At 42.7% G+C, this 72,089-nt stretch overlaps 3 protein-coding genes across 4 annotated transcripts; all 3 read right to left on the bottom strand.

Annotated features, from left to right (window-relative positions):
* Positions 1-4,118: 4,118 nt before the first annotated feature.
* Positions 4,119-10,065, bottom strand: LOC121864712 (glutamate receptor 1-like). The gene is made up of 11 exons (XM_042363869.1): positions 9,862-10,065; positions 9,405-9,526; positions 8,980-9,107; positions 8,679-8,800; positions 7,797-8,028; positions 7,358-7,503; positions 6,723-6,812; positions 6,545-6,611; positions 5,705-5,804; positions 4,930-5,170; positions 4,119-4,765 (listed from the first exon to the last, which is right to left on the bottom strand). The coding sequence occupies exons 3-11, from the start codon at positions 9,038-9,040 to the stop codon at positions 4,742-4,744; spliced, it is 1,083 nt and encodes a 360-aa protein (XP_042219803.1). The 5' UTR covers positions 9,041-9,107; positions 9,405-9,526; positions 9,862-10,065; the 3' UTR covers positions 4,119-4,741.
* LOC121864694 lies at positions 9,401-16,542 on the bottom strand. Its single transcript, XM_042363852.1, has 7 exons — positions 16,500-16,542; positions 16,032-16,120; positions 15,373-15,680; positions 13,933-14,042; positions 12,262-12,431; positions 11,995-12,096; positions 9,401-9,526 (listed from the first exon to the last, which is right to left on the bottom strand). The coding sequence occupies exons 1-7, from the start codon at positions 16,540-16,542 to the stop codon at positions 9,401-9,403; spliced, it is 948 nt and encodes a 315-aa protein (XP_042219786.1).
* Positions 16,543-30,457: 13,915 nt separating this feature from the next.
* LOC121864636 (chitotriosidase-1-like) lies at positions 30,458-47,461 on the bottom strand. Of its 2 annotated transcripts, XM_042363745.1 has the most exons (12): positions 47,289-47,461; positions 44,846-45,267; positions 43,331-43,522; positions 41,091-41,191; positions 40,573-40,704; positions 39,772-39,899; positions 39,416-39,539; positions 37,933-38,118; positions 37,018-37,140; positions 36,292-36,471; positions 36,082-36,207; positions 30,458-31,773 (listed from the first exon to the last, which is right to left on the bottom strand). In XM_042363745.1, exons 2-12 carry the CDS (start codon positions 45,015-45,017, stop codon positions 30,952-30,954), a joined length of 2,286 nt encoding a protein of 761 aa, XP_042219679.1. In that variant the 5' UTR covers positions 45,018-45,267; positions 47,289-47,461; the 3' UTR covers positions 30,458-30,951. The 2 variants fall into 2 exon arrangements, with proteins under 2 accessions (XP_042219679.1, XP_042219680.1); XM_042363746.1 differs by lacking the exon at positions 36,082-36,207.
* Between the last annotated feature and the right edge of the window lie 24,628 nt (positions 47,462-72,089).

Genomic DNA, 72,089 nt, shown 5'->3' with positions numbered 1-72,089 from the left:
ATACGGAAGGGACGGGCTCTTTTGTGTGGCTTCATTAGCCCTGTCCGTCTCACCTGAGGACAGAAAATAGACGACGTGAACATCTTCCTTTAATTATTCTGTCTAACTGTCCATAAGTATTACCTGAAACTCTGTCCAAAACACTGGTGGGATCCTACACGGGTCACTGGCCTCCTATACCCTCGGCATGGATACCTTTAGTTGAGATAAGAACATAAGAACATAAGAATGGAGGAAACTGCAGCAGGCCTATTGGCCCATACTGGGCAGTCCCGTTTACACCCAACCCCTATTGCTCATATAAGCATCCAAACTATGTTTGAAGCTATTCAGCGTATTTGCTCGTAACAAGGCTAATAAAGTACTTGGGTTCATACAAAGGAGTGTTAGTTACAAGACTAGCGAGGTCATCCTAAACTGTATTCAGTTCTTGTGAGACCACACCCTGGATTACGCAGTTCAGTTCTGACGGCTACAGAATGGATATAGAATCCTTGGAAAGAATTCAGAGGAGAATGACAAGACTAATCCCGGGCATTAGGAACCTTGAGTATAGAGACAGGTTAAAGCATCTTAATTTGCACTCCCTCGTGAGACGTAGAGCGAGGGGCGACCTGATAGAGGTGTATAAGTGGAAGACAGGGCTAAACAAAGGGGACATTACAAAGGTACTCAAATTATCCAACCAGGTGCGAACTCGTAACAATGGTTTTAAATTAGACAAATTTAGATTTAGGCGTGAAATAGGTAAACACTGGTTTGGAAACAGAGTAGTGGATGAATGGAACAAGTTACCAAATATCATCATTAACTCGAATATGCTGAATTGCTTCAAACATAGGTTGGATGCTCATATGAGCAATAGGGGTTGGGTGTAAACGGGACTGCCCAGTATGGGCCAATAGGCCCGCTGCAGTTTCCTTCATTCTTTTGTTCTTATGTTCTTATGTGTACTCTGTTTCCAAAGCAGTGTTTACCTATTTCACTCTAAATCTAAATTCTGTCTAATCTAAAACCATTGTTAATGAAGTTCGCTCCTGGTTGATAGTGTTTGAGTACCTTTGTAATGTCCCTTTGTTAAGCTCCTGATTTGTTTTATACACCTTCATCAGGTCGCCCTCGCCTCTACGCCTCGAAGGAGTGCAAATTCAAGATGCTTTAACCTGTCTCTATACTCAAGGTTCCTAATGCCCGGATTAGTCTTGTCATTCTCCTCTGAATTCTTCTAATGATTCTATATCCATTCTGTAATACGGCAGACCAGAACTGAACTGCGTAATCCAGGTGGTCTCACAAGCGCAAGATACAGTTTTAGGATGACCTCGCTTAGTCTTGTAATCAACACTCCTTTTGTATGAACCCAGCACTTTATTAGCCTTTGTTAGCCAGCAAAAACACATTGTTTGCTTGGCCATGTCTTACTTATCATTATTCCTAAATCTCTCTCGCAGTCTGATTTCTCTATGGCATCGTTGTTCATCTGGTATCTGGTTTCCCTGTTTACATCTCCTATACTGTAGTAATTTTACATTGTCCACGCTGAATTTTATCTGCCATTTTTCAGCCCATTCAAAAATTTGTTTAGATCTTCCTGTAGTTTTGCTGAGTCCTCGTCAGATTTAATAACACTTCCTATTTTAGTGTCATCAGCAAATTTACTTATGTTACTGTCTATGCCGATATCTATGTCGTTTATGTATATAATAAATAATAATGGTCCAATTACTGTGCCTTGGGGAACTCCAGTTGTGACGTTGCTCCAATGGGACTTAGTGCCGTTAATGCTCACTCGCTGTTTCCTGTCCTGTAACCATGCCCTAATCCATTTAAGGATGTTACCTTTGATGCCATGTGCTTCTACCTTTCTAATTAGTCTTTCGTGGGGGACGCTGTCGAAGGCTTTGCTAAAGTCGAGATATACCACATCATAATTGTGCCCCTCGTCCACCGATTCGAAAACTGATGAAAAGAATGTTAATAGATTAGTTACACAAGAACGTCCACTTGTGAAGCCATGCTGGGAATCATTGATCAATCTGTGCTTCTCCAGGTGATTTCGAATAGGGTTTGAAATGATTGCTTCCAGTAATTTGCCTACTATTGATGTTAGACTGATTGGGCGGTAGTTAGAGGATAGTGATCTATCCCCCTTCTTGAAAATCGGTATTACATTCGCTATCCTCCAAGATTCTGGTACTACACCTGTTTTTAAGGACATGTTAAACAACTTTGCTAAGGGCATACTAAGCTCTTCCTTACATTCCTTTAATACTCTGGCAAATATCTCATCGGGACCAGGCGACTTATTAGGCTTTAGTTTGTCTATTTGCTAACTAATATCGTTACTAGTCATTACTATCTCGCTTAATTTGTTTTCTTCACTATCTCTGAATAGAGTCGGTGCCTCGGGTATCATGTTTAAATTTTCGGTGGTGAAAACTGTTGAAAAATATTTATTCAAATTATTGCTCATTTCTCCGTCGTTATGAGTGAGTTCGCCGGTATCTGACCTTATTGGTCCAATCTTTTCTCGTGTTTTAGTTTGATACATTTGGTAGAATCCTTTGGGGTTTGTCTTCGCCTCCCTTGCTATCCTTACCTCATTATTCCTCTTGGCTTTCCTTATCTCGGTTTCAACCCATAAGGTAAACAATACCAGATTTAATATCCATGGATAACTTGGTTAACACACACACACACACACACACACATCCTTGCACTCAAAGGCAATTAATGTTAAACCCTTCTGACAAACATTTCCTGGGAAAATAAACAGAGTTGAAACCTGTTGTTAAATGTTGACGAGTATTTTGTTGAATTGAAAACTAGTTCCTTTTGACGACTCTGAATTAAACCTTTTTTCTCCACTAAAACCCAAAACTCATACTTTCTGAATGTTCTTTTACTAAAATTCACTAACTACACTAATTTGGTTTGAATTCAATATCTTTGTTTGGATCACCTGAAGATTCGTTCCACTCAGCTTAATTCACCTGAACATTAATCACCCTCACGCTACCTACGGGTTAGGTTAGATTAGATTAAGCTATAGGTTTGTTAGGGTTAGCGTTAGGGTGGTCAATCTTCAGGTGATTTAAACTAGGCCGGGAAATACTTACAGAACCGTGTTTTGTGGCAAGGGTTAGGTTAGGTTAGGTTAGGTAATCAGTACTCACTCACCTCCCCCTTCGGCTGTAGAGTCATCCCCAGCAGCGCCTCCTTCAGGGTGTTCTGTGTCTCGTAGAGTGACGGCTCTGTGTTTTGGAGCGTAATTTCTATGTACATCCAGTTCCTCTCCTGCAGGGTCTACAATAGGGATATCCAGAGCTCCTTCAGTGCCTCCTTCAGGAACTCTCAGGGATTCTCCTTCAACATATCCTGCAGGTGGTTTTAAACCTTCCCTGGGGATCCTTAAACCTCTTCCAGCCAGTCTTGGGCCTCCCCCAGTGATTCCTATGACTTCTGCAACACCTCCTTCAAATATACGTAACGCCTCCCTCCCTCCCGCTACAGATAGAAGGACTAGCACCAGCGCCACTGACCTGACCACCATGGTGAGACATACTGCTTGACCTCACCTGACCTCTCTCTCCTCCTTACCTGACACCACCTGCAGGGCTATTTCTGGATCGTACCTGTTGGGTCAAGGAGGGAGGGAGGAAGGGAGGGAGGAAGGGAGGGAGGGAGGTGTGAGGTTCTTTGTTGGAGGAGGGAAAGCAAATATGGACACGTAGAGAAGAAGGAACAAAATGAGAAAGTACATACATGCATACATACATACATACATACATACATACATACGTATATACACACCTTCCACCCACATTACTTTCTAATCAGACTTTCCATAAAAAAATCACTACAGTACTGAAAAATTGCTTATAAAGCATCAAAGGAATATTACCTCATTCATGGGAGGTATTTTCCATATATTTAAGTCGGTAAAATATATATATATATATTTTACTGCTCTCTTTTAAGTTTACCTAAATAAGACTCTAAGGTAAATTAGGGACCTTAATTTTTACCTATTCTTAACTGTATTTTGATGAAGATTAATTATTACATTAAATAAAAAACAAAAATAATCTTATGTGGTCAATAACATACAAAAATAATTAAGGTGAAAAAAGTTTAATTTTGTTATACATTTTAAGAAAGCCTTGAGCTATTACGATACAATTTGTATTTTCAGTTTTAAAATTCACAGTAATTAATTTCCTTCATTTTGCCTCTTAAGTGAACGTATCTAGTTAAGGTAGAGTCTCGGTGTTAATTTTGTCGTCTAACTGGTGCTAAGTGAACGTATCTAGTTAAGGTAGCGTCTCTGTGTTAATTTTGTCTCCTAACTGGTGCTAAGTGAAGGTATACAGTTAAGATAGAGTCTCAGTATAATTCGGTGGCCATTTTAGAGTAAGTTAACCATTTACAGGCGTTCTGCCATCTCCAGGAACGGGGAAAAGCTTAATTTACGAAGCTTTAAGAATACTATCGCCGAAAACTAAGCTATTACGGGATAAATGGTGCTGTGGTATCCAATCTTGTGCAATTTGATCACAATTACACACATTTTTAGACCATCGCTGAGGGTTATTGTGTAGTAAAGTCATATCAGCGTCATCTGGTGAGCAAATTGTGCGAAATATAACGAAAAGTAATTATTATTATTATTGTTATTGTCTTTGTTATTGTTAAATATTTCAAATTAGTTTCTGAAGATGTGTCGCTGGATCACAAAGCATTAACGTGACGGAGATGACTTGGGCTGAAAAGTAAAGAAAAAATTAATATATAAAATTAGTCTTGTGAATCATTTAACTCCTATCAAAGTATATTATATAAGACAATAATTATAATATATATTAGGTGTATATTATCTCTCTCTCTCTCTCTCTCTCTCTCTCTCTCTCTCTCTCTCTCTCTACATACCCTGTAGGAGGAGTGAGACCCATTCACCACCTGCTCCATCAGAAGAGTAAGTAGTGCCAGTGCCAAGCCCATGACGTAGACGAAGAAGGACCCTTGCAGGTGAGTCAAGGTGATGGCTCTTGGTCCTCTGCCTCTCTTGGCCCGCCCTAGTCCACCGGCCGAGGAAGCCCCTTGGCCCAGCTTAAGAATCTCGTCCGTCTTCCACTTGTCCACTAAGCCGGCCTCCACTATGCGCTCCAGCCTGTAGAGTGGACCTGGGATTAGCAGTAAGTGGATAGAGAGGAGGACTAGTACCATAGGATAGGTTGTAGGGTAGAGATGAGGTTACGGAGAGATGTAATTTGGATAGATGGGTGCATTTATGCTGATATATCTATCCTTGTCTAAATTGAAAGAGGTGAGGATAGATGTGGATAGGTAAATCCTCTAAAAATCATTAAACCTGTTCTAGTGAATCTTGGCAGTCACTTGGGAATTCCACTCCCAAGATTATCCAAAAGGCAGTAAGTATTTTACACCTTATCTTGTTCTTAAGCTCTCCGCCATCATGCACCGTACGATAATGTCGGTGATGGTGCCAGCCAGTTGGTCACTACCAGACGCACGACCAGAGTCATTCGGAGGGGGCGGCGTGTAGGTTAGATACCAATGATGGGATTTTCAACTCGGTTTCCATACAAAAATAAATCCGTGATTGCAATGCATACCAAAAACAATGGAGTGTACTGGCTAAAGAAAGAGAGAGAGAGAGAGAGAGAGAGAGAGAGATACGTACACTCGATCAAAGACGTCCCTGTAGAAGGCTCCTTTACTACACACTATCCCGTAACTTTGTGGGAAAAAGCTTTGTCGACCAATGAAGAACTTCTCTCGACCTGGAGACCAGAGGAGAACGGCTATAACAACAATAATAATAATAATAATAACAATAACAATAACATACACCCTGTTTTGCTTAGTATGGACACAACCTTTATTCTCCCCAAACTACCGTATGCATCACCAGCCTGGTCGTCTTCTCTCAACTCCACCCAACAACGTCGGCTACAGAAGGTACAGAAAAGGGCCTGCAGAATCATGCTCGGCGCAGAATACTCCGGCTACATCAACGCTCTCTCCACCCTGGAAATGCCATCCCTCAGTGACCTCCACCACCAAGCACTGGCAAGGTTTGGCAGTGAACTACTGCACCACCCTCGTCATCGCCACCTCCTGCCACGGGCAGCCCCCCGCCCACCTCGCGCAGTTCGCCACTACAACAAAATCCAACCCATAAGAGCCATCACCGATAAATATAAGAACAGCACCATCCCATCTATTGTTAAAATAATAAACAACTCCTGATTTATGTACGGTACAGCCCTGTAAATGTATTCAACGCATATCATTATGTCTAAATCAAATGTAAATCTGTATATTTTCAGCCACCGGCTGCAACTCTATTAATAAACCGTTTATTATTATTATTATTATTATTATTATTATTATTATTATTATTAAACAAGCAGATTCCAAAGTACAATGAACTGAATGGCGAGAGATTGAGTTTAAAAGAATGATAGTGACTTGCTAATGGCTTTAAAAGATGATAGTGACAAGAGCTTAAAGACCCTACCTTGAATCATCATCTGTATCTCGGAGCTCAGGCGGGCGTCGATGTAGGCAGCCTTCCCCAGCAGCACCTGTCGGAGGGAGAGACTCAGCTTACCACAAGGAGGGCATCCGCGTGTATTTATTCTTGAAACCAATTTTTTACACTTACGGAGGCCACACCATTGGGGATAGCCACTTACCGAGGCCACACCATTGGGAGGGGCGTCCACGTAGTTCTTGTCGCTAGTAATGAGTCGGCCAATGTAGTGGTAGATACCTGACGTGGCCACCTGGGGGAGATGATCACTAATTAGAGGCGATGTGTGTGTGTGTGTGTGTGTGTGTGTGCAAGGCAAGAATCATCTATATCAAAGCCACACAGCATGACCCCTTCACAGCCACACAGCATGACCCCTTCACAGCCACACAGCATGACCCCTTCACAGCCACACAGCATGACCCCTTCACAACCACACAGCATGACCCCTTCACAGCCACACAGCATGACCCCTTCACAACCACACAGCAACCCCACACAGCATGACCCCTTCACAGCCACACAGCATGATCCACAGCCACACAGCATGCCCCTTCACAGCCACACAGCATGACAGCCACATGACCTTCACATTCATGACCCTCTTCACAGCCACACAGCATGACCCCTTCACAGCCACACAGCATGACCCCTTCACAGCCACACAGCATGACCCCTTCACAACCACACAGCATGACCCCTTCACAGCCACACAGCATGACCCCTTCACAACCACACAGCATGACCCCTTCACAGCCACACAGCATGACCCCTTCACAGCCACACAGCAACACTCACCTTAAACATATAGTCAATGCTGCTCTCTTTAATCACCACAGGATAAAAACCGTGTCTGGTGGCTTCCAGTACATCGCTTAGGGTGTCGATCGGCTTTTCAAACGCAGGGATCGCCAGCACTGCCGTTAGCGTTCCCGAGTACAGTGCTGAGAGAAGAAGGGGGGAGGGGGGAGGGAACAGGTGTGATGGTAAAGTCTATTAAGAGGTAATATAAAAGGATTGATTTTTTAATATGTCTGTATGTTTGTTTGAGGATATGTTCATATATATATTGTAAGGATATTACTATCTATCTATCTATCTATCTATCTATCTATCTATCTATCTATCTAGCTATCTATCTATCTATCTTTTCATTAATCGATCAATCTGTTTATCGATACATACATACATACATACATACATACATACATACATACATACATACATACATACTCACCGTACACATAGTAGCAGTAAAGGTACCATGCCACCAGGACGCACCTCAAGGGCCACTGTACCGTCGGGAGTCTATTGCCCTGTACCACCAAGTTACGGTACATGTTGAAGGTCACCTCCTGCAGAGACAACACCGCGTCCTCTTCCTCCTCTTGGTACTGGCCAATGAGGAATCCAATCAGGAAGAGAACTATGCTAATCCCAATCACACTTAGAGCAATGCTTAACCACACCTGAGGAGAGATAAGGTATTGATTGGTTATGGGTTCACAGGTAAAATTAGACCCCAATTTGTCGTATATCCTGGAACCTTTAGGGCCCCGAGCTGACTTAATCTAGTCTTTAGGATTAGTGTCTACATGTATTGGGCCCTAATCCTTACAGAGCCGCAGTATAAAGGGGTTCCAATGCAAATGGAGTTCAATTATAGTGGGTTCCAATCGTAAGGAACACCAATCTCAAGGGGATCCAATCTTAAAGGGAATACAATACTAATAGTTTGGGGCCCAATAGGATTGAGGTCTATTAGATCTTGGGCCTATTAGATCTTGGGCCTATTTGACTAAACCTTGACCTAGTGACCTGCCATGAATTATCTGAATGGTGAAGTGTAAAATTCTTGACCTGGTGACTTGGTTATATACCTGGGTAGTAGTAACCTAGTGCCCTACCTGTGTGTTGATGGGTGAAAGTCATGATCCTAGTAACCTAGTGATCTACCTGTGTGTTGATGGGTGAAAGTCATGACCCTAATGACGTGGTGACCTAGTGATCTACCTATGTGGTGATGGGTGAAAGTCTCGACTCTAGTGACCTGGTGACCTAGTGATCTACCTATGTGGTGATGGGTGAAAGTCATAAACCTAGTGACCTGGCTCTTTACCTCTGTGGTGAATGGTGAGAGCACAGCGAAGGCCCGACTCTTCTCTTCTGGTGCCCGTGAGATACATGCTGATGACTCCATGAAGTAAGGCCTGGTGAAGTCGACTACAGTCTTCCTCGCAGCTGTCACCAAGATAATTCACCAACATGATTCACCAATATTTAAAGGGATTCGTTAATTTTCAAGCCTTTACCCTTAACATTAGCTAACCAACTCCTAAGTGAATCCAGGCAGTCCCTAACCTAACCTAACCTAACGAGACCTGTATTAGTGACCAGCAGTAGTGATGATGGTGACTTACCTGTAATAGTGATCTCATCAATGGCCAGGTGAGCCTCTTGCCGAGCCACTACACCTATCATCCCCGTCACTGTACCGTCAGGCTGTGAGCCACCCCACTGCCCGTCCTCCTGTACCACCACACGGTACCTGTCAAAACGGTACACCGGGCCATTACATAGGTGCCTCATTATAACGGTACTTCATTATAACGGTACTTTATTATAATGAGGCCCCAATCTAACCTAACCTACCCATTAGTGCTAGGGCCCAATAAGACGAGAACCTATTAAAATTGGGGCCCTTTAAGACTGGGGCCCATTAAGATTGGGGCCTATTAAAACTGGGTCCATTAAGACTGGGGCCCTTTAAGACTGGGGCCATTAAAACTGGGGCCCTTTAAGACTGAAGACCAGCTGACATTCCGACTGTCAGTTTTGTACTCACGTAAAGTTGAGTTTCTGACTGAGGGTGTTGAGAATACTGACATCAATCCCCGAGTCTGACACAGTTGTCCCGTCGTCAGCCTCCGTCAGCCCAAACCACGGCCAGTTGTCCACCGCCGCCACCTACATGAGTAACTACGACTTTACGACTTATTATTATTATCATTGTTGGTGGGATTTATAAAGCATATATACTGTAAACTACGTAACCTGTCAGTTATATACCCCGTGAAATAATTACCCCCATAAAATAAATACCTGATAAAATTAGTACCTCGTGAAATAAGTAAAATAAGTACCCCATATAATACATACCCCATAAGATACGTACTCCCCCCATAAAATACGTACCCTCATAAAATACGTACCCTCATAAAATACGTACCCGCATAAAATACGTACCCGCATAAGAGAAGTGAGGATCTGGTTGAAGCATAAAGACAGACAGACACACTTACCCTCAACTGTCTGCCACGGAAGTCAGTGTGCAGGTTGTGGTGATGGTGGTAGAGAGACTGCTGAAGGTGTAGTGGCAGATGAACCTCCTCCTCCTCCTCCAGGTGGTTCCTCTCCTTCACCTGGCTCGTCCACCAGCTGCCCAAACACTCAAATCTGTGTACGATATATCGGGTCTGTTATGTGTGTGGGTGTGTGTGTGTGTGTGTGTGTATTGGCACTCCATCAATTTGAATATATATCACCAACACTCTCGATTGTTCTCCCATTTTCTACTGTCACATCTCTCTCTCTCTCTCTCTCTCTCTCTCTCTCTCTCTCTCTCTCTCTCTCTCTCTCTCTCTCTCTCTCTCTCCTTCTCTCTCACACTGTCAAAATATCTTTCCGTCTCTAACACGCTGTTAAAATATATCTCCCCTCTCCTTCATAGCGAGAGAATATTTTTCACATTCTCTTCTACAACTAAAGTGTTCGTTATATAAGCCAGGCTGTTGATGCTCTTAAAGTTTTGTTCTTATATATCAAAGTTTGAAGAATTTTATCGCCTTTATTGCCTGAATTTTATCTCTGTTTAACATCGGGTTTTTTAGTAGTTTTATATATTTTTTTCATATTTTTGTAGTGTTTCTAATTCTCTCGTTTATCTGTTTTCTGTCCGTATAACTTTCTCTCTCAGGTTGAAATTTTAAACTTTTTGCAATTGCGTTTTATCTCCTGTTGTGTGGATGTTGATTATTGCAACATTAACACAATTTCTTAAGCGCTTTGTATGGTGTAAAGTCGTGTCCTGATTGGTCAAATGATTCAATAATGGCAAATGTGCAAGAACGTGAATCTACTTGTCTCTTAACATCACCATATACTTACCATAGGCCTATACAAGGACCTGGATAGGCCTATTTTTTCTAAGTTGGTATTTTATGTTAGAGAACAGACTAACACTGTGTAGGACTCTCTAAATCACCTAACCTAACTTAACCTAACCTCAAAAGTTTAAAACCTCCTGCCTTATATATCATCAGCTTTTGGCCAGAGGACGACACTTTCCTGAGGAGACGTAGCAACCAAGACGTAGCAACCAAGACGTAGCAACCAAGACGTAGCAACCAAGACGTAACAACGACGTAACAAAGAAAGACGTAACAACGACGTAACAAAGAAAGACATAACAACGACGTAACAAAGAAAGACATAACAACGACGTAACAAAGAAAGACATAACAACGACGCAACAAAGAAAGACGTAACAACGACACTCTTCTAATCTTCCTTCTGTGCTGGTAATCTATTCAAAAGATAATATATATATATGGTAAGTAATTAACTGATATCACCTGTGTTGACATACCTGACCTTGTTGTCGTGTTGTAGGAAGGTGATGAGCAAGGTGAGAGTCCCAGCTGAACCAGGTCTTACCACCAACACCTGTGGGACCATTAATATTTTCACCTCTTACACCTGAATATCCATTACACACCCACACACCCACACACACACACACACACACACACACACACACACACACACACATACACACACACATACATTTCGTCAACTAAGGTAAGCTTTCGTTCGCTCAGTTTCTTCAATTTTGTGTCAATATGAGATTATTGTTCTTTATGTTTTAAGAAGAAACTAATTAGGGAGATAGTTTCAGTCAGTGTTGAAGCCAAGTTTGCGTTCTTTCCACAGTATGGCGACTTCTTGGAGGATATGGGTAGGTATTTGTGGATATTTCTGTGTGGATAAATTTTATACGTACTTAATATATATCATATGTGGATAGAATATATATGTGGGTGACCGTTTGGTGTGTGGACTAGATTGGGGTACTGTACTGGGGCCCATTAGGACAGAGGCTAACCAATTAAAACTGAGACGCATTAAAACTGGGGCCCATTAAGACAGGAAATCATTTGGACTAGGAACCATAAACACTGGGGCCTATTAGAATGAGGCCCATTAAATCTAGACACCATCAGGACTAGAACCTTTCATAATGGGACATATTTAGACTAGAACCCCTTAATACTGGGAAAAATTAAGACTAAGAACCGCTAGAAATGACACCCATTAGAGCTGGGGCCTAATAGGACTGGGGCCCACCAGACCACTCGTTCCTCACAGTGCCAGACCTCAGTGTGTTCCCTGAGGGTGTGAGCCAAGGAGGCGGTGTAGTCCTGTAGAGTCACCACCACCCACATCGTCTTGCCAGCCTCCAAGGCATCCTCTCTCATCTGTCGCAAGAGACCCACACACATACACCTGTTTTAACACCTGTCTCGTAACTCTTGATGAACACCTGTATCGTCACATCTAGTCTATACTCTACATCGTATATTAAGGAAATTTCTCATAAAAAATAAACATTAACAAAGCAGAATTTCTCATCAGACACGCACCATGTGGAAGATCTCCAGCACATGTTGCTGCGCGCACAGAAGGAGGAAAATCACGCGGTGTGGAGGAACCCCCTGAAGCCACTGCCTGACGGAGGGAGCGTCACACCTGAGCACCATTACCTGGGCCGTCACATGAAGGGGCCTTGGGTTCACCACCTGCGTCATGACGTCTAGACAGCGGGAGAATTTGAGGAGTGTTGGTAAAAGGTGGTGGTGAGGAGGAGAAGGAGGGGGGGGGGAGGTCTTAAGTATCTCCCTGATGAAGAAAGCGTCACACATGAGTTACGGAGCACCACGGGCTTACCATCTCCCTCATGGCGCCTGCAGGAGAGTGCCTCCCTCCCTCCCTACCTACCTACCTACCTACCTACCTACCTACCTACCTACCTACCTACCTTTAAAGTGCGTTCCATAAGCCCGTCGGCACAAAAGAAAACAATATAGCCGGCACTACACATACGACGTCCTTCACATCCCATATAAACTCAGTTACCCCTTCACACTTGGGTCGACTAGGGGTGCTCCGGGCGTGAACTAGATTAACGACCCTCGGGACAGGAGGCGAAAGGTTTATCCACTTGGCACTTTATCCCGAGGACCAAAACAACATTATTTTGTCTTAGTCGTTGTTGATGCCTATGGAGGGTGATGCAGACGTTATCCTTTGTGTGAATATAATGGCCCTCTTCCATTACACCTGTATAATGGCCCTCTTCCATTACACCTGTATAATGGCCCTCTCACATTACACCTGTTTAATGGCCCTCTCCCATTACACCTGTTTAATGGCCCTCTTCCATTACACCTGTATAATGGCCCTCTCACATTACACCTGTTTAATGGCCCTCTCCCATTACGCCTGTTTAATGGCCCTCTCCCATTACGCCTGTTTAATGGCCCCCTCCCATTACACCTGTTTAATGGTCCTCTCCGTTGATACCTGTTTAATGGTCCTCTCCGTTGATACCTGTTTAATGACCCTCTCCCATTACACCTGTTTAATGGCCCTCTCCCATTACACCTGTTTAATGGCCCTCTCCCATTACACCTGTATAATGGCCTCTTACATTACACCTGTTTAATGGTCCTCTCCCATTACACCTGTATAATGGCTCTCACATTACACCTGTTTAATGGCCCCTTCCATTACACCTATATAAATGGCCCTCTCCATTACACCTGTTTAATGGTCCTCTCCCATTACACCTGTATAATGGCCCTCACATTACACCTGTTTAATGGCCTCTTCCATTACACCTGTAATGGCCTCTCCCATTACACCTGTTTAATGGTCCTCTCCCATTACACCTGTTTAATGGCCCTCCGTTGATACCTGTTTGGCCCTCTCCATTACACCTGTTTAATGGTCCTCTCCCATTACACCTGTTTAATGGCCCTCTCCGTTGATACCTGTTTAATGGCCCTCTCCCATTACACCTGTTTAATGGCCCTCTCCCATTACACCTGTTTAATGGCCTTCTCCGTTGATACCTGTTTAATGACCCTCTCCCATTACACCTGTTTAATGGCCCTCTCCCATTACACCTGTTTAATGGCCCTCTCCCTTTACACCTGTTTAATGGCCCCCTCCCATTACATCTGTTTAATGGCCCTCTCCTGTGACACCTGTTTAATGACCCTCTCCCACGACACCTGTTTAAGTTAAGTTACCTGAGAAAAGGTCATCGTAGGCAAGTACCAGTTGACCCTCGGGAGGCTGCTGGTTAAGGTAGGTCAGCAGGGAGGTCAGCAGGCCGGGAGAGATGAGGTCAACGCTCACACTGTCCGAGGTCACACACAGGAGGGATGGAAGGTCATGAGAGAGTAAATTACAGGATGAAGAACAAGATTAAAGTATAGATTACCTGTTTAATCTCTCTCTCTCTCTCTCTCTCTCTCTCTCTCTCTTTCTCGAATTAATCAGTTTCACATCAAACGGACCCTCGTGATAACCGAATTTCCTCTTCATATTACCCGTTAAATAGAAGTTTCTCATTAACTATTAGATTACTAAGTTAGTGCATTGAGTTAAGGTTCAGTGATGCTATTTACGATGTTGTCTTCTTAAGGAATTAGTTTAAGTCAGCTATTTGAGTTTGTTATTGCATCTCTAATACACTGAGGCGTTTATTTGACGGAGAGTACAGTGGAGAGTGCAGTCCGTTAAGGTACAGAACAGGGACTACAGAACTTCCTATTTATATTAATATAGAGTAGATAAAACAAAACAAAAAATATTCTATTACGTTTCCGTCTCAAATTTATATTTTTCGAGTATTTTGGACTTTGATTTCACTCAAGAACCTTCCATCTGACTCAAGCAAGTATTCTTGGTGTCACACGATACTCCTGCGCATGTTCAGTGCCTTGAATTTGGTTAGTAGCAAGATGGCTTCTCTCTCTGCACAGGTGTTTTTGCTCGTCTTGGCAAACCATTCATCGTGTATTTGAAAACGAAGTCGTTGCTATTGTCAATTTCAATGCTCATGGTATTCTGCCGGCCTCTGTGAAGTGCTACAGGCGTTCATACGTTAAATATAAAACGATTGTGAACGAATAACATGACTTGGGTGGTTCGTGTCAGCCATAAGAAGAAACATTACCAACAATATTTCACTCCGTACATGTCCCAAGCTGAATACAACGATCACGAGACTACACTCCACCACTTCCTCCTACAAGTAACAATCAATTTATGCTCCAGCGTCTGCTCATTAAGGTATGTTTCTCACACAACCTCAAGTTAGGAAATTTCTTTAGGTTTCGTTTCGTCAGGGTTTTTGGGGAGGGTGCGTTTTGACCCCACATTTTTCCTCTACTTCAAAACCCTGTACCTTTAAAAAACAATAAATTATACTAGAAAACCCAAATGATGTTAGTTAGTACTGTCGTAATTTCCGTTTTCGATCTTTTCCGAATCTTGACTGCACAATCCAATCTATCGAGGTCCATTTTAGATGTGAACCCTCCATATAGCGGACTGTTTGTTAATAGAGGTTTTACGGACTGTTCGTTATATAGAGGTTTTACTGTAACAAGGAAAACTTAAACCATTGAGTGTCGCAGTAAACAAAATGAAAGGAAAATAATATAAAGAGGCTATTACTTCACCCGTGAGCTTCTGAAGGTGGTGATGAATTGTTCCTCTCCAGGTTATGAGATGATGTTACCAGAGGGTGGAGGTGCGTGTGTAAGACAACTTGGTGGGTTAGTCTTCCCCCTCCTCTTCTTCCTCCTTCTCCTCCGTCTCCTCCTCTTCTTCTTCCTCCTGCTGCTCCGTCTTCTTCTCCTCCTCCTCCTCTTCTTCCTCCTGGTGATGGAAGGTAGAGGTGCTTGGGACCAGAGGAACAGGAGTCATCACCACCTAAGTCTTGCCTCTCGTGGACTCCCTGCTCGAGGTCTTGTTCCCCAGGTCGTCCCTATGATAAGGTGTTTGAAGGCTGACTATTGACTGGATCTTATACGAGGTTACATTAATCTCAAGCAGTTCAGTATATATTAGTATGATATATATTAGTCTATGGCGTAGGGTAGTGTTGGTGTGATGGTGGTGGTGTGATGGTGGTGGTGTGATGGTGGTGGTGTGATGGTGTTGGAGTAGGTGTGATTGGTGTGATGGTGGTGGTGTGATGGTGGTGGTGTGATGGTGGTGGTGTGATGGTGTTGGAGTAGGTGTGATGGTGTTGGAGTAGGTGTGATGGTGTTGATGTGGTGGTGTTAGTCTGGTGATAATAAGTGCTGGGGGTAGAGGTGTTAATTAAATCACTCACAGGTAAGGAGGGTGTAGGAAGGAACGTGTAGCGACCATCAGCAGTGTGGTTGGTGGTAGTGATGGAGGAGGCGGCTGGTGAACGCACACCTAGAATCAACATGAAACACGTAAAGTCACCCCCAAAAAAGTCCTGTCGTCTTTTATCCTGAACCATGAACCCCGAGATTCAGACTCTTGAATCCGGAGCGTTTATGGACAGAATAAATTATCATTGTCTACTGCTTCGGGCTCACGAATCTGAATCTCGGGGTTCATGGTTCAGGATGAGAGACGACAGGACTTTTTTGGGTGACTGTACATGGATAAGAATATTACACACACCCGCGCGCGCACACACACACACACACACACACACTCACTAAACAAATTTTACTCAACAAATTAATCTATGCTAACTTTATCCCATGACACTATCTGAAGTCACCACTCATCCCAGCCGAGTTTGTTTACATTGGAGTCTTCTCACCTGACCACCAGAGGGCCGCCACCAGTAGCTTCACGACTAGCATAATTCTCTTGCTCCTGAACGTTTCCCGTAGATCTGTAATAATAATAATAATAATACCCCAGCGACATATCCTGGTTAAGTACATTAATTAGTCCTCTTGTTAATTAAGCTTAATACCTCCGAGTCTGTGTGTTTCAATTAATGTAACAGTGTCTGATGTAGAGGGTCTTGGGGGGGGGGGGTTATAAGCCTTATACCCCGCCTGCCCTGTTCCTTACCCCTCTTGCCCAGTTCCTCACCCCTAATACTCCTCCTGCCTCGTCCCTCATCCTTAATATCCCCCTGACCCATCCCTCACCCCTAGTACCCCTAGCTCTTACCCTGCTCCTCACCCCTAATCCACCCCCTGCCCCGCCCCTCACCCTTTACAGCCATCCCACCCTCACCCCCTCTTTGCTATTCTATCCACATGAAATTCAGAATCCAGAAAGCTTAAAGGATTTTGACCCGAAAATTAGCTTTCCAAATAAAAAAAGTCGTCATTATGGAATTTTTACTTGAATCTTCCGGGTTTGTGGCGTGGCTGAGCGAATTTACCTGATTTACAACCCCGATCTAGTCAAACGAACCTAGAAAATGAACCCAGGAAAAAGAACCCATTAAAACGAAGCCGCTAGAATGAACCAACTAAAACGTACCCGTTAAATCGAACCCGCTAAACTGAGCCCACGAAAATAAATCCTATAAAACAAACCCTCTATAAACGAACCCGCTAAAGCGAACCCGATGAAACTAACACGTTAAAATGAACCAGCTCAAACGAACTAAAGGGATCCAGCAGTTACGACGTCAATAAGAATGAAAGCCACAATTTCCATCGTGTTTGAAAGTTGTGGCTTAGTGTTGAAACTTTGAAGAGCGAACAGTGAATGAAGACCAGGGGAGTTGAAGCACTTAAAAACCAAGTGAATAGTGAGTGTATTGAAGTGTTAAGTGGATAATATTCTAAGTGCATAAGTCAGCGTTGTATTCATTCGCCTCTGGGTAGATAGAAGTTCATTATGCTTTACAGAATACATAAAGACTGACACTCACCTCGTATAGCCTCGTCGTGTGGGAGAGAGAGTGAATGACGGTGGCAGCTTGAAGCCCAGATATATATGGAGTATTATACTGTATACACCAAGAATAGCCTCAGTAAATAGCACCAGGTATAGATGAGGAGGAGGAGGATGATGAAGGAGGAGGAGGAAGAAGAAGAGAGAGGAGGGAGGAATTAATAAATAAACACGGCATCAGTTGACCACCCGTACTGACATTATTATAAGCAATCATCATCTGCCACTGTTGGAATATCATGTGTGAGTTATGGATGATAGTGTGTTTGGTAAGACGTCAGATGCGGAGTACAACCGACCTACTGAATAATAATGATGATGATAACTGATTTTTTTACACTAAAACAAGGAGTTAGGTTAGGTTAGAATAAATAAACCCAAGTTATATTTCCGATGCGGGTGAGAGGGTTGGAATTACTATCACTCCCCCCTCTCCCACCCACGTCTCCAATACCGCCACCTCCTCTCTCTCTTCTCTCTATTCCTCCCTGCTTCATCTCGCCTCCCCCCACCACTACCCCTCACCCTCACCACCCCTCCCCACCCTCTCTCTCTCCTCCTCCACCACCACCCTCCCCCACTCTCTCTCTCTCTCTCCTCCTCCACCACCACCCCTCCCCCCACTCTCTCTCTCTCTCTCCTCCACCACCACCCCCACCTCTCTCCCCCTCTCCTCCACCACGAGGACTTCACCTCACCTAATGTAAACACTATACATAAGACGAGCAACAAAGCGGTAAGAGGAATGTCTTCATAACTCTTGCACACTCCAATCAAGCGTCGGCGTAGAGGAACTCAGGGTTTTATAACTTTAGGGCTTCAGGGTTTCTGGGCTTCAGGTTTTAAAGGCTTCAGGACTTCGTGGTTGCAGGTTTTCACGGTTTCAGGGCTTGTAAGTTCCTGGGTTTCAGGGATTCAGGTTTTCAAGGTTTCAGAGTTTCGGGGTCTCAGGGCTTCAGGGTTTCAGAGATACTCAAAACCATTACTCCCATCAGTTTTAATCCTCCCGACAAGTATGACTCAATAACCGCAACTCTCTCTCTCTCTCTCTCTCTCTCTCTCTGGGGGACACAATAACGCTCTACTTCAAGAGGCTCCCACACGGCCCCAGTCCAGTACCTTGAAAAGTTTAGTGAGAGACATAAGGCAGTTTTATAATCCTTTCGTTGTGTTAGTATGGGAGGGAGAGAAACGTTTACTTATTATGTCTGAGCTTTCTTTATAGTGTGTGTGTGTGTGTGTGTGTGTGTGTGTGTGTGTGTATTGTGATTGGCTGTCTGAAGTAACACAAAAAAGTGGAGTTATTGGGAAATGATACATCGTAATTCGCTGGTTGAAGGGTAAAAAAAACACAAGCTGTGTGATTGGTTGGCTAAGGAGACAATAAGGCTGCGTGATTGGCTGGTCATACGGGTAAAGAAGCTACGAGATTGGCTGGTTGACTTTCTCTTCTTCGTTACGCAACCTCCCCCACTGAGCTGAGAATGGACTCGCTCGGCTATATTTCAAAATGGTCCTGATGTAAAACTGTAGCGTGATATTAGGGGATATATAATCAACATATAATAGGAGGAATAGAAAGAAAATAATAGGATATAAAGAAGGAATAGGAAGACGAAGAAGAAAGCAGTGTGTGTGTGTGGAACAGAGAGAGAGAGAGAGAGAGAGAGAGAGAGAGAGAGAGAGAGAGAGAGAGAGAGAATCATAAACACATAACACTTTCACACATTGCCAAGGAAATGGAGAGTGGATATTTGACTCTACTAAGGAAAGTTCCCCCAAAAAGAGAGAGACGGAGAGAGATAGAGAGACGGCGCTTTGTAGCTGAGACACACCCTGGAGATACACTGCATTATTCTAGGGTCAAAAGAAAGCTCACTCGTGGGTGTTATCTCCGGGGAAAATATGTGAAAGGTTAGGGAAAGTGGGTGAAAGGCCAGGATTTCTCCCTCGGTGTCTCTTTTGTTTGGGGTAGTGGTGGTAGTGATGGAGGTATTGGTGCTGGTGGTGCTGGGGGTGGTAGTGGGATGGCAGTGGTGCTGGTGGTGGTAGTGGGGGTGCTGGTGGTATTGGTGTTAGTAGTGATGGTGGTATTGGTGCTGGTAGTGCTGGCAGTGGTAGTGGGGTGCTGGCGGTGGTGGTGGTGGTAGTAGTATAGGAGGTAGTAGTGATGGTAGTGGTATAGGTGGTAATAGTGGTATAGGTGGTAGTAGTGGTAGTGGTAAGGTGGTGGTTGGTGGTGGTAGTGCTGGCAGTGGTAGTGGGGTGCTGGCGGTGGTGGTAGTGGTATTGGTGGTAATAGTGGTATAGGTGGTAGTAGTGGTAGGTGGTGGTATTGGTGGTGGTAGTGCTGGCAGTGGTAGTGGGTGCTGCGGTGGTGGTGGTGATAGTGGTATAGGTGGTAGTGGTGGTATAGGTGGTGGTATTGGTGCTGGTAGTGCTGGCAGTGGTAGTGGGGTGCTGGCGGTGGTGGTGGTGGTAGTGGTATTGGTGGTAATAGTGGTATAGGTGGTAGTAGTGGTATAGGTGGTATTGGTGGTGCAGTGGTATAGGTGGTAGTAGTGGTGGTAGTGGCATAGGTGGTATTGGTGGTGGTAGTTGCAGTAGTGGGTGTGCCGGTGGTGGTGGTGGTAGTGGTATTGGTGGTAGTGGTATAGGTGGTGGTGGTGGTAGTGGTATTGGTGGTGGTAGTGGTATAGGTGGTGGTAGTGGTGGTGGTATTGGTGCTGGTAGTGCTGGTGGTAGTGGGTGCTGGCGGTGGTGGTGGTGGTAGTGTATTGGTGGTGGTAGTGGGGTGCTGGCGGTGGTGGTGGTGGTAGTGGTATTGGTGGTGGTAGTGGTATAGGTGGTAGTATTGGTGGTAGTAGTACTGGTGGTATTGGTGGTAGTAGTACTGGTGGTAGAGTTGGTAAGAAGTAGAAGGGGTGATAATAGTTTATCATTCGTTATGGTTACAGCTTCCGGTGGTTATAATAATAGCGCTAGTGATTGTAGCTGTGAGAGAAGTGGCACTAGTAATAGCAATAGTAGTCGTGTCAGTAGTAGTAGTAGTAATGATAGTAATAGTAGTGGTAGTAGTAACAAGGGAAATAATAAGAGACAAGTGGAAGAAGAGTTGTTAACATGATAAAAGGAGCCACACCCTTCTCTCTCTCTCTCTCTCTCTCTCTCTCTCTCTCTCTAGATCAAAGCTGACATCCACTCAATGAAAACGTCAACTTTCCTCTTGCTCGAAAATAAAAATCCAACTTTTATTGCTTAAATGCAACTCGTTTTGTCAAATAGAAATAAGGAAACAGGAGTTGGCATTGTAGTACACTAGAGATTATTAAGAGGTTGACAAGAACTAAAAGTACACTACAAGGGAAAAGACAACAGGAAGAGAGAGCTTAAGACGGAAGACCTACCTGGAGGAGAGACTCTGAGTGGCTCTCTCAAGGTCGTATGAAAGTCTACACGCCGGAGAAAACTCGAGCCTCTCGTGAAAGCTTAGAGAAAGTAGATGAAAGTCAGAGTTATTTATTCTGGATGTGTGTGTCTGTGTGTGTGTGTGTGTTTGTGTGTGTAAGAGAGAGAGAGGCGTTCTTATTCATGGTATCGAGAGAACCTTTCTACCAGCTCTTAATACGTGTGGTAAAAGCTTCAGGAAAACGATGTCATATAACTTCAGAAAATATATCTTCGTAATTCATCTCCGTCTACCAAGTTTTCCTCAGAATATCCTGGTAATATTAGAGACTTAACCAAACACACGTACAAGAAATACTGGTAAAAATAACGCTCTACATCCACTTATAAATCATAGTTTCTAAATTTTAGTGAAGTCTCTGATGTGTAGAAAATGGGTGTTCATAAACATCAGTCAGGAGAAAACGAGAATTTTTCAAGGGAAGACTAAAGTAAGTAGGACGACACCTCATGAATCTGTCGCAAACTTTTTGGGTCGCCAGGAGCTCCTCCCAGTAACAAAAATGGGAAACTGGGTTACCGGAGCAGGTAACAACGTGGGTTGGTTGGTCGGTCGATGGGCCAGTGTGACGAAGCCCATCACATCCCAGCAGCAAGAAGAGAAAGTAGGTGAGGTATCTTAGCAACACAGGCAGGTTGGGGTCACCAGGTAACCCGGTCAGTCAGTCAGTCAGTCAGCGGCCTCCTCGCTGGTGCTGACGGAGAAAATCATCACTGAAATGGAAAGTGTTGTTGACGGTCTGTTGAGGATGACGTGGGCCGTCTGCCTCACTCTCACTCATATCTTACTGGTGTAGTTTCTCTTGTAGTCTTTCCTCCCCCGCCTGGTGGGAATGGACTCGTCTACGAACCACCTTGCCCAAGAATGTCTCTTTGGCTGGCTGGTCAACTGTGTCCCAGTCCCAGCAGACCCCAGTCCTACTAGACCCCAGATTAATGGAACTAGATACGTTTTAGCAATGTTTTTAACGTGATATTTTCTCTCTACTTCAAAGCTCCTCTTTGGTGCATCTAGCGCTGCATATACCAAATAAGAATACTTTCTTGTTAAGGTACAAAACTTTCACCAAGGCCAAAGTGAAACACTACAATTGAAGACACAGCAGGAAGAGAAAGCTTAAGGAGAAGAGAAAGACCTACTAGGAGGAGAAGAGACTCTGGCAGGCTCTCTCAAGGTCGTACGGAAGTCTACACGTCAGAGAAAACTCGTACCTCTGCCGTGAAAGCTTAGAAAAAGTAGATGGGAGTCAAAGTTAATTATTTTGGGTGTGACAGAGAGAGAGAGAGGTGTTCTTATTCATGGTATCGAGAGAACCTTTCTACCAGCTCTTAATACTTGTGGTAAAGGCTTCAGGAAAACGATGTCATATTACATCAGTAAATATATCTTCGTAATTCATCTCCGTCTACCAAGTTTACCTCAGAAAGTCGCTGTTGTGTAGAAAACTGGGTTTATAAACAGTGACTCCAACGCAAACTTTTTGGGTTACCAGGAGCTCCTCCCAGTAACAAAACAGAGAAAGTGGGTTACCGGAGCAAGTAACAACGTAGGTTGGTTGGTCGGTGGGTCAGTGTGACGAAGCCCATCACTTTAACTTACTTTTACTTTTATCCTCTTACCAACTGATCGGCTCGTTAGCCGCTTGGGGGGTCTGTTACATCTCTGTTACATACTGTTGGCAAGTACTGGGTATGAACTTGCTCCTAAATGTATCTGAGCTTGCTCTAGTGTTGGTGAAGTCTGGTCTTGAAAGAGCTCACACTCGATGTCGTCACAACACTCTCTGGAAGATTGTTTGAAGAGCTCGCAATTTTCACTTCGACTTGTTGCTTCTTCAACATTGAGATGTAATTCCTTTTGGGGCGGACTTCCGCCAGCTCCAGGTATGAACACTGGACTGAATAGTGCCTCTGAGATGTTTATACACCTTAATTAGGTCACCCCTTGCACGTCTGTAGTATAAGCTAGGCAGTAGCAGGCGCTCTAATCTCTCTAGAAAACTGCATCCCAGCAACCAGGAGAGAGAGAGAGAGAAAGTAGGTGAGGTATCTTAGCAACATAGGCAGGTTGGGGTCACCAGGTAACCCGGTCAGTCAGCGGCCTCCTCGCTGGTGCTGACGGAGAAAATCATCACTGAAATAGAAAGTGTTGTTGATGGTCTGTTGAGGATGACCTGGGCCGTCTGCCTCACTCTCACATCTTACTGGTGTAGTTTCTCTTGTAGTCTTTCCTCCCCCGCCTGGTGGGAATGGACTCGTCTACGAACTACCCTGCCCAAGAATGTCTCTTTGGCTGGTTGGTCAAACGCGCCCCAGTCTAAAAAACCCACAGACCTACTAGACCCCAACCTATCCAAGTAGTAGGATTGGGCCTAGTCGTAACGAGTCCTAGACTTTCTGACCCGTTGTCTTAATCGCTCCGGGTCTTAATTGGCCCCAATCATAGATGGCGCTAATCTTAAAGAGTTCAAATCCCCTTGACTGCACCCCTAATGTTTAAGTCTGCCTTAGGTCGGGTTGGGGGACGAGACATAAGAGATAATACAGTTCAGGACGAGCAGAACAATAAATATTAAACTGTATTATTCAAACGTTACATTTCATCACGAGGTATAAGAGAATAAACAAAGAAAACGAAGGTGAAAATGCAGGGGTAAACTATTTTCTTTTAATAGTGTTGTCGTTTTCTATTCTGTTGTTTTCTGAGTTAGAACCTTCCTTAGTTCCACCTGAGTGTGTTTACAAAACTTAGTGAAGATCGCCAAGACTGTTATGGATCTAGTGTATAAAATAGGATCAGAATAAAGGTCAAATTCACCTTTAGATGACATAGTGACATGACCTTTGCGCTCTAAGACGAATTTTGGGTTAGTGGCCAGAGATGTCTCGTTCGTGATACTTGTTTCGGATAACTCACGGATATTTTACTACAGAGGAACCATCGGGCGAGTCTACTCTTGGCATACGGGATGAGGAGGGAGAAACCACTAGAGAAATCCCTTACCACTCTCTCTCGTTTCACCGACCTTCCATTTGACACCATCTCTCTCTCTCTCTCCGATCACCAGGAAGGCCGAGTGTGCTGGTGACTGAAATAATTTAAATAACTAACTAACTGACTGACTGATCTGGTGACCTCATACTCCTGTTACCAAGATCACTCTCTCACTGACTAGAGGTTCCCTACTTTCTCTTCCTGGTCACGGGTCGCGGTAGTGAGGGACGCAGTGAAACCCTGAGCCCTGACCAACGATACTGAGGTGTGTCGGACCTGAATTATATGGGTGAGATCTACGTATGGATCGTACTGATAGAAGCGTTATCCACTAGTGGGGATGTTATAGTAATATTAGCCCAGGAATCCCGAAATCTGTCAAGTTTTATGAGTCAAGCTACTGCCTACATCTATATCATCTCAGTGTTACTTCCCAACCTTTCCGTTTATTAAGATTATCTACTTTTTTCTACTTGTTGCTGGGGTTACCTACTTTCCTCTTCCATTACTAAGGTCACCTACTTTCCTTCTCTGTTGCTGGGGTTACCTACTTTCTCCTTCCGTTACTAAGGTTACCTACTTTCTCCATCCGTTACTAAGGTTACCTACTTTCCCGTCTCATTACTGTGAGGACCTGGTGGTGACCCACATCTTAGTGTTTCACTTTGGCCTTGGTGAAAGTTTTGTACCTTAACAAGAAAGAATTCTTATTTGGTATATGCAGCGCTAGACGCACCAAAGAGGAGCTTTGAAGTAGAGAGAAAATATCGCTTTAAAAACATTGCTAAAACGTATCTAGTTCGATTAATCTGGGGTCTAGTAGGACTGGGGTCTGCTGGGACTGGGACACAGTTGACCAGCCAGCCAAAGAGACATTCTTGGGCAGGGTGGTTCGTAGACGAGTCCATTCCCACCAGGCGGGGGAGGAAAGACTACAAGAGAAACTACACCAGTAAGATGTGAGAGTGAGGCAGACGGCCCACGTCATCCTCAACAGACCTTCAACAACACTTTCTATTTCAGTGATGATTTTCTCCGTCAGCACCAGCGAGGAGGCCGCTGACTGACTGACCGGGTTACCTGGTGACCCCAACCTGCCTATGTTGCTAAGATACCTCACCTACTTTCTCTCTCTCTCTCCTGGTTGCTGGGATGCAGTTTTCTAGAGAGATTAGAGCGCCTGCTACTGCCTAGCTTATACTACAGACGTGCAAGGGGTGACCTAATTAAGGTGCATAAACATCTCAGAGGCACTATTCAGTCCAGTGTTCACATCTGGAGCTGGCGGAAGTCCGCCCCAAAAGGAATTACATCTCAATGTTGAAGAAGCAACAAGTCGAAGTGAAAATTGCGAGCTCTTCAAACAATCTTCCAGAGAGTGTTGTGACGACATCGAGTGAGAGCTCTTTCAAGACCAGACTTCACCAACACTAGAGCAGGCTCAGATACATTTAGGAGCAAGTTCATACCCAGTACTTGCCAACAGCATGTAACAGAGATGTAACAGACCCCCCAAGCGGCTAACGAGCCGATCAGTTGGTAAGAGGATAAAAGTAAAAGTAAGTTAAAGTGATGGGCTTCGTCACACTGACCTACCGACCAACCATCCCACGTTGTTACCTGCTCCCGTAACCCACTTTCCCAGTTTTGTTACTGGGAGGAGCTCCTGGCGACCCAAAAAGTTTGCGACAGATTCATGAGGTGTCGTCCTACTTCCGTTAGTCTTCCCTTGAAAAATTCTCGTTTTCTCATGACTGGTGTTTATGAACACCCATTTTCTACACAACACTCGATACCATGAATAAGAACGCCTCTCTCTCTCTCTGTCACACCCAAAATAATTAACTTTGACTCTCATCTACTTTCTCTAAGCTTTCACGGTAGAGGTACGAGTTTTCTCTGAAGTGTAGACTTTCATACGACCTTGTAAAAGCCAGCCAGAGTCTCTTCTCCTCCAGGTAGGTCTTCCTCTTTCTCCTTAAGATTTCTCTTCTTACTGTGTCTTCAACTGTAGTGTTTCACCTTGGCCTTGGATCCGACCTGAAACCGGATCCGAAATCGAACCCTAATCTGAACCCGAACCCGAAACCGGATCCGCATGTTATGAAGAGGCTTGGTTCGATTACTTCTGGGGTAGGTTAGGTTATAGGCAGATTACGTTAAGTTAAATTAGGTTATGTTAGGTTAGGTTAGGTCAGGTTAGGTTAGGTTAGGTTAGGTTAGGTTAGGTTAGAAGTTAGCTAAGATAGACTTTCCCCATCATCAAACTCAAGAATATTAAGTGAAAGTAAGTAGAAAGTCAGAAGATAGACAAAGTTCTAAATTAGAGATAAAGTGAAATGAGAATAAAGAGAAAGTAGAAATTAACCAAAAGCATAGAAAGTTTTTTTTGGGGGAGAACAGAGGAAGGGAAAGCCATTTGTTTACATCTCAAGGTCATAAGAAAGTCTACGCATGATGAGAAAGTTTGTGTCGAGAGAGTGAAAGGTTGGAGAGAAGAAGTGAAAGTGTCAGGACTTATTGGTTCAGAGACTCTTGTGGTTCATAGCTTAATTGTAATACTATTTCTATATACGTTTTCTATACAAGTTTTCTAAGTAAGTTTTCTATAAACATCAATATCTGTTTAGTCTACGGTGCTAAATAACCCTGGCTCGTGACCTTGTTTACTTTTCCTCTTATAAACTCTCACCCAGAGTCCTTCCTCCCCCGTTGTGTTGAAAATGGACTCGTCTCTGTTTACATTTCAGGTACGGTATGGTAAATCATATGGCTGGGATCTTATGTTTAGTCATATTCATTTGTTTTAGGTTTGATCGTAAGTTTGGTTTATTTTTTTATCGTGTTCAAGGGGTTAAGTCATCGTACTCAAGGGGTTAAGTCATCGTACTCAAGGTGTTAAGTCATCGTACTCAAGGGGTTAAGTCATCGTATTCAAGGGGTTAAGTCATCGTACTCAAGGGGTTAAGTCATCGTACTCAAGGTGTTAAGTCATCGTACTCAAGGTGTTAAGTCATCGTACTCAAGGGGTTAAGTCATCGTACTCAAGGTGTTAAGTCATCGTATTCAAGGGGTTAAGTCATCGTACTCAAGGGGTTAAGTCATCGTACTCAAGGGGTTAAGTCATCGTACTCAAGGGGTTAAGTCATCGTACTCAAGGGGTTAAGTCATCGTACTCAAGGTGTTAAGTCATCGTACTCAAGGTGTTAAGTCATCGTACTCAAGGGGTTAAGTCATCGTACTCAAGGGGTTAACTCAATAGTCCTTGAAGAGTTAATAAGAAAGTGAAAATCCCTCAACAGGAAAGAGAAAACAAAAAAGAAAGTAGAGACTAAATCCAAATCCTTCTGATGGCTGAGAGAGATTCAACCCTGGAGTGAAATCTAAGGAAAGGATGGATAGAAAGTCTTAGAAATTGTTAAAGGTGAATGGAAAGTCTTCGGAGGCGGTGGTGAAGGGCCAAGACAGTACCTGAAGGTCACGCGTTTCTTAAGACGTAAGAGAAAATGTTTCTTTAAGGGGGAGGATGGGGGAAGGTCCTATGGGAAAGTTATATGAAAGTGGGTGAAAGTGTTGGAGACGATGGGAGGCTTACCTTTCATTTCGGTCTGGTGACTGACTGAGTGACCGACCGACTGACTGAATCACTCACTCACTCACTCACACAAATTACAAGAGCAAAAAGTATAGACTACGGTAACAATGGGTGTGCTCAGTAAGTGTGTGTGTGTGTTCAGTAAGTGTGTGTGTTCAGTAAGTGTGTTCAGTAAGTGTGTTCAGTAAGTGTGTTCAGTAAGTGTGGTCAGTAAGTGTGTTCAGTAAGTGTGGTCAGTGTCTCAAAGATATACAATATTTTCAGTGAGAGAAAACGAGACTTCAGTTAATTTTCAACGGGAGACTAAAGCTCTTGTAATTTGTGTGAGTGAGTGAGTGATTCAGTCAGTCGGTCGGTCAATCAGTCAGTCACCAGACCGAAATGAAAGGTAAGCCTCTCATCGTCTCCAAAACTTTCACCCACTTTCATATAACTTTCCCATAGGACTTCCCCCATCCTCCCCCTTAAAGAAACATTTTCTCTTACGTCTTAAGAAACGCGTGACCTTCAGGTACTGTCTTGGCCCTTCACCACCGCCTCCGAAGACTTTCCATTCATCCTTTAACAATTTCTAAGACTTTCTAACCATCCTTTCCTTAGATTTCACTCCAGGGTTGAATCTCTCTCAGCCATCAGAAGGATTTGGATTGAGTCTCTACTTTCTTTTTTGTTTTCTCTTTCCTGTTGAGGGATTTTCACTTTCTTATTAACTCTTCAAGGACTATTGAGTTAACCCCTTGAGTACGATGACTTAACCCCTTGAGTACGATGACTTAACCCCTTGAGTACGATGACTTAACCCCTTGAGTACGATGACTTAACACCTTGAGTACGATGACTTAACACCTTGAACACGATAAAAAAATTAAACCAAACTTACGATCAAACCTAAAACAAATGAATATGACTAAACATAAGATCCCAGCCATATGATTTACCATACCGTACCTGAAATGTAAACAGAGACGAGTCCATTTTCAACACAACGGGGGAGGAAGGACTCTGGGTGAGAGTTTATAAGAGGAAAAGTAAACAAGGTCACGAGCCAGGGTTATTTAGCACCGTAGACTAAACAGATATTGATGTTTATAGAAAACTTACTTAGAAAACTTGTATAGAAAACGTATATAGAAATAGTATTACAATTAAGCTATGAACCACAAGAGTCCCTGAACCAAAAAGTCCTGACACTTTCACTTCCTCTCTCCAACCTTTCACTCTCTCGACACAAACTTTCTCATCATACGTAGACTTTCTTATGACCTTGAGATGTAAACAAATGGCTTTCCCTTCCTCTGTTCTCCCCCCCCCCAAAAAAAACTTTCTATGCTTTTGGTTAATTTCTATTTTCTCTTTATTCTCATTTCACTTTATCTCTAATTTAGAACATTGTCTATCTTCTGACTTTCTACTTACTTTCACTTAATATTCTTGAGTTTGATGATGGGGAAAGTCTATCTAAACTAACTTCTAACCTAACCTAACCTAACCTAACCTAATCTAACCTAATCTAACATAACCTAATCTAACCAAATCTAACATAACCTAATTTAACTTAACGAAATCTGCCTATAACCTAACCTACCCCAGAAGTAATCGAACCAAGCCTCATCATAACATGCGGATCCGGTTTCGGGTTCGATTTCGGATCCGGTTTCAGGTCTGGGATCGGATCCGGCTATTCAATGCTGCTCGTTATATTGCTGTGGTGTTAAAATACCTCTACGACTCCCCGTGCCTCTACCTCCACCTGTACCTCTCTTTATAAATAAAAAAAATGAGATACAGTAAACAGAAAATGTAAATTGACTAAATATTACAGCATACGAGGATTTATCACCAATATTGACAGTAAATATCGCCAAATTCCATACAATACAATTATGTCCCGCCAATTTAAAAATAACGTTAAATTTCACATAATCGGATTATTCACCGCAAAAATATAAATAGCATTATTTCCTTCCATTAAACAAAAGCAATAAATAGTCATTCAAAAACATCAACACTAAAATATTAAAGAACTCGCTCAGGTGAAAGCTGATTACGTGGACGAGTCCATTATCAGCACCCGGGGGGGAGGAAGGCTGTGAGGGAAAGTCACTCGGGGATAAAAGGCGACGTGTGGTTGTAAGTGTTCAGTCTTCAGGTGGCTCTCGACGCTGGAGGTTACTTCTTAAATATACCTGACCTTTAGGAGGAGCTGGATGGTCTTGCTGCAGTGCTAGTTTCTGTACCTCGTGACGTGGGTTCGAATAGCATTTAATTACCGGCATTGTTTATGTCTGTACTGTAGTGATACATTTCGTTTTTTAATGTTACAATTGGGAAGGTAGTTTGTGAGGTAGTTTGGGTTCCTGTGTTTAATGGTCTCAGTCCTTCTGATCCCCAGCCCTAATGAACACCAATTAGTAGGCTCAAGACTTATTGGGCCCCAAACCTAACCTGAAATAGTCAAGTCTTATTGGGCCCCAAACCTAACCTGAAATAGTCAAGTCTTATTGGGCCCCAAACCTAACCTGAAATAGAGTCAAGTCTTATTGGGCCCCAAACCTAACCTGAAATAGTCAAGTCTTATTGGGCCCCAAACCTAACCTGAAATAGTCAAGTCTTATTGGGCCCCAAACCTAACCTGAAATAGAGTCAAGTCTTATTGGGCCCCAACCTTATGTGAGCTTTAGGATTGGGGCCCATTAAGACTGAGGCTATTAAGGACTAGGGGCCCACAAGTACCAGTTTATATCATTGATTGAAGTCAGTCGGTTGGGTAACAAGGAGAGTCCGGACAGAAAGGCACCCCTCAGCTTGGGTCATATATTCATAACACAAGATACAAGGTAGTATTTATAAGCACAAGCTTAGACGTATAATCATAACATCAGCTGCGGTGGAGATTAACTGGCTGGCTGGCTGACTGACTGACTGACTGGCTGGCTGGCTGGCTGACTGGCTGGCCCGGTCACAGAGATATTAGAGTGGTGGGTCGGTGACTGTCGACTGGAGAATGCTATCACTTGTCCGTTTTCTATTGCTAGTTTGTTGTTGTTTTTGTGATCAGCTGTTCTGAAGCAACTGTTGTGAAGTTTTCTGACAGATCTTAAACTCAGTAAACAAAAAACTTCTTCTTAACTCTCATATTCCCGAGGAGACAAACATCTTACCACAGCTTCTATCCTTTTATAATCACCTCAGTTTTTTTTTCCATCGTTAAAAAAGAAATCCTGACTTTTTTTTTAACGAACTATTCTTGGACAATATTTCCCCTCTCATCCCTCCTGCTTAATTTCGCCTTTCTTATTTATTTCTTTTTTCGGCTTTCTGAAAAAATAATTTGTTTGACTTCTCTGAAAAGAACTTGTAGGCCTTTAGCCATTTCTGTTTCTTTTTCAGCTTCTTGTGTTCTACGTCATCCAATGTTGTGGATTTGGTTGTTTCCTGAGGCTGTCTGTACGTCTGTGATGGGTGCTGGGTGTGTCGTGTGCCAGGGTCTGTTTCCGGATACTGTCTGTACGCCAGGAACGGGTAGGCGTAGCCAGAACCCGGGGCTGTTTTCGGCGGCTGCAGTGAGTCTGTGTCTGAAGGCTGTGAGGCTGATTCCTGACCCTCGGCTGTGGCTGGTCGTTGAATGAGAGCCTGTGTGGTACCAGCTGGTGTCTCTCTGGGGCGTGTGACTGCTGTGATCTCGTTACGTGCCGTGTGAAGGTGCTGTGTGCGTCTCCCAGCGCCGCCTCTCACTATGAAGGCCTGGTACCCGTAGCTATCAGAAAATACGTTCGCTAAATCATTTTCTGTGTCTGGGATGTCAGGCGAGGAATTGAGCTGAGAGATGGGTGGCAGGGTAGTGGGCGGTGGCAGGGTAGTATCTGGCAGAGTCGTAGGTGGCAGGGTAGTATCTGGCAGAGTCGTAGGTGGCAGGGTAGTATCCGGTGGCAGGGTGGTGGGCGGCAGGGTAGTGGGTGGAAGGGTAGTGTCTGGCTGAGTGGTGGTCGGTAGAGTGATGGGTGGCAGGAGGCGACACGCTGGGTGGTTCTCGGGAAAGTCACAATTCTGCAGATCCTCCACAAAGACTGTACCAGGAGGGCAGTGAAACAACCACTCCTCCCACTCTCCCTCCACCTGCCAGGGGAACACCACACACTTTAATTAGACATTACCCCGGGGAAAAAATCATATACAGGGTGTCTCAAAAACATTGTCTACCCACTTTCATGATTTCTTTTTTTTTTTCGTGGGAGACCTCGAACTGTACACTAATAAGTCAGGACAGTGTTGCTGTTTGAATACAATCATTCACGAAAATATCTTTGACAGTGAGTCTACATTTTTTAAAAGACCCTTATGTGTATATAAGTGGGATACCAACAACTAATTTGATATAAGTTACTGAATTATATATGTATATTATATAGATAAAATATATAATGAATAATAATATTTTCTTCTTTGATTAATTTATATAAAAGAAAATTTATTCATGATTAATATAATGTTTATAAAAGGTTAAAATAATGGGTAAGGAGATACAGTCAACAGAATAAATAAAATAAAATTACAAACTAAACATTTGGACATAAACACAAAATAATTAATAAATAACCCCCATCACCCCCCTTCCTCTCCCCCATCACCCCTTCCTCTCCTCTCCTCTCCCCCATCACCCCCTTCTCTCTCCCCATCACCCCCCCCTCCCCCATCACCCCCCTCCTCTCCCCCATCACCCCCTTCCTCTCCTCCATCACCCTCCCCCACCAGCTCGTAATGTACCTTAAGCGTCAATCAAGTTCATTCGGCGAGGTAAACGAGTTTCATCCCCACCGTGCCCAACCAATGACATATATGCTAAGCCGAGTTTTTGTGTGTAATAACCGAACCTAACTTTGGGGGGACATAATTTATAAGACTAACATATGGTCATTTTTCCTCTCCACCTTCCATAGCCTTAATATCCGTCCTGTGATAGTCTCAATATTCACCTAAATAACTAAGGCTCTAATCTAATGGGCTCCAATAATAAGGGCCTTAATCTTAATGGGCTTAATTTTTGGAGTCTATTAGAACTTGGGCCTATTATAACTGGCTCCTATTAGAACTATGACCTATTAGAACTGGAGTCTACTAGAACTAGGGCCTATTAGAACTACCTGTAACTGCCAGCTCCCTCTCCCAACCCCCATCTTTTCTACCTCTATCTCTCTAGTGCGGGAACACAGACACACACACAGACATTTCCTTGAGTACGATGATATTGCACGCAGTGGGTTATCATTGTAATCAAAGGGTTGTCATCATACCCCTTGAGAAAGATGACTTAACCCCTGAGTACGATGACTTAACCCCTAGGGTACGATGACTTAACCCGTTGAGTACGATTACTTAGCTCCTTGTGTACGATGACTTAATCCCTTAAGTATGATGTTTAACCCCTTGAATATAATTATTTAAGTTATCGTACTCAAGGGATTAAATCATCGTACTCAAGGAAATATGTCATCGTGTTTTAAAAGGTTAACAAAGTGTAGAATAGTTATCTGCCATTAACATTTCATAGCTCTCTTTTAACGTGGGATATATGGTTAAATTATTCCGGTTAACCATTTGTTCTGACTTAGTACCAATCAGTAGCTTTATATCATGACACGTTGCTGGTTTAATGGGCCCCAGACCTTATAGACCCCAGTATTTATAGGTCCCCCCCCCCAGTCCTCAGAAGAAAAAACTAACCTTATAGTTAAGATTGGGTACTACTACTACTACTACTACTACTACTACTACTACTGCTACTATTATTTTTTTAATGGCTTCCAGCCTCCCCCAATAGCCATACCTTCGCCACCATTTTATTACCTTAATATTAAATATCCTAATACATAAGTAGCTGTCCTAGATGTGTTGAGTTAGTTGAGCCGCAGATCTATGCGGCATTCAGTGACTGTAGCCTCATAGTCAATATCTGCAACTGTTGTCGGCTTTGGGCCCGAAGCTCTCGTTCCCCTGAGGCAGAGCAAAGCCGACCGAAGGAGAGAGAAGGACAGTCGACATCTCATCCAGGCTGTAACATAACTTCTGGGCTGCTGCTTCTGTTCGGATATCACATCCGCGAGTCTGGCGTTGAAGCATCTTGCACTTGATCCCATCCCACCAGAGGTTGTGAACACTAGAGGAGTAAAGCTGCCTTGATCAAGGTTCTGAATTCTCTCCCCGTATGCCCTTATCTTGTCGTTCTCGTTCCTCCTGTGTGTAGCATCGAGAGCTAAGTTACGGTGACATGCGGCCATGGGATAAAAAATCCTGATGTCGACGAAGGCTCGCTGTTCCCGCGTCCAGAATCCTCGAGCTTTGACGTCAACACGGGCCTCGTTGGACGTGTTTGAAGTCCTATGTTGGAAAATTTCACCGTCCAATGGAAGGAGGGTCGGTTCTACCCTGACATCACGGCAGATTTCCTTCAACATATTTGCTGTGAGGTCCCTTACTTTGTCATGCCTCATGCATATGAAGCCCCCTTTCTTGCACACCATGGCGTGATCGGCGTCATAGGAAGAGCCACACGCGCATTGGGAGGGCAAACCTTCCACTGGCCTACCGTACCTTAGAGCATTGGCATCTGTAAATTCTTGTTTATTGAGAATGAAACGATTTGCCCTTATCGGTAACGTAGTTAACCAGTTCGAGGCGCCCACCTCCTGCTCTATAGCTACTTTTTTTTCAAATTCTCTGGTACTTGCAGCAACAGTTGCTGTAACTTATCATTTTGGCAGTGCTGTCGATCTGTCGTAATGGCCCTTCGAATCTTGTTTACTTCACTGATATCCACCTCCCCTGTTGCGTTCTGAGCTATTATGTGGTCCGTGAGGGCTGCCGTGAGCTTAACTGAGTTTTGATGTTCGGTGACAGCAATCTCCTCTGTATTGGTCAATCCCATCCCTCCCAGTCTCGGTGGTAGTGCAAGGAGTGATCTTTCAGCTGGGGTGAAGTGAGGAGTGTTTCACTAATTTGAGAATGAAATTGACGCTGATAGCTTCTTCCAGAGGGTGGAGGAGGGGACCAATATCAGGGATAGTGCGCATCAGGTAGTTCTAGCGATGCTTGACTCCATGGATGAATGCCGCAAAAGCCGCGTGTGGCTCTGTTTTAGCAATCTCAGACAGAGCTTGGAGTTCCCTAACCCACTCATTCACCATTCCTGTTAAGTACTCGGTCTTGAAGTTAGTCGTGCCGATTACTGCGCCTAGGTGTCTTTGGCCATCCTTTGTTATTTTGACCTCACTTCCGCCAAACACCTCCATTGCCCGTTCATAATGTTCTGGCTTCACAATGAAGAAGGACTTGCTGGCGTTTGGGTGGTACCCTATTTGTGGGCCTCGTGATGTTACCAGGTCCCACCACTTTTTGATGTCCTCCACTTTTCCTGCTCTTGTAAGGTCATCAGCGTACGCCACTTGCTTGTCCTCAGTTGTTTCAAATTTTATTGTGTGTTGGAGCACGGATAGGCCTATTGCACACATTGCCATTGCGACATGGTCCCCCTGCGTTGTTCCCTCGGTTGACTGTATGACGGTATCACCTCTTAGAGCCTTGTTGTTTTCTATATAGAGGTCTGATGGATTCCTATAGGAATTTTCAACATACATTGCAAAGCTTGGACAATTGATCTTGATGTTGTGTAGTGCGGCCTTAAAGTTAAGTATGTTGAATGCGTTTGAAGCGTCCACCAGGAGAACGGCCTCAATCACGCTGCTCAAATATCGTTCTCATGGCGTGAATGGCAGCTTCCCCTCCAGCCTGGTGGCCAGCACAAACTTGCAGGTTCCCTGCTGCTGCCCTGACATTATCCTTTACCACTACTGCTACAAGTGACACTGCCCGCCCTACCCAGCCACCCTGAGGTACGAACGGAGCAGAATTCATAACAGAAAAAAAAACGAAATGGCTGACAAATGAGGAGCTGGAGCAGGGTGGACGGATAATGAGGAATAATGGATGAGAGAGAGAGAGAGAGAGAGAGAGAGTACGATACTGAGAAATGCATGAAAAGAGGATAGGGCGAGGAAATGTGTGTGTGTGTTGATATTGAGATAGCTGGTGGGGATATAGTGAAGGAAGTATTTGATGGTTGGTTGGGGATGAAGGGGAGGGGGAACGGACCAATACTTTTGCTTCCATACCCTGACGGGGGAGGAGTATGTCGGCTTATCTCTGACGGGGAGCGTACTGTACTTTTGCTTATATACCCTGAAGGGGAGTAATCCTCCTTCGTGGGGATTTAAACACAAATTCCCCAAGATTACGCGGCTCTGTCACAACAACAAGGGAAAGTGCCCTGACCTTTATACAAATCTGTTTTACACACACACACACACACACACACACACACATACACACACACAACCTGGCTTCTCCCTCTCTCTCTCTCTCTCTCCTTGCCTGGTGACACTCGTAGAAGACAGTACAGTCGCCGTTAGGGTCAGCGTTGAAGCCATCTCTGTGACAGGTGGTGGTGGGGGCAGGTGTGGGTGCAGGTGTGGGGGCAGGTGTGGTCGTGGGTGGTTCCTGTAATGAAGAAAATGTAATATACACCATTTTAATCTCTCTCTCTCTCTCTCTCTCTCTCTCTCTCTCTCTCTCTCTCCTCACCGTGGTAGTCTCTGGCTCAGGTGTGGGTGTAGGGGCAGGTGGACCGTCCCTCAGGATAGTGTGGATGGTGGTGATGAGGGGGAAGGTATCGTTATGCTGGTGACACAACCCGTGGAAGTCATCAGTCTCTATCGACCACACCATCCCGCCTCCGAGTCCCTTCTCCTTGATGTACAGCGCCTGCGGAAGGAGGTAGTGGGTGTGATATTGCTGGAATCAATGTTTTAGTGTCAAGGTAAATACAGAGAAAACATTAAGAATTAGGTGAAGATTAGATACGCCCTGGATGTTTCACCTGAAGATAAACAACCCCTTAAGTTAACTCTCCCTAAGCTGAGTTAATCTATTCTGGTGCTAACCTAACCTAAGTTAACCTAACCTACCACAACCTAATCTACCATACCGACCATAAACAAACCTACCATAAACCTAATTAACCTAACCTAGCATTAACCAAGGCTACCCTAACCTACCCCCCCCCCCCACTGTTAGCTTTAAGGTGTTAATTATGTGGTGTAATCAGCTGAGGAACTAGTCTTCAGGTAATCCAAGAGCACACACACTAAGTACTATATGATGCTCACCTTGACACACACTCTTACCTTGACACACACACACACACACACACACTTACCTTGACACACACTTTTACCTTGACGCACACTTTTACCTTGACGCACACTTTTACCTTGACACACACTTTTACCTTGACACACACACACTCACCTTGACAGTGAGGGACTTGACGTCATCGTAGCCACACCACTGACGGTCATGGTAGGCATAGGGAGAGACCATGTGTTTCTCTCTCACTACCGTCCACTTCTGTCTCAGCTGTTCCTCGCAGATCTGTGGGTGAGGGAGAGTGTGAGAGGGAGGGAGAGAGGGAGGGAGCGGGTGAGAGGGAGGGAGAGTGTGAGAGGGAGGGAGAGGGTGAGAGGGAAAGATAGGGTGAGAGGGAGGGAGAGAATGAGAGGGAGGGAGAGGGTGAGAGAGAGGGATAGAGGGAGGGCGAGGGAGGGAGAGGGATAGAGGGAGGGCGAGGGGGGAGAGGGTGGGAGAGGGTGAGAGTGGGGGAGAGCAAGTAGTATACCCTCTCCCAAGTCTTTTTCTTTACTTTTAGATTCAAACTTGAGTATTTCACCTTGGGGCCAGGGAGCGCAATGAAGGGCTCTAGGTATGAATGGGCAGAGGGTGTGGAATCAGTCAGTCAGTCAGTCAGTCAGCCAGCCAGCCAGCCAGCCAGCCAGCCAGCCAGCCAGTCAGTCAGTCAGTCAGTCAAAAGTAAAATATTTACAACTGTTATTTCAGTCAAGGATGGATGATTCAGGTAAGATTGTTTAATTAGCTATAAAATATCACCTGCCCCCCTCCCTTCCATTATCCTCTCTCTCCACCACTCTGGGTCGAAAATATACATTCCCAAGTTTGGTCATTTTTACGAAGAGAAAATTTGTATAATAGCGAGCTTAATATTGGGAAGGAAAACTCTACACACACACACACACACACACACACACACACACACACACACACACCTTCATAAGCTAATACCATCCACCTACCAAAGTCGACAGAATAATCAAACAGAGACAAGTAAACACTGAAAACAGAACACAAACATTAAAAATCACTACTTACCTCATTGTAGCCGAGGACTCCAGCTTCTCTAGTATAAGGTCCAGGGAGGCCAGGTTGATAAGCGGGAGAGTAAACATCGTGTTCGTCCGCCCGGGCTAATGTGTAACAGCGGCCATACAGTCCCATTCCCATCACCAGCTTCTTAGGCGGTAGACCAATGCTAATCCAGTACCTTACCGCCCAGTCCTGTGTATAATAATAATAATAATAATAATAATAATAATAATAATAATAATAATAATAATAATAATAATAATAATAATAATAATAAATAAAATTATACAAAAATAAATAAATAAAATGGAAAAAACTGGAGATGGAGGATTGAAATTGAAAGTTGATTGAGCTAGGATTCCCCCCCTTCCCCCCTTCCCTCCCTCCTCTCTCTAACCTAACCTGCCTATTATGACTGATTAAGTTAGGTTTATGGGTAATTTGGGTCCCCATTAAGATTTGGCCCTATTTGAATAGAGAGAGAGAGAGAGAGAGAGAGAGAGAGAGAGAGATGATGAGATAGTGTAATAATGATGACATGGTTAATCATTATGACAGACAGACAGACAGACAGACAGACAGACAGAAAGAAAACAGGACCAGAGGCAAGGAGTCGATCTCAATGAGGTTTCCAGTGACTAGCAATACACACCCATTAGGTATATTGTAGCCTGAAGAGTGACTATTATGAGAGGCACTATTTGTAAACTACAGAGTATATCTTTTCCTGTGTCCTTTTATAGAGCCTGGTGATGGAAGAGTGTGTTAGAGAGGTATCTGTTGAGGTTTATAGAGCCAGAGTGATTGTAGAGTGTGTTAGGAAGGTATCTGTTGAAGTTTATTGAGCCACGGTGATTGTAGAGTGTGTTAGGCAGGTATCTGTTGAAGTTTATAGAGCCACGGTGATTGTAGAGTGTGTTAGGAAGGTATCTGTTGAAGTTTATAGAGCCAGAGTGATTGTAGAGTGTGTTAGGGAGGTATCCGTTGAAGTTTATAGAGCCAGAGTGATTGTAGAGTGTGTTGGGGAGGTATCTGTTGAAGTTTATAGAGCCAGAGTGATTGTAGAGTGTGTTAGGGAGGTATCCGTTGAAGTTTATAGAGCCAGAGTGATTGTAGAGTATTTTAGGGCTGTATATTTAAAGTAAGACTACCATTTTATGTTATGTTTTATGATTTAAGTACATCTTTGTCTTCATTTAAGTTAAAGTAACACACTTAAAGAGAATATATGGAAGTCACTTATACTTAAAATCTGTTCTGCTTAAAAATGTTTAAGGATTTGAATATATTTCTGTTAAATGTAAGTTAAAATAAACACTTACAAATAAACAAAAATCACTTATAATTATTCTTATTGTTTTGTAAAGTAAGATGATCCACTACAAGTGTTTGAGAATTTAAGTAGATTTCTATCTTGTTTAAATACCTACACTTAACGACATAAAAATCAATCTACTTATACTTTACACGTTGTTTAATGTCAACTTACGACGTTCAAGAGTGCGTTCATGCCCTTATCGAGAGGGTGGGCGTAGAGCGGGGAGTGGTGATGGGCGTAGTGTTCCCAGCTACCGTGCAGGTCATACCCCATCAGGTTCACCAGGTCGAGGTTCCTGATGGTGAGGAGTAAAAGGTGAGAGAATAGGGAGGTGGGTGGGTAGAGGGAGGTGGAAGGAGGGTAGAGGGAGGTGGAAGGAGGGTGGAAGGAGGGTAGAGGGAGGTGGAAGGAGGGTAGAGTGAGGTGGAAGGAAGGTTGAGGAGGGAGAGGTATGGGAGGGTGAGTCTACCACTAAAATTAACTATCATTACAATTTTCTACAACGGTGAACCTTGACCTGACCTGACCTGGCCAAAGCAGCTACATCATAGGCGAGATCAATGGTGATTTTGCCCGCCGACACAGCCGACGTCATCAGGAGATCATGTTTGTTGAACTCTGACCTCATCTCGTCCAACAAGTGACCAAAGTTGACCTTAAAAAGACGGGAAATTAAAAAGACACTTAAGAGAAATTATAACTATATGATATAAGAGCATTAGCGACTTAAAGAAGAGATAACTTAACTTAATCTAACCTAACCCAGCCTGCAGAGACCTATTTTCAGTAGTGTTTATTATAAATATGGTGTAAAGTTTCCTAAAGTAGAACACGTGTATAAAATTTCGTTAAGTGGACAAGGGGGAGCTGGTGCCATAAAACTAAGTTACGGTAAAGTGAAATTTATGTTTGTTTGGAGGAAAATAGTTTACCCTAAACTAGTTTTCGTTTTCTTTTATGGTTTTCCCGGAGAGAGAGAGAGAGAGAGAGAGAGAGAGAGAGAGAGAGTAATATAATAATAAATATGTAATTAGGATGTGAGAGAGACAGAGAAATGAGAAACTGACAGTCAGAACAAGACATTGATAGAGACAGACAGACAGACAGATATTGTTCAGGAGAGTAGTAGAAAGACAGAGACAGACAGAAACATCGATATTTGTTTTTTGATGATGTCTAGGAAGGCTATATTTAGGTAAGCAACAAACACACTCATTATTAAGAGAAAAAACACGCTATCAGATTCGAGCAAACACACCCACACACCCACACACACACACACACACACACACACCCACACACACACACACACACCCACACCCACACACCTTGTCCTCAGGTCGACCTCCTCGTTGTGTAGGATACTCCCAGTCGATGTCGAGGCCATCGAAGCCATACTTGTGAAGGAACTCAACACAGCTCTCAATAAAGGTCGACCTCGTGCTCTTGCTCGACACCATCTGGAGGAGGAGGCGGAGACTGGTGTGATTGGTGATTTAGTATATGAAAGGGATGGTGATTGTAATGTAGCAGTAGTGATTGGAACATTGTACGGTATGTGGTGATTGTTGTGGTGATTAATGGTTGGTAATTGTGAATAGTGATAATATTTACGGAGTTAATTATTTGTACCTGTAACTGTACCTGTTGCCGTTACCTGTACCTATATTGATATTTGTTAATTAAGAAGAAAATAAAAATAATAGTTACATCCAGGTGTGTGTGAGTTACTTGTGAATTACTTGTAAGTTACCTGTGAGTTACTTGTGAGTTACCTGTGAGTATCAACCACCTATATCATCCAGGTGTGTGTGAGGTACTAGTGAGTGACCTGCGAGTGACCTACCTGTGAGTACTTGGTGGATCCCTCGTTCCAGCCACCAATAGCCAACAAGGTCTTCAAGTCAGTGTTGATTTCCTTAAGGCGGGTAAACCTCTTGTAGGCACCTGGAAATAGAAAGGTCATGAGTGTGTGTGTGTGTGTGGGTGTGGGTGTGGGTGTGGGGGTGTGGGTGTGTGTGTGTACAGCGAAGGCAATAATGTTTTAAGGTAGGTTAGGTATCCATGTATGTAAGTATGTATGTACAGTATATATGTATGTATGTATGTATGTATGTGGTGTCTCTATACATCTCTCTCTCTCTCTCTCTCTCTCTCTCTCTCTCTCTCTCTCTCTCTCTCTCTCTCCCTCTCCCTCTCCCTCTCTCTCTCCCTCCCTCTCCCTCTCTCTCTCTCTCTCTCTCTCTCTCCCTCTCCCTCTCCCTCTCCCTCTCCCTCCCTCTCTCTCCACACACACACACCCGAAGAAAGAGCAACATCATAAACCAGTGTGTTTACTTTCACTAATGGGGATAAAAAAAAACCACAAACCCCCTTGTTTATAAACCCTCAAGAAAACAAATGATGACAGCTATGCGCGAAAACACCCTCAATAATTCCCTTATTTTCTCATATAAACACAGACACTAAATTCCTCCGAGTGTGTAAAAAAATCAATAAAAAATGCTCTTAAGACGTTGGGAATTACTAGAGGGTGATAATTTGACCTGTGTTTAATGAGGTATTTACGTTTCCGGGTGACGTAAATGATAAGTTTGTGTTTTGTGTTGTTGTAGAGGTGATGATGATGTTTGTAAATTTATTAAGTGTAAATATGTTAAAATATAAGACTAATATGAGTAAAAAGAGCAAGATGTTATATGTAAATGATGATGTTTTATTGTAGTTGTATATGTAAAATAAAATTAAAATTATTATACAAACACACACATTATCAACCAAACACACAAACAACACACAACACACACACCTCCCCCTTCCCCCTCAACCACACACCTCCCCCCTCACCACACACCTCCCCCCTCAACACACACACACACCTCCCCCCTCAACCACACACACACACACCTCCCCCCTCAACCAAACACACACCTCCCCCCTCACCTCCCCCTCAACCACACACACCACCTCCCCCCTCAACCACACACACACACACCTCCCCCTCAACACCTCCCCCTCACACACACCTCCCCCCTCAGCCACACACCTCCCCCTCAACCACACACACACACCTCCCCCCTCACACCTCCCCTCAACAAACACACACCTCCCCCTCAACCAAACACACACCTCCCCTCAACCACACACACTCCCCTCAACAACACACACACCTCCCCCCTCAACCACACACCTCCCCCCTCAACCACACACAGAGGACGCAGTAAATAATGTGTTACACCCGACTACTATAATATTCATCAGTACCTTTGAAACACCACACACCGCTCCTCTGAGTCTGAGAGATGGAGACAATTATTTTAAAAGCTTTTCTTTGGAACACTCTTATGAAGGTTCACGTGTGCGTGTGTTATGGATGATCCTGGTATTTACACACACACACACACACAAAAGCACCCTAATAAAAACGTACACGTGTCTGATAAAAACTGAGTTCAATGCTCGCTTACACACTTGAGTACTGTGCCCACCTTTGTCCTCTTATCGTCGTTCTCAATATTTCCAATGACTCACTATCCGACCCCCCCCAACCCTTTTTACCTGGGTCGTTATCGGGGTCTTGAGAGTTACCTGCGTCTTAATTAGAGGGTATTTTTCCCCTTCCACCTGTGCCATATGGGAGAGATAGCTTAACGTGTGTTTGTGAGGGACTTAAGTTAATGAAGTATGATCGTTCGTGTTGTGAATGTTGCTTACCTTTGTATTGCACTTCATTGTTTCCCTGCTTGGTGAGGAGGCTGCTTATGTACTCTCTGATTACTTACCTCTGTGCTAAGTCCTTCTTAAGACCAGCTTCCTCTTGCCGCCGTCTATTACAGAAGGGTGTTACCTACGTGTCAAGCCGTCGTACCTGTGTCGTATTGTATAAGGGGCCGCCTCTTACCTGTGTCGTAGTTGTCGTATAAGGGGCCGCCTCTTACCTGTGTCGTAGTTGTCGTATAAGGGGCCGCCTCTTACCTGTGTCGTAGTTGTCGTATAAGGGGCCGCCTCTTACCTGTGTCGTAGTTGTCGTATAAGGGGCCGCCTCTTACCTGTGTCGTAGTTGTCGTATAAGGGGCTGCTTCGTACCTTTACCGTAGTTATCGTAGAGGTCGTTGTAAGGGTCGAGGCTGACGATGGTGTTGTTCGACTGTCGGAGGCCAGCGAAGCCGTAGATCAGGTGTGTACACAGGTGAGGGTCGATGTTCTCTACGTCGAACTTACCCTGACCTGGCCTGTACACCGCCCACGACCCGTAGTAACACACAACCACGAAGTCGTCTGTCAGTGGGGGTGTAATGGTTCGGTGTTACATTGGTATAAAAATGTTCAACTAACCTAACCTAGTCTAACTTAACCTTGTCTAACATAACCTTGTCTAACCTAACTTAACCTAGTCTAACTTAACCTTGTCTAACATAACCTTGTCTAACCTAACTTAACCTAGTCTAACTTAACCTTGTCTAACATAACCTAGTCTAACCTAACTTAACCTAGTTTAACATTAATCGTGTCTAACCTAACTTAACCTGGTCTAACTTAACCTTGTCTAACATAACCTAGTCTAACCTAACTTAACCTAGTCTAACATTAATCGTGTCTAACCTAACTTAACCTAGTCTAACTTAACCTTGTCTAACTTAACCTTGTCTAACATAACCTAGTCTAACCTAACTTAACCTAGTCTAACATTAATCGTGTCTAACCTAACTTAACCTAGTCTAACATTAATCGTGTCTAACCTAACTTAACCTAGTCTAACATTAATCGTGTCTAACCTAACTTAACCTAGTCTAACTTAACCTGGTCTAACCTAACTTAACCTAGTCTAACTTAAACTTGTCTAACATAGCCTGGTCTAACCTAACTTAACCTAGTCTAACTTAACCTTGTCTAACATAGCATGGTCTAACCTAACTTAACCTAGTCTAACATTAATCGTGTCTAACCTAACTTAACCTAGTCTAACATTAATCGTGTCTAACCTAACGTAACCTAGTCTAACTTAACCTAACCTAACCTAGTCTAACTTAACCTAACCTAACCTAACCTAGTCTAACCTAACCTTCATCAGTTCATCTATCAGTGGATGGTACAGTATTACATTGGTTAACTGGAACTCAACTCATATTCAAATGTTCACAAACACACATAATCTCCTTGAATATTTTACTGAGGTCCTAAGCCTGGGTCCTGCCCGTCCTCTACACCTCGGCTGTGTTCATGTGATGTGACACTAAACAGGTTACTCCTGTTACCTGTCTGTAATCTCCTAACTGCAGTGTTATATAAATACACCTGTAACCTGGAATTTTATAGGTAAATGTATTGTTATATATATTATGTACCTGTAGCTGTAGTTTTATTTGTAATTACTGTTGTAGTATATACACTTGTACCCGCAGTTTCAGTTGTAGTGTATACTTATACTTGTTCCTGTAATTGTACCTGTACCTGTATCTTTACCTGATTTGCACTTGTATCTCCACTAGTAGTACCTGTGGTTATATCTGTACCTGCCCTTGTATTTGTACCCGGTATCTGTGTTGGTGTTCCTAATACGAAATGAATCTAAACTAGGAAGACATTTTACAAGCATCTTACCATCCTCGTCTTGTAGTTCCTCCTGTAGTCGTTGACCAGATGAGGCAGAGAAATCCTCCTGTGAACTTTGACCTTGAACGTCGCCTGAGGTCACAGGGAAGAAAAAGAAGAAGAGGAGGAAGAAGAGGAGGAGGGATAAGAAATGGGGTGATCCCGAGGGAAGGAGGGACATTCTTGTGACTTCAGAGGCAATTCCTGGTCGTCTTGGAAGAGGGCGTAAGGATGCTAGAGGTGTAGGGTCCTCAATTATCCCCTTCACTGTCTAGGACCTCTGGCGGCCAACACTTCAACACTGTCTTCTCTACTTTCTGGTGATGGTAGTGGGTGGGTACTCCTGTGGGCGGGTACTCCCGTGGGTGGGTACTACTAGTAGATTTGAACTCCTACAGCTGACAGCTCCTGCAGAAGGATGGTGGGTGCACCTGGAGATACAAGTCGTGGTAGAAAGATCACAAATAAACCTTCACCAACCAAACATTACGAATCCAGTTGAGAGAAAAATGACTCAGCTTCAAAGAGTTACATGTTACAGTCCCTCTCTTATACACCTCAATGTTTACTACTGTCTGTTCTATATACAGACCATACTGAATTGACATAACCTTAAAACAATGGTCGAATATACAAACATACATACACATACACACACAACATAATAGGGATATATACATAAACAAGGAATAGTCAGTTATATATGTAATTATTAGTTCATTGTGTGTATATTGTCACAGTAAATATATAATACATAAACACCAACTCGACTTGACTCATCATATCAGTTCTCTTTGACGTTATTTTCTTGCTTCTGTTTTTTCCTTGTTATTTTTTCTTGAAAGTTTCCTCGTTTCAGTTATTTTTAAACTTGAGTCAAAGAACTTGTGAAAAAGTTAAATGACGGCACTAACAGGCTTCATTATCTCTCTACTTCTTGGGTAATTAGTACTTAATTTACACATAATTAACCTAACTATCTACAGTACATAATATACCTACCTACCCAATTACCTAGTAGTAGTAGTAGTATTTTTATTATTATTACCATCATCAAATAATTGTTTTATCTCCAAGTTCACTTGTTGCCAACTCGCCGCCTTTCACCACCTTTGGTAACACATAGAGACAAGAGATGTGTCAACAGTTTCTTATTATTGGACCACTTGGCAACACTGCATGACTCGTGAATGACCAGTTATTAGATCATGAAGTCATTAAATAAGATTCGTGTCACCTTCACGGTATTTTTTACTTCATATCTAGACTAACGATGGAGTAACAACCTAAACATCGGTAAACACGAATTCGTATATTTAAGGGAGGAGGTCGAGTGAGAACCTATGACGTCACGGCTCCCAAGGTCAGTGTTGCCCCGCAGGACGTGTTCTTGGTTCCTTCCCTATTTTGTTTACGTCTCGTTATACATACATAAAATACATACAGCATACATACATACAGCAAGGTACAGAAAGTGAATAAAGAATACATTAGAATAAATCTTTAAATGAATAAATCAAATATATTAGTCAATTGGAAACACACAGTGGTATTTCCTGTACGTGTCAGTGTAGATGACTATAACAAAGACATTTATTTACCGTAAGACACATCACACGGTAAACACAAACATTTGAACCGTATTCACAAACAAACATAGGGTAACTTACTTCTTGTTTAGAGATTATAAAAGATCAAATCGATTTAAGTTAGTCTCGGTGTAATTTGGAAACCATTATGAGCCAGGCTGTTGGGTTTCGTATATATATATATATATATATATATATATATATATATATATATATATATATATATATATATATATATATATATATATATATATATATATTTCGTTAGGGGAAAATAATTAACTTAGTTCCTTTGAGAATCCTGGAGACATTGTATCTATGCTTGGGTTAATTCATTCTCCTACACCTCTCACCTGCACTCTCCTACACCTCTCACCTACACTCTCCTACACCTCTCACCTGCACTCTTACACCTCTCACCTGCACTCTCTACACCTCTCACCTACACTCTCTTGCACACTCACTCTACACCTCTCACCTGCACTCTCTCTACACCTCTCACCTACACTCTCTACACCTCTCACCCACCTCTCACCTCTCACACTCTCCTACACCTCACCTACCTCTCCTACACCTCTCACTACACTCTCCTACACCTCCCACTCCACACTCTCCCTGTTACACCTACACTCTCTACACCTCTCACCTACACTCTCTACACCTCTCACCTACACTCTCTACACCTCTCACCTACACTCTCTACACCTCTCACCTACACTCTCTACACCTCTCACCTACACTCTCTACACCTCTCACCTACACTCTCTACACCTCTCACCTACACTCTCTACACCTCTCACCCACCATCCCTTCCTCTTAATACATCTGGTACGGGTAAACACTTGTAGATGAAGATAGTTTACCTGTAGATGGCTGGTAGATCCTTTCAGGTAGTGGTAGAAGTTGACTGTAGATCCTACTTGTAGATCCTACTTGTAGATCCTACATGTAGATCACGTGTGTCCTGTAGGAGGGAATCCACAAACACACACCACTACACGTCGCCTGAGACACACACACACTGGTTGCTTGTCTGTATGTCTTCCGTTACCAACCCACAACCCTCTCTCTGTTTTGCCTGGGGGGGGGATTGGGGGATTAGGAGGGGATTTGTGGGTGGAGGGGGAGAGAAGTGAGTGAGTTGGTTCGGGATTGAGGGGCGGTGAGGTGAGGTGAGATGTGGTGTATTGAGGTGAGGTGAGATGTGGTGAGGTGAGGTGAGATGTGGTGTATTGAGGTGAGGTGTGATGTATTGAGGTGAGGTGTGGTGAGGATGTGGTGGAGGAATGTAGGTGTGGTGAGACAATGTGAGTGTAAGAGGAGGAGGAGGGGGATAGTAGGAGAGAAAGGAGGAGGAGGAGGAGGAGGGAGGGAGGGATAAGAGGAGGAGGAGGAGGAGGAGTGAGAGTCGCTGAAGTGCGTCATGGGGAGAAGCACCGAGAGAGAGAGAGTTAGTTTACCATTACCTCGACGAATAATAACAATAACATCACCAATAACAATAACAGTCATCAATCACCTCTTACACACACTAACAGGAATAATCTTACCCTATATAGTGCACTGTTAGAAAATTCAGTATTTTTTACATGTTTCTTCTGTATTTCCGACCAGGAAAACGTAGTAATTTGAATTACTATTTTTGTTCTGTAAAATATTTCACTTTCTCTTTTTTCAATTTGTTTAATTATCAATATAAACTGACATTTTATCATACTATATACTCTTCATGATGCATAGAACATTTAAAATTGCATGTTAATGCTATTTATTTCTATATGTAATTACTGAATATGTGGCTGGCGGTTGTTTGTGGTTCACGTTCGTCGGATGTCTGTGTTTGTTTCATTGTTTCACAGAGGCGCATCACTCGTTGAAACGGAAGGCAGCTTAGAGGGTCAGTGTTTTCCCTCTTAAGTATATTCTAAGGAGATATGCCTCAGCATATTTAGCTTGATTAATGGTAAATCTGTACAATGGATATCGAGTATACATGTCGTCTCTGTAAACATGTTTCAAAATCAGTAAGGAGATATGTTACCCATTGCCAGTTCCAGACAAATGAATATAACAAAAGATTTGATTGTCCATTTACAAGGTGTATAAGGAAGTTATCTTCCTCTGCAGGACTAAAAGGTCATATATACCGTGAACACCAGGACAGACCTAAACAGGGGAGTTCCTAGAGTATTGGCACCCGGGGCGGACCTATCCACTGGCACCCCCTTCCTTCCAGAGATGAATAAATATACAGCAAAAGTAAAATACACAATCGTCCCTAGAGTACCGGGCACCCAGTACTCTGGCATAGGTGTTGAAACAGTTGATGACTTGAAATATGTGCAACTAGAGCACCTTTCAATGTTGAAGGCCATTCAAGCCCGTAAACTTATTGACAGCTGGACGCAAGGTATGACAGTTGTTTGAGACTCCTATTATCTTGAATGTTTTTTAAAAGACTGAAGCAATTGCATGATAAATAGTTGTACAGTTAGATTGTTCCTTATCAAGTAAACATTTGTATAATTATAGTTACATTATCCCCTTATCAACTATATATTTAATTTATGATTAGAGAGCCTTTCAATAGCATTAGGAACTTCGTAGAATGTGAGCTTGAGGAATTCTCATTGCACGGCACTTGCCTCATAATACTCTACCTACTATCATGGGTGGTGAGGATAGGTATATTCTGTACATTATTTATTTAACTTTTACTATTATGAGAAATTGTGATTTTTAGGCAACAATAATGCTTGCTGTTTTTAGCCAATAGCTTTGTGATTGGTTCTTGTTCAGTAAAACTGTTACCAGTCTAAGGCTGTAAGTGTATTGTTGCATTATGTTCCTTTTACATTACCTTATTGTGGGCTTGGTTGAAGGATAATAGGTTGCTTGTGATTACCCTCAACTTCATAATCTCCTATTCCATGTGACATATTATTGTGCTGCTGTTTTGGCTTAAGGTGTTGCTGTAACGACCACGGTCGTACACTTCAGTTAGCGCCAAAATCAAATGATTCATATTACGCTCAATAGCCCACAAAACATGTAACTCGGCTTTCGTTTGAGTCCTCCATCTGAGGAGTCCGTTTTCTCATCACTTCAAGACACCTCAGTCCTCCGTTATCCCATTTTCTCTGACTTACTGAAACCAACCTCTCTATAAAATGAATTTGAGTGTGAGAGAGAACACCCTTGTTTTGAGTCAACTTAGATATGTCTGTTTACAGTTGGAACATTCAAGATCCATTGTGAGTGGGGTAGAATGCTTCAACTGTCCTTATCGTTAGTAGAACGTGTCAAGTAAGTGAGTGAGTGTTGAGTCTGCCAGGACAAACGATACCCATCGGTTTCGTTCCCTGAGAATATCCATGAGCTTCTGATCGCGCCTGAAGTTAGATCATTTTGTCGCCCCGACATCAGAGAATCTGATGTTTATAGTTTAATTTGTGTCAGTTATCTATTTAAGAAAGTCATTAATTTCCTGAACTATTCTGTCAACTGGTATAATCTCCAAGATCTAACGTCTCCCTGTGAATAGCTCTTTGTCCGCCTCAGGCCTGAGCTTGCAGAATTGTTGTTATCAACGTGTATATTCCACCTTTTCCTGGCAAGCTCAACCTCTGATTAGATTATATGAATAGACATAAGAAATTACCCTGATCCGGAACACCGGAGTTCACAATTAAGTATACGGTGATCCAAAATGGTAGAGAAGGTATGTTGTTGGTAAGATCGACCTTTCTAGCATGAATAATAATAATAATAATAATAATTAACGGTTTATTGAAAGAGCTTGGCAGCCAGAAGGCTGAAAATATACAGTTACATATTTGGGGAATGGGTTACGAATTACAAATAATATACAAGTAACATAAGTGACACAAGTAAGACATATAATAACTAGATGTGGAAAAGCTCAAACTACAGTTCATTTCAACATAGTGACAGTGTAAGGAGCAGTGTTTACTGGGAGTGAATACACTGATTTATTACAAGTTATTGATAATTTTTACAATGGTTGGGACTGGGCTGTTCTTATAGCGATCAGTTCGTGCACGTATGGGCTGGATGCGGTTGTGGTGTCGAACAGCAATTCTCGGACAAGGGGATCTCAGGTGGTAGTAGGAGCCGGTGTCGGGGATGGTGTAGAAGCTTCTTACCAAATTTGCAGATGAGGTCGTGGTGATGGTCAGTGAGAGTCGAAAGGGTCAGTGTGTTGAGCGCTTCTTGATATGTGGAGTAGGAAGGGGAGAGAATAATCTTGCATGCCCTCTTTTGCACTTTTTCTAGGTGTTTACGTTGTGTGGCATTTAGGGAGGAAGACCAGGTGGGGGAGAATCACGCATTCGTGACTCTTCTTCCACGTCTACAGGTATGTTCACCTGTGTTCCACGCCGCCATATTAACTCAGTTTAACTTAGTCATTTTTGCGAATATCAGTGTTCATGTTTCAACATAGTACCTTCAGTGCCAATTAAGTCAAGTAAAGTAGAGCTCTAGCTATCGTCTGAACCGGTGCCAGACGTATGTTTTGTATAGTGAAGTTAAATATTCATCTTTCGTGACTCTTCTTCCACGTCTACAGCCACTTTCCTGAGGGTCGATAACTACCTATGGGCACCATGGTTCTTGAAGACTGTCTCTAAGGGCGCATTTAGAATCCCAGGACACGATTCCCCCGGGAAGCGCCCTCACCACTCTGCCAGTGTGTAACGAGTCAACCTCCCTGAGTGCACCTAGCGAGCGAGCCTTCAGCTTGGCGGTCGCTGTAAACAACTGTGCCCGCTGACTCCACCTGGAGATGGTACTTCATCTATTGCATGGAGCAGTGTCGGCCCATGTTTGGAGGGATAACTAGCAGAAATATAGTATCCCGGGTTAAGTATTGAACCCCTGAATGAGAGTTCAAGGTACCAGGTGGTTCCTTGTGAAGTGATAAGAATTATGGTATGTTACTAATTGTGGAATTGCCCAGTGTGTTATGTATTCATCTGTAGTACCCATGAAAGAATAACCTGAGAGTATGATGTTCTAACCACGAATTGAGAAGGTAATTTGTTCCTTGTTAAAGTAAGACCTGCGGGTCCAGGGTTATTGACAGTGTGTAAGCATTTCTAAATCTTACTTGTCACAGAAATACTACAACAGTATCCAATAAAGTAATGAATATTTGGAGGTGTTTAATGAGGTAATAAGTTCTTGAAGTGTTTGATGACTTAATAAGTTAATTTCGGTTCTGTTTAGCCTGAGTGAATCTAAGATGCATCTTCTCCACTCACTGTATTAATAAATATTGAGTTAGTAATCTGAGTATCACCACTCTACTCCTTCTAAACATTGGTTCCCAGAAAATAATACTTACTCACGTGCCTATACATCTACCACACTACCCAAAACCCTTCCATGAGTTCTGTTATATAATGAAAAGTCTGGGTGGTGGCAGCTACCCCTTGTAAGTATAAAAGGTGTTATACAAAGAATAACATGGTTCCCCAGACTAACCCATGTATAAGAAAGACATAAAACAAAGTATACTTCAGAAAGGTAAGAACATTGAAACTGAGAATACAATCTATATGAAAGGAAATGAAAAGAAAGAACCTTGACTTGGACAACATAAGTAGAGAAGCATAAGAGTTACTTATATAAGAATATATGAGAATATAAGGTATATAGAGGTAAAGAACATATAAGAATATAAGTAAGAACATATAAGAATAAATATATATGTAAAGAATGGAAGGAGAATAAGTATATTAAACAGGGTACTCATTGGAGGAATGCTACACAGAACAAATAAGTATATGAGTAAATAGAATACTACAGAAAACAGTAGCTGGATGGTAAATTATTGAAAAGAGAAAACTCGGCCCGTTACATTGCATGGCTTACCATCTGATCAATTGACTGACTACTTACATGCACTAGTATGTTTTGTGTCAGTGCTGTGAAGGTTTAAATTTTTATTTAGGTATATGTAGTAGTAGTAGTAGTATACATTGGTGAAATCAAAAAGGAAATTGATGCTTGCAGTCCATTGTATATGAATGAGCCAAGTACTGTACCCTCTCAATCAAACTACCTTATTCCTACCACCAGGGACCTTACCCACGAACACGGCCACTCGTTAGTACAGTCCCCAGTCACTTACCTGAACCAGTTTCAGTCAACACCTGAATCAGTTACTCACTAGAACCTGAGTCAATTACAATCAACACCTGAGCCAGTTACAGTTAAAGGGGTGGAGCTATCTGGATATACTTAAGTCCCTCCTGAAGAAGTGACAGAAAGCGAAGTCAAAAGACCTTCAACAGGAATGGACAGTAAGCTATATTTATGTAATTTCTGGAATGGCATGGCTGCTGTACCCTTATAGAGAATTAAATTTAACCATGTATTCTGGTAATTAATTGTAATGTCCTGTTATTATGGCTATTATTTCGTATGGATAATTTAGTCGTGTATTCTGGTAATTAATTGTTTCATGTTATAGCTAATTAATTTCGTATTGCAACTATTCTCCTGTCATAATAACCAAAACTTTATTCAGTTTGCTGTTTCTTTCAATAATTTACTCCTTTCAACAATCAATACTGTGGTTGCATTTGTGAAAATAAAAAAATAGTTATCCCTAAAACTTTAAGAAAATGAGATGCGTTCAGATCTTTTGAGGACAAACTCAGTCATTATTAACTTCATTACTTACATATAGCCTTATACTTCTGCTTTTATCCTCTTCATCACTGATCGTCTCGTTAGATACTTGGGCGATCGATGACGTCTCTGTTACACACTGCTGGCAAGTACTGGACATGTACTGGCTCCTGAATGTATCTGTACTGTAACTGCGCCAGTGTTGGTTAAGTCTGGTCTTGAATGAGCTCACAGCAGTAGTAGTATTAGTAGCAGTAGTAGTATCAGCAGTAGTAGTAGTAGTAGTAGTAGCAGTAGTTAACAAGACGCTCTGTGTTGAAGGTAAATACAAGAATCCCTGACTTAACATTATTATGAACTTCTCCTTCAACCACAGCATCGAGAGGGGGATGAAAAGTGGCTTCAAAAACGTTTCGGGATAGGTGAGGGAGGCTTCCATTACGCTCAATAAGACTTAATCAGAGTTGTGGGAGGGACCGAGGACGAGTTTATAATGATGCTGGTGGGATGGAGGAAGAGGAGGAGGAGGTAGTGTGAAGAGGAGAAGGAAGAGGAGAGAAGGAAGTGTGAGCCTCCGTATTAACCCAGACTCAGGCCACTTAAAACTTATTACAAAATAAATAACTAAAGTTCTGACAGGTTAAGCTCCTTCTCCATAAGTAAAAGTCAACTAAGTGAACATAAAGTGAAAAGTACGCGGTGGTATGAAATCGTCGGCGTCTGGTTTGGACTTCAACATAATGAGATCCATTTATCATACTCTTCGGTCACGTATATTTTCATTAAATAATTCAAAATATTTATGTCTCGTTTATTAATGATCTAGAAAAGAAAAAAAAATATTCCATTATAATTTATGTTATCGCAAAGTCCATTCATTCTGAGACAATCGGTCGATATGTCACGAAAATGTATCTTGAACAAGCAAGGGAGTGATTGTTGATGGTATTTCAAGGCTTGCATCATCACGGAAGGCAGCGTCTAGCATGTAAACACAGACGAGTCCATTCAGTTCAGAGGGGGAGGGAAGGTGGTCAGTAAGAAGGACGTGGGGAGAGTATAAGGGTGACTGGCAGGGTAAAGAATGGACTGGGTGTTTATACTGGTTACAGCGTGAACGTGAGCGCGATTGAATAAATATCTACATGTTTCTATTGGTTTATAAGCGTAGAAAAACACTGCAACACCATTCAAATACGAACAGTTCTAAAAACATAACCAAAAACTAAAAAAAAAAAAGAGAAACAAGTGACAATCGCCGAAACACAAAGGACAATCAACGAGAAACAAAATAAAATAATAAATTAACTCCTTCCTCCCCACCATAAACAAGATGAATCCTCAGTATTAAAGATTAATCCTCAATTCAACACAGCCAAGCCAAAATCACGAAACATTCATTCAACCATAACAGTCTATCATATGACGTAAACAAGAAAATTTTCCTGAATTTCCTGGAAGTTTATTGAATCAATCCTGGAAGCTTAAAAAAAAAAAAAAAAAAACTCCCATGAATAATAATGGACGAGTGATTCTGACATGAATGTAGATTTTTATTTTTATTTTTTTCGATGATTGTGTTTCGGTGTTTAATATTTCGTGAATTTGGTTTCCACATGTTGAGTTCATGGCCAAAGGTGAAAGAGAAGGATGGGCAGACAGACAGGCAGCCACACCTCAACACCCACTTCCCTCACGTTGTTACCGGGGTAGTGTGGCTTCCCCGGTTCGCCCCCTTCCCGGTAACCAGTCTCTCACCCCCAGTATTACGACACAACCACTATCTATACACCTTCCCCAAATGAATCACTTAACCTATCCTAACCTAACCTATCCTAACCCAACCATTTGTATGGGGGCCCAGGCCTATCGGGTCTGAGCTGTAAACGGACCCCCTGCCAGTATAGGCCCCAGTCTTAATGGGTCCTATGCGTAATGGTCTGGTGAGGAATGATGTGTATTAGTACTGAGGCTTATTAGTATTGGGGCCCACTTAGACTGGGGCCCACTTAGACTGGGGCCCACTTAGACTGGGGCCCACTTAGACTGGGGCCCATTAGTACTGGACACATTATGACTAGGTCTCACTAAAGGACAAGCGCCCACTCGTACTGGAACCCATTAAGAATAGAACCTACTAATACCGGGGCCCACTAGTACTGGGGCTTACTAATACCGGGGCCCACTTGTTCGGGGGGTTCACTAGTACTGGGGCTTACTAGTACTGGGGCCCACCAGTACGGCGGGGCCCACTCGTGCTGGGGCCCAGAATATGACCTCCAGTGCTATCCTTATACCAGCCCCATTCACAGAGCCTGAAGACCGGCCATTATTGAATTCCTGGCACGCTCCCACACCCCGCCAGAGGTCACCATCACACGGGGTTAGGCGAGAGATTCACAGGATAAAGGTATCACCTGAAACTTACTTCCTTCTCAGTTTATTCCACCTTAAGATTAACCACCTAACCTAATCTACCCTAACATTAACCTAACCTAACCTAACCTCACCTCACCCCCCCCCCATGTAGCGTTAGGTTAGATTAATCATGATATGAAATCAATTGGGGTGGACTAATCTTCAGGTGATAAAATAAAATAAAAAAATAAAAAGTAAACATCAGAATTATACGAAATAAATCTACTTTAATTATACACATTCACTTAGTACAATTTACAAAACCAAATTATTGTACAGAATATTAAGAACGATTCTGTAAGTACGTTATTTTTCCCCTTAATAATTCTATATTTTTCTAAATAATCGTATCTAGTTAACAGAGTCTTCATTCTATACGTCAAATTAACTTACGATCATCTGAGAATCTATGTAATATGATCCCCATTAGCCCTTAAGTATGTTCTCTTTGTATGCATTATCTTGGTGATTACCTTAAGTGTATCTAGTTTAACGTGATTACCTTAAGTTGTAGGTCGGGGTTCTAAGTCTCAAAGGATCTCAAGTTAAATTCACCGGAAAGTGAAGATGAGAGAGACTTTCTGATTGGTGCACTTACGGTAATGGACGATGATGATGATGGTCAGGTATATTATTATTATTATTATTATTATTATTATTATTATTATTATTATTATTATTATTATTATTATTATTATTATTATTATTATTATTATTATTATTATTATTATTATTATTATTATTATTATTATTATTATTATTATTATTATTATTATTATTATTATTATTAAAATCGGCGTCTCGATTCTTGTAATATTTAAGTGTGTGTGTTATAGTATACGGTTCATAGAGGTAGAGGTTGTGGAAAACTCTCTCTCTCTCTCTCTCTCTCTCTCTCTCTCTCTCTCTCTTTACAAATATTCCAATTACTTCCACAGTGATTTCATTTACGTAAGACAAAAGGAATGGAGAGAAAGGAGCAGAGAGAGTGTAAGGTCTGCATTGTCCTGGTGAGAGTAAAAGTGAGAGTTTAGTAATCTCTCAGTGAAAGTAAGCGTAAGTGGGTAACTGCCTCGTTGAAAGTGAAAGGTTTAGAGTCCAGTGAAAATGAGAATGAAAGGTTAAATCTTCTTGGGAAAGTGAGGGGTTAACACAGTCCTGGTGAAAGTGAGAGTGAGTGGCTTACAGCTTCCTGGGTGAAAGTGAAAGGCTTACAGAGTCAAATGAAAGAGAGAGTGAGAGGTTAACACTCTCCCGGTAAAAGTGAGAGTGAAAGGACAACAGAATTCCATTGAAAACGAGAGTGAAATCGTCTGACTTTCACTTTCGCTCTCATATACTTTCACCTTAGGTTTTCTTCCTACCTTCTCCCTCACGTGACCTCCTCAAGACTCTACCACACGTACCAGCAGCTCTGTAGGTGCACACACACACACACGGAAGATATCTTGTCCCTCCTAGTGCGTGTCCAGACGTCTCTCGAAGGTCATATAGCTTTTAGAGAGAGAGAGAGAGAGAGAGAGAGAGAGAGAGAGAGAGAGAGAGAGACTCAATGACAAAGGACGAATCTATTGTAAGACGAGAGGGGAGGACGAGTCAGAAAAGTGAAAGTCCTTCAAGGCTGCAAGAAAGAGGGAGTGTCGTCTGCTCCAGGCTCTCCCGCACTTTCACTACGCTTTAAATAACTTTCTCAAATTTTCACCGAGTTTCTCCAAGGAAAGAAACCCTTTCAAATTTCCCAAAGTAAAGGTGTCAAGGCTAAGCTGTCCTTCTGAAACCTTTGAGAGAAACTTTCCACACTTTCTCAATTATGGAAAAGTTTTTCATTGGGCGATGGAAGGAAGGACAAGGCGAGGGTGATTGTTTTTATTTTGTGAATGGTCAGTTGGGCCCCAGTCTTAACAGGCCCCAGTCTTAACAGGCCCCAGTCTTAACAGGCCCCAGTCTTAACAGGCCCCAGTCTTAACAGGCCCCAGTCTTAACAGGCCCCAGTCTTAACAGGCCCCAGTCTTAACAGGCCCAAGTCTTAACAGGCCCCTGTCTTAACAGGCCCTAACTTTAACAGGCCCTAGTTTTAACGACCCAGTTATTAACAGGCCCCAGTCTTAACAGGCCCCAGTCTTAACAGGCCCTAGTCTTAATAGGCCCTAGTCTTAACAGGCCCTAGTTTTAACGCCCCAGTTATTAACAGGCCCTAGTCTTAACAGACCCTAGCATTAACAGGTCACAGTCGTAATAGCCCCTATTCCTTCTAGTCCCCAGACCTAATAGGCCCCATTCTACAAAGGCCCCACAAAATCGTGCGTATACTCAAATTCGTGTGTGTACTCAATTCCATGTACTGTATGTACACAATATCGTGAACGCAATCAAATTCGTGCCAGTACGCAAATGTGTGTGCGTAAAGTTACATACATACATACACACACCTGAACAGCGGGCGAGGCCATTATAAAACGGGGGAGAGAGTGTAACAGTGAAAGTTGATCAAGGTCAGGAGAAAGTGAGAGTGAGCAACAGGAAGCTCCGGAGTTTCACCAAGACACGACGCCTTTCACAGCCTTTCACTCTGTCTTTCTCGAGAAGACACAAGATACAAAAGAGGTGAAACTAGGTTAAAATGTCCTTTCACAGGAGAGAGAGAGAGAGAGAGAGAGTTAGTTGATAGGGTACCTCTCCTCACACTTTCCCCTGTCGGTAGGAAAAGCTTTCTATTTTGTCGTATTCTGAAACGCTATTTTGTCGAGTTACCTAAGTACTGTTGGCTGCGTTAGTGGGCTCAATATATGCCTTCCCTGCCTGCCTGACTGACTGACAATGTTTTTCCATGTGCGAGAGTTTATTTGCTTTGGTGTGTGTGTGTGTGTGTGTGTGTGTGTGTGTGTGTGTCTCTGTGTGTGTGTGTGTCTCTGTGTGTGTCTGTGTCTGTGTGTCTCTGTGTGTGTGTGTGTGTGTTTTGGTAAAATATAAAAACATTGTAAAGATATTGTGAAGAAGATAGAAAGACAGACAGACAGACAGACAGACAGACAGACACACAGACAGACACACAGACAGACCCAAACAGCGGGTGAGGCCACTATACAACGGGGGAGACAGTGTATCAGTGAAAGTTGATCAAGGTCAGGAGAAAGTGAAAGTGGATCTAGAGGGACTGCCAGAGTTTCACTGGGATTCGTCCAGCTTTCATGGGCTTTCATTCCCATTTTCTCTTGGTGATTCACTTTCAGAGTAGTGAAAACAAACCAAAATGTCCTTTCACATCTGTAGTAACACTTTCTCCTTGATATTTCCCTAGACTTTCTCCTGAAACACTATTGGGAGAAAGTGAAAGTATGGGAAAGTTGGTCTCGAATTGATTACTAGAGACAGTTCTTGTTGTGAATACATGGAAATGCTCTCTCTCTCTCCCCCTCCCTCCCTCCCTCGCCCCCCCCGTCAAAACCCCACCTAACAACCCTCAGGTCCTAAAGCACTGGTTCGATCCCGGGGCACTCCTAGTCCACCCAGCTGTATATAGGTACCTAACTTTACAGATGTGGAGGTGAAGGCGGCCGAGTGCTGTGCCGGCCATGTTAGCTATATGTGTATCGAAGGCTTAGTGTACAGTGTGATGCATTTACCTGATCTATGAGACAGGTAGTAAGTAGGCAGCTACCAAACAGGGAGGTACTACCGCCTGAGAAGATATTGGAAGCATAATGTGTTGTCTAATGGTAGACCCTGCTGCCATATGGCATCACGAAAATTGTGACCAAGTCCCAGGTTGCTGATCTGACTTTCTGCCTCATTTACACACAATTGGAGGGTCTCAATTGTTTCTCTTACTATTGACAACACAACATACATACTGTATATCGCGTCTGACTATTGATTTTGGGGGTATTTATTTATGGTCCCTTATTATTATTATTATTATTATTATTATTATTATTATTATTATTATTATCATTATTGTTATTATTATTATTATTATTATTATTATTATTATTATTATTATTATTATTATTATTATTATTATTATTATTGACCCCCAGGCTCTGATGTGGGTCAATGGGTCATTGACTTATGCCCTGGTGGGCTAATCCCGTAAAATAAAAAAAGACACTTACATCATCACACACACACACACACACACACACACACACAGGTAACCAGAAAGTGGGCGAGGCCATTATGGAAACAGGGGAGAACACCTCATGAGCGATAGTTTTCCAAGGTTGAGAAAAAAATTAGAAAAGAACTCGACTTTCTCTCCCTGATTCGCCACTTTCCAAAAATGTCCACCTTTCACTCAGTCCTATGTCGACTTTCTGCTAGCGTAAATATTTCGCTCAAGGCTTCCCAGCAGTAAAGGTGATCCAGTAAAAATTCTCTCGAGGGTTCCTTGTGTATAGTAGGGGTTCTGGGGCAAGAGGTGCTTTAACTTGTGAAGGGAAAGTTCTTAGTGGTCTCTCTCTTAGTCTGGGTTTCACTGATGTTGACAAAGAGAGATTGAAAAATATATTCTTTGAATAGCTACCTCTCTTCTCTCCTCCTACCCCCCTCCAACCCTCCCTCTCTCTCCTCCAACCCCCCTCCTCAACCCTCCTCCCTCCCTCTCTCTCCTCTCTCTCTCTCAAAAGCATCACAGTAGCAGTGTTAGTGAAGTAATAGTCATTCTCATGGCAGCGAGAAGCACGCATAAAAACAGAAAACAACCGTATCTAGAGAAAGCGTATATCAGTAGTCAGTCAGTCAGGAAAGTCAGGGATTGAGCTGACGAACGCAACCAATTACCCCCCACACACACAGGTATCCGGCACACTGATCTAGTAACCTGGCAACACTCGCCTTCTCTACCGTTACCTGTACCAGTTACCTACTTTCTCTCTTAACGGGGAAGTACCGTACACAACTTTCTTTTCCCAGGTAAATCCCGTAAATAACTTTCTCTTCACTACCGTACCTGAACCCTGGAGTACGATGACTTAATTTTCTAAGTACCATATCATCGTACTCAAAGGTGGTTAAAATATCATAATCAAAATGCATGTCATCGTATCATAGGGTTAAACGTAAACACACATTATTTTCACCGTTCACAAGCGGATTTTCACTGAATTTCCAAAAATATCTCAACACCGGGAAGGTAATTGACCATTACTTTCCATCTTCATTAATGTTTCTTGTAAAGGAAATTAAACACAAATGGATGTTCATTAAAATAATTGTCGTCGGTAAAAAATCGGATGTTTTAGTAATATTAGAGCGGACGAGGCCATTGTAATGATGGTGGGGGAGGAAGGATTGCCAGTGGACTTTAACCTACAGGAGGGTGACTCAGTGTCTCAGTAGTAGTGATGGTAGTCTTATCGCAGGTGTTGGTGAGGAGTGTTGCTGGGTGCTCTCTCTCTCTCTCTCTCTCTCTCTCTCTCTCTCCCTCTCTCTCTCTCTCTCTCCCTCTCCATACTGGTTAATGGACACCTATTCCGCCTTAAGCCACAAGAAATTTAATATGGAAGTGAGAAAGTTAAGGACAATGCAGGGTTAAGGGGGGAGAGGGGAGCTTGCTTCGGATCACCTGAAGATTAGCTCCCTCCAGTTTATTCAATGCCGTAGCTACTTCACTCATGAGCAGTTGTTTCAAGTATATATGAAATTCATTCGTCCAAACGTGGAGTACTGCTCTCGTATCTGGGGTGGCTCTTCAACTGTTAGATTGGGTGGAATCAAAGGCATTTCGTCTTATTAACTCTCCTCATTTAGTTGATAATCTCTCTTCCCTTTCTCTTCGCTGCAATGTTGCTTCACTCTCTCTCTTTTACAATGTTCGGTGGATTTGGCATCCTGTGTACCGCCGGCAAGGCCGTGGGCTCGTAACACACGTCTTGCCAGCGGTGCTCTGTGGATGTCGGTCACACTAGAATAACCCGTTATAGTACATCCTTCTTTCCTCACACAGCCAAACTGTGAAATGCTCTGCCTTCTCCTGTGTTTCCATACTCCTACAATGTCTCACTTTAAAAAGCTGGTTTTCCGGCATCTTCTTAGTGTAGATTAATATAACCTATTCTTTTCGACTTTTAATTTTTTTCCATTCTTATTTTTCGCCCCCTAGGCCCCGTTGTGGGTCGTTCGACATGTGTCCAGGTGGTCTATTTTCCGAAAAAAAAAACACCCTACCGCTACCTGGGGGTTAGGTTGGGTTAGGTTAGGTTGGGTTAGGTTAGGTTGGGTTAGGTTAGGTTGGGTTAGGTTGGGTTTAAGGTGAAATATGCTTGGGGGTTAGTCTTCGTCATCATTGGGTCAAAAGTATTATGTGTTTACTTTCGATTCCAGAGTTATTTTAGGGTTTCCAGAAGTTGGTCGAGAGCGTAGGGAGGGGGGAAGGAAGAAGGGAGGAAGGGAGATAGGGGAAGGAAAGAGGAAAAGAGAGAGGGAATGAAGGAGACAGAAAGAAAAAAGTATAACAAAGTTGGAGAGAGAGAGAGAGAGAGAGAGAGAGAGAGAGAGAGAGAGAGAGAGAGAGAGAGAGAGAGAGAGAGAGAGAGAGAGCAATCAGTGTAAGTGGTGGTCAACCCCACGTGTACAATATAAATGTCAAATACAACACTGGGACTAGACTCACATATATCCAATGACAACAATGCAGTCAACTCTCACTGTGAGAGAGAGAGAGAGAGAGAGAGAGAGAGAGTTACTTTATTAACAGTTGTACGTGTCATAGGTGTGAGTGTGTACGTGTCAAATGTAAAGTGTAGCGTGTACGTGTCACTGTAGGTGTGAGTGTGTACGTGTCACTGTAGGTGTGAGTGTGTACGTGTCACTGTAGGTGTGAGTGTGTGTGTACGTGTCACTGTAGTGGTGTGTACGTGTCACTGTAGGTGTGAGTGTGTACGTGTCACTGTAGGTGTGAGTGTGTACGTGTCACTGTAGGTGTGAGTGTGTGTGTACGTGTCAAGGTGTGAGTGTGTACGTGTCACTGTAGGTGTGAGTGTGTACGTGTCACTATAGGTGTGAGTGTGTACGTGTCACTGCAGGTGTGAGTGTGTACGTGTCACTTTATATTTCAATCAATCCAAGCAATTGTTTCCCCTGTAGATCAAACCTTCGAAGCATTTTATTCAAAGCCTGAGAGAGATTTTCGTGAGTTCGTTGCTGTTTGATGAACGAATTCCGAGAGGCAAGGAATTTTTGGGGGGAGAGAGTCGTCGGTCAACTTCGAGGATGGGGGTGGGGGTGAGGGTGGTGGGGAAGGAGGTGAGATGTGATGGAGGGGGAAGGAGGTGGGGAAGGGCGTGATGTGAGGGAGGTGGGGAAGAGGTAAGTGAGGGAGGGTGAGGTAGGGTGGGGAATGGGATGGGTTGTGAGGAGGGGATGGGTTGTGAGGGAGGGGGATGGGTTGTGAGGGAGGGGGATGGGTTGTGAGGGAGGTGAAGGTCTTGTATTTGCTTCATAAAAAAATTTTTTTTTAGGTGAAACTGGTTAATTAAGGTAAGCGTCCAAATAATGGTCCTACATGAATAAATCGGACTGCTAATTACTTCTAGACTGGTATTTGGTGTCACGAAGTCATAAAAAATTGGTAAACTTAATTTAATCTGAGTTAATAGATCGAGCGCATGTACCGTACCTAACCTAACACAACTCAGATTAAATTAAGTTTACCAATTTTTTGTCACTTTATGACACCAAATAATAATCGAAAAGTGATTCACAGCCCGATTTATGCTTGCACGACCATCATTTGACTTCATTGCGACTACATTTGGGTACATTTGGGTAATTACTCGCTCCCTCGGTACATGCACGCGATCTATTAACTGGATGATGTGTGGAGCCAGTCCCATGGGTATTGAAGCCTAAACAGACAATCGGAAGCCACCTATAGTTGTTGAAGCCTGCGGATGGTACTCCCCCATAATACATTCTTCTCTCGAGACACTGAAGCTTCGTTCTCTGTGAAGCCTGAAATATGTTGTTGGTTGATGCTTACTTACTTACAACACACACCGCAAACGATCACGAGGGGCAGGCAGGCAGGCAGGCAGGCAGGCAAAAAGACAGACAGGTAGATAGTGAGACAGACAGGCAGGTAGAAAGACAGACAAACACGGAAATATATGAGTGAGACAGGGACTTTTCTCTCTCTCTCTCTCACCATACACACACACTCACTCACACACTCAACAATCACACACACACTCACAACAATAGGGAAAACGTTGAGATGCACAGAAAACGCGACTCATTTCAATAGTAATTCATAAGAGGTGAGTGTAAGACGTTGGCTGCCTTAAGTTCCTGTCCACGTACGAGACGCAAGCAAGTTGATGTCTAATGTTGACAAGTGATTTTTGTAATTGTCTTTTTGTGTTTTGGTGAGAAACGGTCGTATTATTATTATTGTTATTGTTATTATTATTATCATTGTCATTATTATTATTATTATTATTATTATTAATATTATTATTATTATTATTATTATTGTTATTGTTATTGTTATTGTTATTAGTAGTAGTATTGTTATTATTATTATTATTATTATTAGTAGTAGTAGTAGTAGTAGTAGTGGGGGAGGCTGGAGGCCATTAAAAAAAAAAAGTAGTAGTAGTAGTAGCAGTAGTAGTCTTTCTCTCTCCTTCGGTCGGCTTTGCTCTGCCTCAGGGGAACGAGAGCTTCTGCCCCAACTCCGACAACTGTTGCAGATATTGACTATGAGGCTACAGTCACTGAATGCCGCATAGATCTGCGGCTCAACTAATTTAACACAGATAGGATAGCTTCTTATGTATTAGGATATTTAATATTAAGGTAATTAAATGGTGGCGAAGGTGTGGCTATTGGGGGAGGCTGGAGACCATGATTTAAAAAAAAAGAAAAAGTAGTAGTAGTAGCAGTATTGTTATTGTTATTGTTATTATTATTGTAATTTTTATTGTTATTGTTGTTGTTATTATTGTTGTTATTATTATAATTGTTGTTGTTGTTGTTATTAATATTCGTATTATCATTGAGCCTTTACACACACACACACACACACACACACACACACACATGCTGCAACTCTATTAATAAACTTGTTTATTATTATTACACAAGTAATTCAAATATTGTTATACATACAGAATACAATGGAATATTTAATACAAACTGAATGTCATATGCTGTAAGGGAGATCAAGTTGTGTTGTGTTGTTGTATATTGTATGTTGCATGTTATATGTTGCGTGTTGCGTGCTGCGTGTTGTGTTGCGTGCTGCGTGTTGTGTTGCGTGTTATGTGCTGTGGGTTTCGTGTTGCATATTGCCGGACGAGATTTAGACAGGACAATCAATTTTGTTTCAATATAGTGTAACTGCATGGTCTTATAGTGTGTGTGTGTGTGTGTGTGGCGGGGTAATATCAAACACACACACACACACACACACACACACACACACACACACACACACATAAGAAATCCCCTAAGGGTTATATTCAAGTCTCTATGGCCCAGGGAGATTAAATCCATAGGAGTGAGGCAGGGAGAGGGAGGGAGAGACACAGGGAGAGACACAGGGAGAGAGACAGGGTGACTATAACCTTGACCACCTGAGTTCTTGATAATATTCTCTGACAATACCCACCTAGCCTCAGGGGCGGGGAACACAGCAGTATATCTATTATACTGTACAACAAGATTCCTTTATATACCCGTAATAAGGCTCCCTCGTGTGTTTACAGTAAGGCTCCCTCGTGTGTTTGTAATAAGACTCCCTCGTGTGTTTGTAATAAGACTCCCTCGTGTGTTTACAGTAAGGCTCCCTCGTGTGTTTGTAATAAGACTCCCTCGTGTGTTTACAGTAAGGCTCCCTCGTGTGTTTATAATAAGGCTCCCTCGTGTGTTTATAATAAGGCTCCTTCGTGTGTTTATAATAAGGCTCCCTCGTGTGTTTACAGTAAGGCTCCCTCGTGTGTTTATAATAGGGCTCCCTCGTGTGTTTACAATAGGGCTCCCTCGTGTGTTTATAATAAGGCTCCTTCGTGTGTTTATAATAAGGCTCCCTCGTGTGTTTATAATTACAGTAAGGCTCCCTCGTGTGTTTATAATAAGACTCCCTCGTGTGTTTGTAATAAGACTCCCTCGTGTGTTTACAATAAGGCTCCCTCGTGTGTTTGTAATAAGACTCCCTCGTGTGTTTACAGTAAGGCTCCCTCGTGTGTTTATAATAAGGCTCCCTCGTGTGTTTTAATAATAATAAGGCTCTCTTCGTGTGTTAATATAATAAGGCTCCCTCGTGTGTTTACATAAGACTCCCTCGTGTGTTGTATTAAGGCTCCTCGTGTGTTTATAATAAGCTCCCTCGTGTGTTTATAATAAGACCTCGTGTGTTTTAATAAGGCTTCGTGTGTTTGTAATAAGACCCTCGTGTGTTTGTAATAAGCACCTCGTGTGTTTGTAATAAGGTCTCGTGTGCTTGTAATAAGGCTCCTCGTGTGTTTATATTAGCGCCCCTGTGTGTTTATATACTAAGGCTCCCTCGTGTGTTTATAATAAGGCCCCTCGTGTGTTTGTAATAAGACTCCCTCGTGTGTTTGTAATAAGACTCCCTCGTGTGTTTGTAATAAGACTCCCTCGTGTGTTTACAATAAGGCTCCCTCGTGTGTTTATAATAAGGCTCCCTCGTGTGTTTATAATAAGGCTCCTTCGTGTGTTTATAATAAGGCTCCCTCGTGTGTTTACAGTAAGGCTCCCTCGTGTGTTTATAATAAGGCTCCCTCGTGTGTTTATAATAAGGCTCCCTCGTGTGTTTATAATAAGGTTCTCGTGTGTTTATAATAAGGCCCCTCGTGTGTTTGGCACAAGGTTCCCCTGTGTGTTTCTTACAGGCTCCCTCGTGTGTTTTATAATAAGGCCCCTCGTGTGTTTTATTAGGTAAGGCTCCTCGTGTGTTTATAATAGAAGATTCCCTCGTAAGGTTAAAGATATATATTGCTGCCCCTCGTGTGTTTATATTAAGGCTCCTCGTGTGTTTATAATACAAGTTCTCGTGTGTTTATAATAAGGCTCCTCGTGTGTTTATAATAAGGCCTCTCGTGTGTTTACAGTAAGGCTCCCTCGTGTGTTTGTGGTGTAATATTCCCCGTGTGTTTATAATAAGGTTCCCTCGTGTTTATAATATTCCCTCGTAAGTTTATATTAAGGTTCTCGTGTTTATATAATAAGGCTCCCTCGTGTGTTTACAGTAAGGCTCCTTCGTGTGTTTATAATAAGGCTCCTTCGTGTGTTTATAATAAGGCTCCTTCGTGTGTTTATAATAAGGCTCCCTCGTGTGTTTATAATAAGACTCCCTCGTGTGTTTATAATAAGACTCCCTCGTGTGTTTATAATAAGGCTCCCTCGTGTGTTTGTAATAAGACTCCCTCGTGTGTTTGTAATAAGACTCCCTCGTGTGTTTGTAATAAGACTCCCTCGTGTGTTTACAATAAGGCTCCCTCGTGTGTTTATATTGCATTCCCTCGTGTGTTTGTAATAAGGCCCTCGTGTGTTTGTTAGAGTAAGACCCCTCGTGTGTTTGTAATAAGACTCCCTCGTGTGTTTATATCAAGACTCCTCGTGTGTTTATAATAAGACCCCCCCGTGTGTTTATAGCAAGACTTCTGTGTGTTTATAATAAGGCTCCTTCGTGTGTTTATAATAAGGCTCCTTCGTGTGTTTATAATAAGGCTCCTTCGTGTGTTTATAATAAGGCTCCCTCGTGTGTTTATAATAAGACTCCCTCGTGTGTTTATAATAAGCTCCCTCGTGTGTTTATAATAAGGCGTGTTTATCCCTCGTGTGTTTGCATAAGACTCCCTCGTGTGTTTGTATAATAAGACTCCCTCGTGTGTTTACTAAGGCCCCCTCGTGTGTTTATAATAAGGCTTCGTGTTTGTAATAAGACTCCCCTGTGTTTAATAAGCTCCTCGTGTGTTTGTAATAATAAGGCTCCCTCGTGTGTTTATAATAAGGCTCTTTGTAATATAATAAGGCTCCCTCGTGTGTTTATTTAAGGCTCCCTCGTGTGTTTATAATATTCGTGTGTTTATAATAAGGCTCCCTCGTGTGTTTATAATAAGGCTCCCTCGTGTGTTTATAATAAGGCTCCCTCGTGTGTTTATAATAAGGCTCCCTCGTGTGTTTATAATAAGACTCCCTCGTGTGTTTATAATAAGGCTCCCTCGTGTGTTTACAGTAAGGCTCCCTCGTGTGTTTATAATAAGGCTCCCTCGTGTGTTTACAGTAAGGTTTTCTCGTGTGCAAGCCTTAGCCCTACTATGAGTAACTTGGCACTAGTCAACGCTACGCCACGAACTTGTAAAACTAATCTAAACCTTCATTAGTCAGACAAGTCGTTTCACCATTACATGTAACCAAAAGAGATAATACAACTGTCCTGACGCGGTTAGACTTGCATTTGACTTACCTCTCGTAGCTTCGATCATAACGTGAGATCAAGCATGTCCCGTTTGGCGATGGTATACCTAACACTGTGAAAATAAAAATCGTATTAACGTTGTTTTATTACTTATTGGCAACATTTAGACCAATATCGGAGGCTATGGGCTGAAATGTAAATAAATTAGAGCCGTGTGTGATAACTGGTTGGAACCTCTGCAGATACTCGGACTCTTTTGCCCGGTGTGACGATGTTGGTGTGGCTATTGAGATTTGACTGACTATTGTTCATTAACCTACAGTTTTCCAACCTTTCAATGTGCCTATTTTCATCCTCCAAAGAGAAGTTTACGGTGCCTATTTTTGTACATATTTACACCCCATCAGCTGCAGGACTAGAAAGGCAGGCAGACAGATAGGCACAGACAGATAGATAGACAGAGGCACGGAGACAGATAAAGAGGCTGAAAGAAAGGCAGATAGACAAAGACAGACAGAGAGGTAGAAAGAAAAGCAGACAGACAGACAGACAAAGTAGAAAAGGAAGGCAGACAAGCAGAAAGACGAGCAGAATGACAGAAAGAAACACAAACAGACAAAGCAGAAAAGGAAGGCAGACAAGCAGAAAGACGAGCAGAATGGCAGAAAGAAAGAAACACGTACAGGCAGAGTCAGAATGAAAGGTAGACACAGAGGCAGAAAGACAGAGGCAGGAAGGGAAGCAGTTAACAGTTGTGATCCGGCGCACACCGACCTGATCTAGTTCCACCGTGAAAAAACACAGGTTCATTCTCTCTACTCAAGAGCCAAACAATGTGGCACTAGACTACTGTTGGCACCTCCCAGACCCTGTACTTCTCTACCTCCCTCCTACACATATGTATGTGTGGGGGGCGTGGGTGGAGAGTAGATGTTTGTGTGTGTGTGTGCGGAACCTCTTGAGCAGAATCATCGCGTTATTATCTTCTCTCTCCCTCAATGATAACAGAACCGTTCGTTATCTCTCTAAGGCCTACTGTATACTTGTTATCTTTAAGGGACATATGCCAGTTGTCACCAGAAAGCCAGATGTTATCGCTCACAAACCCAGGTGTTATGACTATGAGTAACCCAGCGCGTCACGATAGCAACAGTTAAAGGATGTGATCTATTTAGCATATTATTTGGTTAATTTTAGAACCAGGAGAAGTTTTGCTTGTTGTGGTAGGTACACCTCTTATGACTGCCTCGCGTAGTTAGAGTAGTCCTAGTTCTAACCAGTTCTAATGGGCCCCAATTCTAATGGGTGCCAATTCGAATGGGTTCTATTTCTAAAGGGTTCTCAGTTCTAATGAATTCCAGCTATAATAGGCCCCAGTTCTAATGGATCCTACTTCTAATGCGGCCCAATTCTAACAGACCCGAATCTTAATTGGGGATAATTATAATAGGGTGCAGTCCTAAAGGGCCTCAGTCTTAATGGGCCCCAACCCTAGACGCCCCAATCTTAAAAGTTTTGCTAGGATAAGTTTTTTTTTTTTTATTGGGCACTCCCTTACATCCTTGTGTAAGGTGAAGCGCAGAAGCGTTTACAGCGCCCAACAGGGAAGCATGCTAAGTTCATGCTTGCCTTTATGTCTCATGAGTTAAGAGCGTAGAAGCCTGAAGAGTCAAGGGCATTGAAGCCTGAAGAGTCAGTGGTTTATGTCCTCAAGTTATTGGAAGCTCCAACAACTTGTCCCTGTGTGAAGACGCCAGACCAGAGGTGCTGATTGTTTTTTGTTAACTGTACATACGAACTTCCTTACACACACGCACACGCACAAACACACACAGGGGGAAGTAGGTCATGTGTATGCTTATTTTATGCACACGAGAAAACAAAATACGGATTCAATTAATTCACGGATATCAAAAGCCTGTATTGATGTGTGTGTGTGTGTGTGTGTGTGTGTGTGTGTGTGTGTGTGTGTGTGTGTGTGTGTGTGTGTGTGTGTGTGTAATAATAATAATAATAATAATAATTAACGGTTTATTGAAAGAGCTTGGCAGCCAGAAGGCTGAAAATATACAGTTACATATTTGGGGAATGGGTTACGAATTACAAATAATATACAAGTGACATAAGTGACATAAATAAGACATATAATAACTTAGATGGGGATCAGCTCAAACTACAGTTCATTTCAACATAGTGACAATGTAAGGAGCAGTGTTTACTGGGAGTGAATGCACTGATTTATTACATGTTATTGATAATTTTTACAATGGTTGGGACTGGGCTGTTCTTATAGCGATCAGTTCGTGCACGTATGGGCTGGATGCGGTTGTGGTGTCGAACAGCAATTCTCGGACAGGGGATCTCAGGTGGTAGTAGGGGCCGGTGTCGGGGATGGTGTAGAAGCTTCTTACCAAATTTGCAGATGAGGCCGTGGTGATGGTCAGTGAGAGTCGAAAGGGTCAGTGTGTTGAGCGCTTCTTGATATGTGGAGTAGGAAGGGGAGAGAATAATCTTGCATGCCCTCTTTTGCACTTTTTCTAGGTGTTTACGTTGTGTGGCATTTAGGGAGGAAGACCAGGTGGGGGAGGCATAGGTGAGCTTGGGAAGTATGAATGTTGTGTATACACTGAGGAGCTCGTGTGCAGGAACTCCGAGGGACTTGAGTCGGCGGAGGAGGTGGAGACGGAAACTGGAGGATTTGACAACTTCACTGACGTGTGGTTTCCAATTTAGTTTGTTGTCTATGGTGACGCCGAGGAGCTTCGTGGAATCTACAACCTGGAGTGTGTGTGTGTGTGTGTGTGCGCGCGCGCGCGCGTTTTTCTTGGGTCCTCTCCCACTTTCTCAATCTTGGCAAACAGCTATACTCACTCCAGCGGCTATTGATTAAAACACACACACACACACACACACACACACACACACACACACATTAAATTCACCTCCCGTATATTTATTCGTGTGTTTCAGTATAACATAACATCAAGATATACTGAACAAATAAATCTTAATCTATTCCTTAAAACAAAAACATTCAGACGCACAAAAAAAATCAACAATAGATAATCACAAACTCAAGACTCAAATATTTACTTCTTTGTTATAGGTGTGTTCATGAGAGTACGTGTTTATTTAGGATACACTGGCGACCTGGCAATATACGGCGTTGGCAAAAGTTTAGCTCAAGGGTTCGAAAAAAAAAGAGAGTGAGTATAAGTTGTTCAGGTTCGATGTTTTCATTGGTTGAATTAATAACCCAACTACAGAGTCTTTGTTCCTATTGGTCAGTAAATGGGTGGGCGGGGGGGGGGTATTTGTAGATAAGATTAGTTCTAATAGACATCAGTTCTAATAGATAACAGTTCTTATAGTCTTAATAGGGTCCAGTCTTAATACACAGGAGCTTAACCTAACCTCTAATAATGAATGGAACCCATTAGTGCTGTAAACCATTAGTGCAACTGGGGATCATTAGTAATAAAACCCATTCATAATTAGCCTCATTAGTACCGGGGCCTACAAGCATGAAGGAGCATTAAGATAGGGCCGAGAAAATTTAGACATTAACTCTTGTTGTCACCTAATGACTGGGGTCTATTATGACTGGGGTCTATTATGACTGGGATCTATTATGACTGGGATCTATTATGACTGGGGTCTATTATGACTGGGGTCTATTATGACTGGGATCTATTATGACTGGGATCTATTATGACTGGGATCTATTATGACTGGGATCTATTATGACTGGGGTCTATTATGACTGGATCTATTATGACTGGGATCTATTGACTGGGGTCTATTATGACTGGGATCTATTATGACTGGGGTCTATTATGACTGGGATCTATTATGACTGGGGTCTATTATGGGATGGATATGTATAACTGGGATCTATTATAACTGGGATCTATTATGACTGGGGGTCTATTATGACTGGGGTCTATTATGACTGGGGTCTATTATGACTGGGGATCTATTATGACTGGGATCTATTATGACTGGGTCTATTATGACTGGATCTATTATGACTGGGATGACTGGGACTGGATCTATATGACTGGGATCTGACTGGATCTATTATGACTGGGGTATTATGACTGACTGGATCTATTATGACTGGGTATGACTGGGATCTATTATGACTGGGATCTATTATGACTGGGATCTATTATGACTGGGATCTATTATGACTGGGATCTAT

Source organism: Homarus americanus, unplaced genomic scaffold (genome assembly GCF_018991925.1).
Source record: "Homarus americanus isolate GMGI-L3 unplaced genomic scaffold, GMGI_Hamer_2.0 scaffold57965, whole genome shotgun sequence".
NCBI lineage: Eukaryota > Metazoa > Arthropoda > Malacostraca > Decapoda > Nephropidae > Homarus > Homarus americanus.
This window is presented reverse-complemented; position numbering and strand designations above follow the sequence as displayed.

Bases quoted from the DNA above. Each gene is read 5' to 3' on its own strand.
- LOC121864636 (XM_042363745.1), bottom strand. From the start codon at position 45,017: ATGTCCCTCCTTCCCTCGGGATCACCCCATTTCTTATCCCTCCTCCTC. The intron at 43,523-44,845 runs GTAAGATGCTTG...CCCCACTGACAG, and splicing joins GGAACTACAAGACGAGGATG to ACGACTTCGTGGTTGTGTGT. The intron at 40,705-41,090 runs GTAGGTCACTCG...CTCCTCCTCCAG, and splicing joins GATCCACCAAGTACTCACAG to ATGGTGTCGAGCAAGAGCAC.
- LOC121864712 (XM_042363869.1), bottom strand. From the start codon at position 9,040: ATGATAGGTGTAGTGGCTCGGCAAGAGGCTCACCTGGCCATTGATGAG. The intron at 6,612-6,722 runs GTAAGTGGCTAT...TCCCTCCGACAG, and splicing joins CTCCCAATGGTGTGGCCTCG to GTGCTGCTGGGGAAGGCTGC. The intron at 4,766-4,929 runs GTATGTAGAGAG...TTTACTTTTCAG, and splicing joins GGTCTCACTCCTCCTACAGG to CCCAAGTCATCTCCGTCACG.
- LOC121864694 (XM_042363852.1), bottom strand. From the start codon at position 16,542: ATGCTAGTCGTGAAGCTACTGGTGGCGGCCCTCTGGTGGTCAG. The intron at 14,043-15,372 runs GTGAAGTAATAG...GACCTCGGACAG, and splicing joins CCACCTTCAGAAGCTCACGG to TGTGAGCGTTGACCTCATCT. The intron at 12,432-13,932 runs GTAACTTAACTT...CCCGCTGTCTAG, and splicing joins CTACGATGACCTTTTCTCAG to ACGTCATGACGCAGGTGGTG.